This window comes from Dendropsophus ebraccatus, chromosome 2 (genome assembly GCF_027789765.1).
Source record: "Dendropsophus ebraccatus isolate aDenEbr1 chromosome 2, aDenEbr1.pat, whole genome shotgun sequence".
Taxonomy (NCBI): Eukaryota; Metazoa; Chordata; class Amphibia; order Anura; family Hylidae; genus Dendropsophus; species Dendropsophus ebraccatus.
The window spans coordinates 91,779,267-91,840,214 of record NC_091455.1 but is presented as its reverse complement, the minus strand read 5'-3'; the positions used below and the strand labels follow the sequence as shown (position 1 = coordinate 91,840,214).

The following is a 60,948-nucleotide window of genomic DNA, read 5'->3' as shown; positions in this document are numbered from 1 at the left end:
CTGTAAACCCTCACTAATATTAGCAGCTTTAGCAACTACATTAGGGCATGAAATTCCCAAATATTCCATATTGCTAAAGTATCCTCCATAATCATCCTTCGACAAATACTAGAGCTAGGAGACCTGTCTTCCAAAGTAGCCAGATGCATTGTTGATACTGTATATGGGGTTCTCCTAACAATGTAAAAATAACCTGGTCTTTTATAAGTGTGAACCTTAGGAGGGTGCGTCTAAAGCTCATACTTAGTAATGTTCCTTTCATGTTCTCAGTTTCTGCTCTCCCTTCTCTGATTAGGTTTACATATGTATTTAGCCAAGCCAGTAGTGAAGCAACCTGCTTGTTAGGTTCACAGCTGCTGTGAATACCACATCTCTAGCCAGAAAGGGCTTCCTTCTTGTTTAGCTCATAGTACTGAATGGACCCCTCTCAGCAGAGCATGTTGTCAGACTGTTTGATCTGGCGTACAACCAAACCCCTCCTATTTCTGAACTTTACATTTTTATCTTTCCTAGAAACTTGAACAAGATAGACATGCACAAATGTAGATGTATTAAATAAGTATCTATACATAGACTCACATATGTATATGTCTACATTTGCATAGATTAATTAGCACTGTATAGTTAGAGAGAACTACTTTAGATTGTGAATCACCTAACTTGCAATTTTTAATACAGTGGTGCCTTGGATTACGAGCATAATTCATTCCGGGACCGTGCTTGTAATCCAAATCCATTCTTAAACCAAAGCAAATTTTCCCATAAGAAATAATTGAAAATCAGACAATTGGTTCTAAACCCCCATAACATGTAAAACTAATGGAACATACATTTTGAAACAGCTGAATATGTGATATTATAAGTTACTATACAGTATAGCAATCAGCATGTGATGTATAATGTATAGTAAGTGCATAAACCTGATAACACAGCAGCAGTTTGTAGATACAGGATGGAACTGCAGATCCCCATAATGCAGTAGCGTAGTACAAAAGGCCAGAATAGAGAAGAAGGGCTGCTGTCAGGGGTCTGTGTGGCCACATGACAGAAATAGGGAAGGAGGGGGGGGGGTGTTTAGCATGGACCAATCAGGACTGACAGAGACTGCAGAGAGCATGAAGGAATTAGCAGGGTAGATGTGAGCACAAACATACAGCACAGAGGAGAGAGGGGTTACAGCTATAAAGAGATTACCTCCACAGTCCTGTCCCCTGATGCAAGTCCCAGCCTGAAGTGGATCTGCTATGATTTGGAAGGTGAGGGAGACTTCCTGGGCCAGAGTACAGTGCGGCACACCCCGCTATGCAGACCATGCCCCTCCCCCACTCTCCCTCCCACCCGGTACAGGAAGCTCTTAAACCAAAGCAATGCTCTTAAACCAAGTCACAATTTAAAAAAACTGTGAGCTCTTCTTGCAAAACGCTCTCAATCCAATTTACTCTTAAACCAAGGTACAACTATATAGTCATACTGTATTATTAAACTAGCACCATATACACAGTGTAGCAATAGAATATGCTAGCCCTAAAACCAATAGGGACCACTAGAGCAGGGGTGTCAAACTTGCGGCCCTCCAGCTGTTGCAAAACTACAATTCCCATCATACCTTGACAGAAAAGGCTGGGTTGACACTGCGTTTTTGCAATCCATTTAACATAAAAGTTTTATGGAAAAAATGGATGCAAGAACGGATGCAATTGTGTGTCATCCGTTTGGATCCAATTTCTATTGACTTCCATTATAAAAAAAAACGGATCAAAACGGATGCACTTTTTTTAACGTACAGAAAAGTCAACACTGCTTTTTTGGAAAACTGTTACTGTATAAAGGTATTCATGTGTATTCAGAAGTGGATTGAAATGGAATGGAAAATATAAAGGGAGGACTTGTACTTCTCTTTCCTATTGGATCCACTTTTGGTTTTGGCTCATAAACCGCAGTGGCAATTTTCCCCAAAAAACTGCCATAAGTGAAACCAGCATTCCACCAGTGGGCTGCTCACTGGGGCTGTGGTAATGTCCTGATCAAGATTGATATATTGTTATTGATATAAAAGTTAAGGGCATGTCCAAACCAGAAGGACAACAATATTAGAAAATTTGTAGTCAAACAGAAGACATACAGCAAAGTTGCATTATGACGCAACCAGTACCCCAAAACCTTCACCAAAGGCCCTGCGATGTTGCCGGGGTCTTCAACAGCATTGCGGTGGCCATTGGTGGCTGCATGGAGGCATGGATTCAGCTGAATGCGTTCTCAGTATATGGGAAGATAATGTAAGCATCTAATTGGATGCTGATTCACATGTAAGAAATTAATTTAAAAAAATCTGTGCCCTTGAAAATTTTTATGGCCTTCAGAAGTATGTTCACTCTACGTTCAAAATACTGGCATAAATGTATATCTCGGGTTTACTTCCCAAATGTGGTGTAAACATACCCTAATTGTAAAGTCGGTTTTGTTGGACTTTCTAAAACGGTCCCAGTGTTGACATGTGTCACACAGCTCAGAGCTGTCTAAGATAGTAGGGAATGTATCTGAATAGCACACAGTGTATGGGAAGTATCATCCAAATCACACTGCGCATAAAGAGGCAATGGCTAAAAATAAATCTGATATGTGCAGAGTAAACAAAACTTAGGTTTCACTACCCACTTGGGATAAAATGAGGTAGTACAAATGCTGTGCAGAGATGATATTAATACTGCAGTCTAAAATAAATCTGACACTTTCACAAGCTCTAATGACTAAGCCATTTCCATTGGAGCCATTGGTCGTCATTTACCTAGGCTTTCAATTACTGTATATAAATACAGTTTCTATTTAGGGGACTGCAGAAGATACATCTTATCTTGTGTAAACCTGAAGACCACAGAACAGCATCACATTCTGAAAAACACTACTCATATTGTTGGTAGGAGCTGACATGAACTAGACAGCCTCTTATAATAATCCATTTGAGATTTCCTTTTTCAAGTGTTATTAACATAGCAGTATACTGTACAAGAACAAGAGAAAGAAGAAAATAATTGTTAGAATGGAGGTCATAAATGGAGTTGAGCTGCAGGAGAGGTTAAAAACAACAGAAAAGCAACAAATTCATATATACCAATTGCTGACCCATAGAGTCTTCATACAAGAAAAACTATAAAGTGTTGTGATTGCTGGCTGCAGTGGTGATCTAAGTAATGTGGAGACTAGAGATGAGTGAGCCTCAAGCATGCTCGGGTTGGTCCGAAACTCTGCATTTCATTACTGGTGGCTGACGAAGTTGGATGCAACCCAAGGGAGTGCTGGAAAACATAGATACAGCGATAGGCTACGTTCTTACTTCATAATAATATTGTCGGAAGACGGACGTCTTACTAAATAGACGACCACTAATAATGATCATGATCATTATTAGCAGCTGTTTATGTTACAAGACGGCCACTTTCCCAATAGTTTCCTTAAGTGGGAACATAGCCTATGGCTGTATCCATGCTTTTTAGGCAGCCTTGGACCTGATTCACACGTTCAGTGATTTTTAAGGTCCGCAGATAAGTCCGCTTTATTCATTCAGTGATCTGTTAAAAAAGTTCTGTAATGGCATCCATATCCACAAAAAAATATGCATTGTTAGTTTTGATCCGTGTTTTTTTAGCAGACTTCATGGATGTCACAACTTTGCGGAATGTGTGAATAAGTCACCAGTAGTCAAATGCAGAGAGTCCAGGTTAGGAAGAACCCGAGCTCGAGCCAGTGATTTACAGCCAGTAATTTACTACAGCAGTCACATTTCAAGAGCTTCACATGGATGGACAGTATCAGCAGAAGACCAACATTTCATAAAGCCTTAAACTTGAGCAAAAACCCACACAAAAAAAAGACCACCATAGCGTTTATTTGAACAAAAACGCCCGCAACCAGATGTTAGTTGTAAGTCAATGGCATTTCATGGAGTGCCATACATACTTGCCATTTTTTTGGTGTGGCGTTTTTCTGTCTCTTTTCCAAAACGCAGCATGCTGAGTGTGTGGTGTTTTTATTCTGCAAACTGTGGCGTTTCTCTCCCATTTAGTTCAATGGAATTTCTTCTGTTCTTCTCAAAAACGCTACACTGTTGTAGTACAGCACGCTACTTCTTTTGCAAGTGTCAACAGATATTAGGCTAGAAAATGAGGTGCAGGTAATTAAAGGGGCTTTTCAGGCAAAGCAGTCATGTCCTATCTACAAAATTAGCCATCAATCAGTGATTGGTGATTGTCGGCACCCTGCACCACTGCCAATCAGATGTGCATTGCCAGCACTACACAATGAATGGGATAGGAAGCAGTTCTCTCCATTCACCTAGTTGTGGTGGCAATGCTGCTAAGCACCAGTAACCAGACCTGGCCACTAGATGGACTGGGCAAACTGGATGGACCAAGTGGTCTTTTCCTGTCTTTAATCACTCCCTGGTTTCCTCTCTAAACTGTGACCCTGCTGTTGCCGTGGGACATTAGATTGAGATTGAACTGAGCATGAGTGACCCAACCTAGTGGATGCCTGCCAGGCCTTGGCAATAGGTTCTCAAACAAAGCAGCAGATGGGGGACTAGTGAGTCTATATCTTTCAAACAATACATTTAAAAATTGCTTGGACCCTTAAAATATGTTTCATTTAACGTCATATATCGCTATAGATCTAGCTTTTAATCAGGGAGGGACAGGGTTATGAGGGGAAGCAAGGAGGCATGCCAGCCCATGTCAATTTGGGAGGCTTGCCCGAACAGGTATGTACCAATGTCAGCAGTTGGAAACCTGAATTGCAGCTGACAGATTCCACTGCATCAGTGGTAGGTAAGCTGTGGCCCTCTGGCTGTTGTAAAGCTATAATTTCCAATGTGTCTGAACAGCTGAAACTGAAGTTTTGCAGCAGCTGAAGGGAAGCAGGTTCCCTACCACTGCTTAAATGTAAGTCAGTAGGGAATAGAGTTGAGTGAACCTGCCGAATGTTCAAGTTTGCACAAACCTGAATGATCGCCATTGGAATCCTGCTGATTGGAGAAGATGGATGCAGCTCAAGGACTGCCTGGTAGTGATGAGCGAATAGTGAAATATTCGAATATTCGATATTCGTACGAATATCTACCGAATATTCGATTGAATATTTGATCTCATTAAAGTCTATGGGAACAAGTATTCGATTATTGAAAAACATCTATTCGACCACTTGGAGGTAAAAACCGGAAGCTGGGGGATTTGAACACTTTTCGAATATTCGGCGAACTATTTGATAATATTCGATAGATCGAGTACCTTACTATTCGAGCAAATATCTATTCGATCGAACAGTATTCGCTCATCACTACTGCCTGGAAAACATGGATACAGCCATAGACTATGTCCATGTTTTCCAGGAAGTCCTCTGGCTGCATCCGCCTTCTCCAGGCAGCAGGATACAGATGTTGATCATTCAGGTTTGTGCGAACCTGAACTCTCAGCATGTTCGCTCATCTCTAGTGGAGAGTTATAAAATGTGCTGCTAACTGTGCAGGTGGGGGGGGGGGGTATGGCTTTTTCTTCTCCCTGTTGATACAACTTTGCATGCTCTAGGTATGTTTTTTAGGCTGTTTCTAGAATTTTTCTCCTTAAGACCTCTAAGGCCTCTTTCAGATACTATTGTTTTTGTTTCCAAACTCTGGCACCACAAAATGCAATGTTTTTGCAGAAAAAAAACATTATGTGTAAAACCACTTTGAGATGTTCTTTTTCGAAACTTTCCACAAAAAATACCACACTTGCACTTTTCCCATTACAAGTTGTGATTCTTTGGTTATGTGATTTAAGGATTTTTATTAAAGAATTTGAGGGGAAAAAAAGCCACAAAAGCATACACCTTTATTTTATTTTGTTTTAGCTATTGAAGTCTATGGGATATAAAAATGCCACAAACTGTGTCACGTCATATATCAGAAAAAGTGTATAAAATACAGCCCCATAAATAGAAAAAAAAAGATAGGGACAAAATAGGGCAATCTTTTGCATTCTTATTAGTGAGAAAAAAGTTTTACTTTTTTAAAAGTAGTTAAAAAATAGAAAATCTATGTAAGGCTGGGTATATCAGTAATCATACTGACCCACAGAATGCATACCACGGATTTTTAAATTGCAGTGCATTAAAACAAAACCCAAATATGCTAAATTGATATTGGCTTATTGGATTTTATTACGGCACAAAACAATCACTGATGTCTGTGGAAATGTCAGTGTCACCAGAGACCAGGCTCTAGATATGCGGCATCCTCTATAGGAAAACAATGCTCACTGCATGACAGACTGTCCCCTCTTCTTTGCTTATTTCACACGACTGCCCAGTCTCACATGTCTGCGCATCCATTACGTAGTATTTTTTAGGCATGGGGTCACTCAATAGCACAGTAAATTCACGTATTGTAGCAACAGGTCATGGAATAGGAGGAGTCCTTAAAGAGAACCAATCACGGAAGAAATGTAAATTTTTTTTATTTCCTAATTCAATGTAATTATTTATTTAATTAACATTTGTAAATACTTTTATTTATTTTTTTGGCCGCGTTTTTGTTTTATTCACTTTCCAATTCACTGTCTCGCGCCGGCTCTTTTCAAAAGAGCCGGCTCGAGACAGGAAGCTCCTGTCATCCACAGCGGCAGCAAGGCCGTCCGCCGCCATCTTGATTACGTCATTAGCGTTCCAGTGGTGGAACGCAAGTAACGTAATCAAGATGGCGGCGGCCGGGCCGAAGAAGAGGAACAGGTATAGTATAAGATACAGACTGCAACAGCAGTCTGTATCTTCATTTTGTCTATTTATGAAGATACAGACTGCCTTTGCAGTCTGTATCTTATACTTTACCTGATCCTCTTGTCCGTTGCAGTCCGATGTCGGGCGCCGCCATCTTGATTATGTCGCTTGCGCTCCAGCGGTGGAACGCAAGCGACGTAATCAAGATGGTGGCGCCGGCCTTGCTGCAGCAAACAAGAGGAACAGGTAAAGTATAAGATACAGACTGCAAAGGCAATCTGTATCTTCATAAATAGACTGCCTTTACAGTCTGTAGCTTATACTTTACCTGATCCTCTTGTTCGGTGCTGGAAGGCCGGGCGACGCCATCTTGAATACGTCACTTGCGTTCCAGCGGTGAAACGCAAAGTGACGTCATAAAGATGGCGGCGCCCGGCCTTCGTTCAGCAATCAAGAGAATTGAGTAAAGGGATAAGATACAGACTGCACAGGCAGTCTGTATCTTCATAGATAGACTTAGGGAGAGATTTCCTTTGATAATAGGGACAGTGATTTTTAGGTGATTGGTCCTCTTTAACAACCAGGCCAACTTTATATAAGAGGGCATAGCTTAGCGCATAATCACATTCCCCTGCACTATAATTATGTGATTCTATAGCTCTAAAGTGTGGATTGTCAAACCCATGTAGAAGAGGAAGAGTGGGTTGGCAGAGGATGCAGATTTTGTATGCATAAATGGACCCTTAGTCACTAAATCCAATAAACCAAGATTAATTTTACAAATAATATCTGTATATAAGAAACAAATATCATCATCACACCTTCACCCCATAATAACTAATAACCCCATATCATTACTAAAATCCAGTACACCAAGACCAATCATACCAGCAACAAGACCAATAATACCATATAAGAAATAAATATTATGACCACACCCTCGCCACATAATGACTAATACCACTGTACCATTACTAAATAAAATCCCTTGCAAAGACTAGAATCTTGAAAGAGTGTAATCCCCCACATACACTGAGCCAAATAGCTGTACCAGCTGTACACAGGTTCTGCACAGAATATAAGTGATTACAGTACAGTTACATCCAGTGACTCATATGTGACGTCTTCTCTGAGTAAATCACAAGGGCGTCTTCCCTGATCAGAGTTGCTTACTTTTCCTTTTCTTCTCCATCTGGCCTCATCATGAGGACTTCTCCCAGCCGTGATTAATCTATTGAGAATCTGCCAGACAGCCATTTTAGGCTCCTGACTCCCGCACAATCTTTATCTCTTCACATCTTGATCTCCCTGATCAGTACTTATTTTTAGCCACATAGGGACATGTAAAAGAAGCCTTACATAGCATATTACACTGATTGTTTGGCCAACACTGCATGACCATCTCACTGCATAAAAATGTAAAGTGGATTTACTGTACTGGACAAGTCAGGAAAGGTGACAGGTTCTCTATAATTTAAAACTTATGGGTGACATAATTTCTGTTCAAAGTGGCTGGCTTCTCTTTCTTCTCCATTTGGCACAGACCACCATGACAATGTCTTTCTTGCTAAAACATTTTTCTGTAGTCAACCACAACTCTATCACACAGTTAAATTTAAAACCAAGAGCAAACACCTTAAAAACTCTGCAAGACCAGACCAGAAACCTTGATTCAGGTATCCTGTACTGCATGCATTAGGGGACTTCAGAGGTGCGCAAAATGTATGTGGTTTTCTTCAGGACATGGCCATACATATTAGATAATGCTCATCCAAATTGGTAGATTTATCTCAGGGATATGACCTCTCATAGAGCTTATACAACCTCTGTATTGACAATCGTCCCCTAAGGAGATCATATAAGCCTCTAATCCATGTAATTACGCCCATAGTATAAGATGATTATTAGCCCTGGTTGGCTATTTAAGGGCCTATTGTTATGACTTCTGTTAGGGCTGATTATCAGCTTTTACAAATATTGTATTACTAAAATTGATAGGAATAGGGACCGAAATGATTAACCAGGGTTAGTAATCTTCTGTATAGGTATGGTGGGATGAAGTTTAGCCCCTATTCCTGTCACCTGCTCCTACCATCACAAGGCTGTTTATCAATATGCAGTTGCAAATTAAGGCTATGTTCATACTGCGTATGAGTCCAGATGCGTTTCATACGCCGCCGTACATGTGCAGCTGAAACTACGGGCGTGGGAAAAGTAGACATGCGTCTGGATGCGTACGAACCGCGAACATACGCCTGTAGTACAGTTATGCTTCCCTCGCTTGTTTCGAAGCGATCTGAGGCAGGTCATTTACTTGGAAGTCTTCGCCCAGCCCCGTAAACCACACAGAACCTTTTGGATTGAAAAAAATCAAGTTCAATTTGGCTAAAATAAGTACTTCGTAGGGGACCGCATGGAAATCCACGGCCGTGAGTTTCAACATGTCCGTCCTCAAACAATGGTCTTGGTCATTTTTCACGGCGCCGTATACGATCCGGCCGTAAGCTCATACATAGTGTGCATTGTGCGGGCGTATATCGTATACTTTCAAGCGAACGCATCAACCTCAAAACTACGTGCGTATATTCGTGGTTCGCACTACGGCCGGAAACATACGCAGTGTGAACATAGCCTAAAATATTAATATGATGTCCGATATGAAGAGCTTCCATGAAAAACGCCAGTTCTACTAACTTACCGCCTTCTAAGAAGCCTGGGGGTGGTCTTCTAGAAGCGGAAGGGTAATCCAGCTTTATCCTAAACAGCACTGTGCAAGATGCACAACTAAACATCAGGAAACGGAGCCGGCAGACTTTACCTCATGTTTTGAGGGAAAAAGAATACATCCCAACTCAGAGCTGTTTCTGTTCTGCACACAGAGAACAGTGGAGGAACTGACCAGTGGCGCACTGAAAATCTAACTGGCAGGGCTGATGTTCTGCCCGGGCCTAGTGCTGTGCATTAGAAAATCTGGAGATCAGAGAAGACCAGCCCACAGACGGACCTTCCCAAAAATGTTCTGAATAAATTCATTATATCTATCATTGACCCAGAAGACTGTCTATGCCTATCTAGTACAGAATCTGAGGTTGATGAAAATCATTCTCCTCAGAGAGACTAAACATTCCAGACACTGAGACCCTGCGAGGGGATGGGGGGCTATGTGCGTTGGCCCCTCTGAGACACCGTCCCAGGGGTGGGTGGGAGGGGCAGAGGAATGTCGTGGGGTGGAGATTTTTGTAACCACTCTGAGGTGCAGTGAGCATGTTTTTCTATTAGCCAAGGCTAGCTGTTAGAGAGCCTTTACACAGAGAGATTTATCTGACAGATTTTTTGAGCCAAAGCCAGGAACAGACTATAAATGGAACAGGTCGTAAAGGAAAGACTGAGATTTCTCCTCTACGCAAATCCATTCCTAGCTTTGGCTTAGAGTGACTCTGTACCCACAATCTGACCCCCCCAAACCACTTGTATCGCTGCATAGCTGTTTTTAATCCAAGATCTGTCCTGGGGTCCGTTCAGCAGGTAATGCAGTTATTGTCCTAAAAACTACTTTTAAACTTGCAGCCCCGTGCCCAACGGCCGTGGCTTAGAGTATCTGTGCCCAAACTTTGCACCACCCCTCCATCCCTCCTCCCCACCCTCTTCATCATTAGGAATGCCACTGGAACATTTTTCCCCATCTGAACATTGCACAGGTCCCTAACGATCCAGCCCACGTGCCGTGCTCACACAGGTGGGGAATAGGAGACAATCTGCCTGGAGCATTCCTAATGATGAGGAGGGCGGGGGAGGAGGGACAGAGAGGTTGTGCCAACCTAATGCATACACAATCTAAGCCTCAGCCGTTGGGCACGGCGCTGCCAGTTTAAAAGTTGTTTTTTAGGACAATAACGGCATCACCTGCCGAACGCACCCCAGGACAGATCTTGGATTTAAAGCAGCTATCTGAAGGTACAAGCGGTTTGGGGGGGTCAGATTGTGGGTACAGAATTGGTTTAAAAAAAACTGTCAGAAATATCTCTCTGTGTAAACGCACCCTTAGCCCTTAAATATGTCGGCTAACATTAAGAAAAGAAAGATTGATGCAGAATGAGTTTTTTTATTTACTGAAGCCAAAGCTGTGTGCTTAGTTTTTGGAGAGCAGATAGGTGTGTTCAGTGGCGGATTAAATGTACCCTGGGCCCCGGGCTGTCCACCCAACCTGCCCCCCCCCCCCCACAAGTCAATTCGCCCACATTATAATCCACTACTGCGACCCCCCCACTGTCCCCAATAAACACTGCCTGCCTCCCCTCCCTGCTGGCCCCAATAAACATAATGTTTGGTCCCTTGCTGCTACCCCCAGTAAGCATTGCCCACCCCATCTCCACTGCCCCCAATAAACATATTGCCACCTCACCTGGTCCCCTGATGTTGCCCCCCCCCAAGGTCACAGCAGCACAGAGGATGTCAGGAGAGGAGGGTGCTGATCTTATAGGAGAGGTCACAGCAGCACAGAGGATGTCAGAAGAGGGTGCTGATCTATAGGGGAGGTCACAGCAGCACAGAGGATGTCAGGAGAGGAGGGTGCTGATCTATAGGAGAGGTCCGAGCAGCACAGAGGATGTCAGGAGAGGAGGGTGCTGGTCTTATAGGGGAGGTCGCAGCACCCAGCATGTCAGGAGGAGGGTGCTGATCTATAGGGGAGGTCCCAGCAGCACAGAGGATGTCAGGAGAGGAGGGTGCTAATCCTATAGGAGATGGTCCCCCTTTATAGATGGTCCCCCTCTTTCCCCCTCTATAGATGGTCCCCCTCTTTCTCCCCTTATAGATGGTCCCCCTCTTCCCCCCCTTATAGATGGTCCCCCTCTTTCCCCCTTTATACATGGTCCCCCTCTTTCCCCCTCTATAGATGGTCCCCCTCTTTCCCCCTCTATAGATGGTCCCCCTCTTTCCCCCCCTTATAGATGGTCTTCCTCTTTCCCCCTCTATAGATGGTCCCCCTTTCCCCCTTTATAGATGGTCCCCCTCTTTCCCCCCTTATAGATGGTCCCCCTCTATAGATGGTCCCCCCTCTTTCCCCCCTTTATAGATGGTCCCCCTCTCCCCCCTCACTTTATAGATGGTCCCCCTCTTTCCCCCCTTATAGATGGTCCCCCTCTTTCCCCCTTTATAGATGGTCCCCCTCTTTCACCCCTTATAGATGGTCCCCCTCTTTCCCCCCTTATAGATGGTCCCCCTCTATAGATGGTCCCCCCTTTATAGATGGTCCCCCTCTCCCCCCTCCCTTTATAGATGGTCCCCCTCTCCCCCCCTCCCTTATAGATGGTCCCCCTCTTTCCCCCCTTTATAGATGGTCCCCCTCTCCCCCCTCCCTTATAGATGGTCCCCCTCTTTCCCCCTTTATAGATGGTCCCCCTCTCCCCCCTCCCTTATAGATGGTCCCCCTCTCCCCCCTCCCTTATAGATGGTCCCCCCCTTTCCCCCTTTATAGATGGTCCCCCTCTTTCCCCTTTATAGATGGTCCCCCTCTCCCCCCTCCTCGTCAGTGAATAACACAAAAATAACAAAATACAACTCACCTACCCTGCGTTCCCCCGTCGATCCTCTCTCCTTCTGCAGTCTCCGGCTGATGCGCGGCTGCCGGGGGTGTCCCGTCCTCTCCCCGGCAGCGCGCGCATCACACAGCTCCTAGTGCCGCCTGGGCCCTGACTTCCGGTACGTGCGCTCCCAGTACCGGAAGTCAGGGCCCCAGGAAGCACTAGGAGCTGTGTGATGCGCGCGCTGCCGGGGAGAGAACGGGATACCCCCGGCAGCCGCGCATCAGCCGGAGACTCTTGTGACCGCAAGCGAAACAATGCTTGCGGTCACAAGAGCCTGCAGTGGCGAGGGGAAGGGGGCCTCCCGGGCGGCATTATAATGTGGGCGGCGTGGCATGGGCCCCCCCCCCCCCCGGAGCCTCAGGCCCCGGGCGGCCGCCCAAACCGCCCACATTATAATCCGCCACTGGGTGTGTTTAGGGATTACAATTTAAAACACCATTACAAGACTTAACATGCGGAGAAATACTTGCAAAATTGCCAGAAACAGTAAGCCATTCTCTGATGGGAAGTTTGTCAAAGAATGTTTGGTGGACTCTGCAGCGCTAAAGACATTGCAGGGAAGTTGGAGCTTCAGCTGGAAAACAAAGCAGATCATTTTAACTTTTTGGGGGGGGGCTCTGGATGAGAGCTGTGATGTCAGCAATACAGCCCAGTTATTTATCTTTGCACATGGGTTAACAAAAAATTTTGAGATGATGGAAGAGCTGGCAGCTATGCGATCAATGAAAGGTACTACAGCGGGGCGTGATTTGTTCACAGAGGTAAATGCATCCATGCACAAACTAGGACTAAAATTGAACAAACTAGTAAGTGTTACAACCAATAGCTGTCCAAATCTGACAGGGAAAAATGTTGGACTTCTGAAGCAGATGCAAGTGACTTAAAATAACCCAGAACAGTATTTGCTGTGCAAGTCAAAGCTAAAAATCAGCCATGTTGTAACTAAGAGTTCATCATGCATGAGCACTGAATCACAGACAATTTGTTGCACTGTTGGAGGAGCATGAAAATAAGCATAGTGACATAGGCTGCCAGGCAGCTGTGAGGTGGCTCAGCCTTGGCAAAGTGCTTAAACAAGTATGGGACCTGAGAGCCTAGATTCAATTCAGTTTTGAGAGAAGACAGGCATAGCTCTGAACTGCCATGCTCCCAGCTGCTGCTATCAGCAGCTGGAGACCGCAGCTGTTAGCCAGCGTGGGGCAATCGTTGCGTCCGGGTAATTATCTATTTAAATGCCTTAGAAAGCCCATTGGTGGTGGTAAAGTGGACAAATCCCCCCCCCCCCCAATGCAATCGGAGGGGCTATCTGTTTTCCTGCCTGGGCCAAGCCTCAGCGTCACAATGACCATGATCCCAGCTCGGCACTCAATTGCTCTAGGCTCCGGCAGCCAAAAACATATCCCATCATTAGAAGTTTAAATCACCCCCCTTTTCCTATTTTATAAATAAAAATAAGACAAATAAAAAAGTTTGATATCACAGCATGCAGAATCACCTGAGCTATTAAATTATCGCATTGCTGATGTCACACAGTAAACAGGGCAAGCCCAAAATCACGCCAATTGGCAAAATTGCAGATTTTTGGTCACATCAAATTTGGAAAAATTGCAAGAAAAAGTGATCAAAAAGTTGCATATACGCAAGCAAGCTACCGATAGAAAGTACAGGTCATGGCGCAAATAGCACCATAGACAGAAAAATAAAAGTGTTATAAGGATCAGATTTTTTTTTTTAAGGTCATAATTTTTTAAAAGCTATCAAATAAAATAAAAGTTTTATAAGTGTCCTATCACTGTAATTGTACTGACTTGAGGAACATGGATGACATGTCAGTTGTACCATAGGGCAAACAGCGTAAACACAAAATCCCCCAAAATGAAAACAAATTGATTATTTTTTATTTCTCTGCACAAATAATTTTTCCCCGCATAATTTTTTCACTGCATATTTTATGAAAACATTAAGTCAGTCACTGCAAAGTACAATTGGGGTCACAAAAAATAAGGGCTCGTGTGGGTCTGTAGGTGAAAAAATGCAAGCGCTATGACTTTTTAAACAGAATATAAACTTAAGAATGGTGCTGAAAACTCCTTATGTGGAAAGGGGGGTGACCACGTCACTTTAATGAAGTAGAAAGAATACTTCAACATGTTTACACTTCTTATTATTTAACAGGATGTTACTATGAGTTTAAATTTTTATTTGTATCATAGTATTGGAAAAATAAAAAATTCTATCAATGGAATAATTCAATGAATATTTTATTTATGTACAGTATCTAGTATATTTGCTGACAAAAGGCATTATTAGAAAATAAAAAAACATTTATGTTTATTTGTTTAAAAGACAAAGGGGGAATTTATCAATAGTAGGCCTGACGCGTGTCAGCAAATAGACACCTATTTTTGTGACAAGGTGGCAAGAATGCATGGCTAAAATCTGCAATAGCTCAGAGCTGGTGTAGATTTCTACAACTTTCACTTCGGCAGCCTCAGTTTTAAGATCTGCACCCGTTTGTAGATCTGGCATGTGTCATGAGGTAGGGATTTTTGCAAGACCGCTGTATGTGTATATATATACTGTATATATATATAAAAAAAAAAAAAAAAAAAAAAAAAAGGAATAATTTTCACCACAGATAACCCCTACATTAAATTTCTGTTGCAATATCATAGATTTGTCAACGACATTTTTGTCGTATGGGGAGGTACAGTGAAAGAATTTGATGAATTTGTTTGCTATATGAACAATAAGAATAATATGAACATGTCATTTACTAGTCAAGTAAGTTCACATTCTATAGAATTTTTGGACGTTCTCGTTACTCTCAATCAAAATACATTAATGACAACCAGCTATCGGAAACCCACTGCATCAAATGCGATTTTGCATTATAATAGCTACCATCCGCACCACACGAAATTGGCAGTTCCTTATGGACAGTTCTTGAGACTACGTAGGATCAATAGTACAGATCAAGCTTACCTGGAAAAGGCTAGAGAGTTGTCTGAAGTTGTCTGAAGTTGAAAAACCACGCTTTGCTTTTTCATTCAAATTTTCCCCTCTGGCGGACACTATACATAAGGTGATCAATAAAAATTGGTACCTTATACAAAAAGATCCTGTGTTTGCCAATTGTTATGCGGAAAAACCATTGGTTACTTTCAGACGTTCCAAAAATTTGAAGGATTGCATTTAAAGAGAAAAGTGGTGAAAACGTGTGGAAACAATTCACATTACCCAGCGGCAACCATAAGTGCGGCAACTGTGCGTGGTGCAAGTTCTTTAATCCGGGAAAAATAGTGTCAGTTGGAGGAGTAACACGTAAAATCACGGACATGATTTGTTGTCGTACCCAACGAGTGGTGCATGCAATTGTTTGTACCTGTGGACGTTTTTATATAGGTAAGACTATTAGAAATTTAAATAGAAGGTTCAGTGAACACGTCCGATCTATACGAACTGGGAAAGGTGTACCATGTTTAATCCAACACATAAGAGAGGAACATGGTGGAGATGTTTAAAAGAAGTTACCAGCTGTGCCAGCTCATTTCTTTCTCAAGTTGATTTATATATACATATTGGTCTTGATAAATCCCCCTCATATAATTTTTTATTACATTAGGGGCTAATGTGCTTTTATAAAGCTAAATACAATTACCATGGACTAATTTGTATTTTCAAACACAATTTTTGGTTTACTTTAATATGCTCATATTTAGTACTCCCTCTGGAAAAACCCACTCCAGGCTGATCCAACTGCTCAGTACCTGTAAGACCTCCCTACAATGCCTAGGCATGCTCCTGAGGAGGTGGCGGATGTTCTTCTGAGGGATTTCCTCCCAGACCTGGACTAAAGCATCTGCCAACTGGCAGTCAGGCTACCTCTGGCGAACACATGGAGGGCTGTGTGGCCCTCCAAAGAAATGCCACCCAACATTACTGATCCCACTGCCAAACCGGTCATGCTAAAGGATGTTGCAGAGAGCAGAGTCTCCAGACTCTGTCACACAACTCCCATCTGTGGACGTCGGGCCCTCATACCATCCTTATGAAGTCAGTTTCTAACCAATTGTGCAAACACATGCACACTTGTTGCCTGCTGGAGGTCATTTTGCAGGTCTTTGGCAGTGGTCCTGTTCCTCCTTGCACAAAGCGGAGGTAGCGGAGGTAGCTGGGTTTTTGCCCTCCTACGGCCTCCTCCACGTTTTCTGCTGTACTGGCCTGTCTCCTGGTAACACCTCTAGCCTCTAGACACTATGCTGGCAGACACAGCAAACCTTTTTCCACAGCTCGCATTGATGTGCTATTCTGGATGAGCTGCACTACCTGAGCCACTTGTGTGGGTTGTAGAGTCCGTCTTATGCTACCACGAGTGTAAAAGCACCACAAACATTCAAAAGTGACCAACACATCAGCCAGAAAGCATAGGTACTGAAAAAAGGTCTGTGATCCCCGCCTGCAGAACCACTCCTTTATTGAGTGAGTCTTGCTAATTGCCAATAAATTCCACCTGTTGTCTATTCCATTTGCACAACCGCATGTGAAATTGACTGTCAATCAGTGTTGCTTTCTAATGGTACTTTTACACGGAGCGATAGATAGATAGAGTAATGCTGCGTTTACACGTAACGATTATCGTGCGAATTTGCACGATAACGGTCGAATTCGAACGATAATCGTATGTGTAAACGCAGCGAACGATCGAACGATGCACGATAAATTGTACATTTTGATCTTTCATCAGGTCATCAAATCGTCGTTCATTGTACGCAAAAAATTCGCAAATCGTTCCGTGTGAACAGTCGTTCGCCGATTTAACCAATGTGTGAGATAGGCTTAAACGATCGCAAAACGATCGCAGTGCGATTTTTCGTACGATATATCATACCATCTAAACGCTGATCGTTATAAAAAAAAAACGTAAATCCGACATCGCTAATCGTACGATCGGGCCAATAATCGTTACGTGTTAACGCAGCATAAGTTGTGAACCAGTTGCAAGCTGTATAAGGCTATGTTCCCACTATAAAGGAATAGAAAGGATAACAGGTCCTCAAGCAAGACAAATCAATGGGTGTAATGCTGCGTTTACACGAAGTGATAATTTGCCTAATCAATCGTTTAACGATTTTGAAGCAGCGATTTGGTTTTTATAACAATCAGCGTTTAGACGAATAAATCGTTAGAAAAATCGTAAGAAGATTCGTAAGAAAAATCATTATTGTGATCGTTTTTAAGATCGCTTAAGCCCATCTTTTACATAGGGTGAATCTTTGAAAGACTGTTTACATGAAGCGAACTGCGAATTTTTAGCGAACGATGAACGACGATTTGAGAACTTGTTGAAAGATTAAAATGAACGATTTTTCGCTCGTCGCTTGATCGTTTGCTGTGTTTACACGGAAAGATTATCGCTCAAATGCAATTGAGCTCAAATGCAATATTGCGGAAATTCGAACGATAATGCTTGAGGACCTGTTACCCTTTCTATTTCTTAATCCTATTCTCACCTGGGGTATAGGAGATATTAGAAGTTAACCTTGTTTGACAATAACTTGCAGTCGATCTCACACTATTCTTTTCTATAAGGCTGCGTTCACACTACGTATATTTCAGTCAGTATTGTGGTCCTCATATTGCAACCAAAACCAGGAGTGGATTAAAAATACAGAAAGGATCTGTTCACACAATGTTGAAATTGAGTGGATGGCCGCCATATAACAGTAAATAACTGCCATTATTTCAATATAACAGCCGTTTTTTTATAACTGCTGTTATTTTATAATGGTGGCCGTAAATAGTAGTTATTGTTACAGCCATCATTATCAAACATTGGGGTAACATACCCTAAGGGCCCTATTGCGTTCATTGCTTTGTGTAATAAAGACAATGATCAGCAGATGACAGCGATCATCAGCTGTTTGTGTCTTTAGGTCCTGATCTAAAGTGATTTGCCACGTGTAATAGCAATGTGCAGCCGATGGCTGATGAATATGTAAATAAAATAATAAAGTTCATATATTACCTCTCTATGCTCCCCGAAGTTCTCTTCACTTCTTCACGCTTCCCACAGCCACTGGTACAACTTAAGATAGTGTCTCTGAAGTGACAGGCTTCTCAGCCAATCACTGGTTGGAACAGGACCACCGTGGCCAGTCATTGGCTGAGCGGCCTGTCACTTCAGAGACGCGCTCTGAAGATGCACCTGAGACAGCAAGAAGCGAGGAGAAGAGAACATTGGGGAGCGTGGAGAGGTAATGTATGAACTTCAATTTTAAAGCAAGGGTTGCACTGACATCGCTAACAATAATTGAGATGTGTAATAGGCTCAGTAACGAGCACCAATCTAACAGATCCATGCTCATTTACTATAGTGATCGGCCGAGTAATACGGCCCTAAATCTGTGTAAGTAAAGAGCAGGAAGAGGTCTGGGTGTATGGGCAGAAGTCTAGAGCACTGCCATGAGAGTACTAGGTGGATCTGACAGTGAGCACAGAGCACAGCCTCCAGGCATGCTGGGTGAAGAAACAGGAAATGACATGGATGAAAACAATAAGATAAAGAACATAAACAGCTGTTGAATTACAAGATAAACAGCTACAATGGAAACAGGTGCATTGGAAGACTTACTATCTGCTATACAGCTAGACGGTTTTCGGACTTAAATTGCGATCATAACTACTATTGTTCCATGTATTATGGTGAATGATTTAAGGTCATTTATGAAAGCACTCATTTGTAATAGCTTTTTGTTAGTTAGCGAAAACGAAAATATCGCTTTCTCTAATAGGAGCCTAAACTATCTGGGACAAACTCTTTAATTACAATCCCCAGTCCATAAGTTATATATGCTGATGTGTTCCTGGTGATGCTCGGACAGTGGTTAATATCATATTTTGTACGCACTTTGAAGTTTATTATGGACCTAATCCTCCAATATCTTGTGTGCACAAGTGACTTCCAGTTCTGTTACTCCAACACCGGATAATATCTCACACCGGCCTCTTTCCATACAATTATTTATGTGCAATCAACAAGTGTGTGCCCGCTATATTTTTCGAACAGTAGATCGCAATGTCCCAAATTTGCACTTAATGACAGAACTTCAGTCAGTGATTTACTAATAGTATATGCCCATATGCTTTTTACACTGCTTAACTTTTAAACTGGAGCGCACTTTTGTCTCCAACAAACAACTCAAGTAGCTTCACTGATACCAGAGTTTTCAATTCACTTGAATAACATCCGATACAAGAAATGCAAAGCAGGCAATGCCTTGTGTGTTGTTAAAACAATCTCACCCTTCCAGCAACTTGTCACCTCACACCCTCCTTTGATGTCCATGCTCTACCCCCCCTCCTCTCTCCACCACCAAGATCCAGAGGTGTCAAGTTGCTTTGCTGCTCCCCCCTCCATCTGCAGTGTAGCTCCACATTGCTTCTTCTGTGCTGTCTCAGGAGAACTGGAAAAAAAAACTTAATTGTTTTTCTGGTGAAATTGACCACCCATTTTCTCACATGTTTGCACATCCATTACACAGTGTTTTGAACCCAGGGGTGTTCAAGTACAAGTCACTCGACAGCATGGTGACGTCACATATTGTAGCAACCTGTCATGGAAACAGAGGAGTTCTTAGCAACCGAGCCGGCTGTATATAAGAATGCAGGGCTTGGCGCGTGATCACATTCCCCTGCACTGTAACTATGGGATGCCAGAGCTCTAAAGTGCAGGTCGTCAAACCCACAGACGGGAGGAAGAGCGGGTGGGCAGAGGATGGCAAGGCGGAAACCAAGGTCAGACCACAAGCATATACATTACAACAACATAGATATAGTTATGAAAAGGCTAATGACACAATAGAGTAAATAGTTATTAACTTTATCTTTATAATCAATTGTATAATTTCCTGTTGTTTTTCTGTCCCTGAAAGTCCTAATGTTCTGTAAAATATACTTCTTAGGGGCAGTTACATATTCCATGATTACTGTCTGTGCAAGGAAGCTCCAAATCAGTTTAAATCTTTGTGCTACAATACAGACACAGGTGCACGGCTCCGTATTCTGTTCCATAGCACATCATCTGTATATATGGACTTCCACATCACATCGTCTGTATATATGGACTGTGCCCGGAACATGTGAACGCCCCTTTAGTGCATTATGTACAGTATATGCACGCTGGCACTTGTCCGCTAGAACTGTACATATGTATGAACTTCTTGACTATAGATGCTGATGTACATAGAAGACCCATAGCAATTCTTGTAGCATCAAATCATTTTCCTAAGAGACACAAGATGATGAGATAAGTTACACCAAATTAGTTTTCCTGTATTGAAGGGAATTTACCAGAATTCATAAATAAACTTTTAAAAAGCCTGAATAGGAAACAAAAAAAATTGCAATAAATTCTACTTTTTGATTCTGGGACTTCTCAGTGCTGCATAGTTCCCTCTGGGTCACACTCCTTGCTTACCAGCCGTACGTGATGACGTCATCATCCTGTATGACCCACCGCAGCTCTGGGCCATGATCATTGCTACAGCTGGTAATCAAGAAGAACCAGGAGAGATCCAGCTTAAAGAAAGGTGCTAAATTTAGAAGGAAGGTATATTACAATGTTAATTTAAAGAGACTTTGTGACCTCAGAAACTCAGCAGAAGAATACACAGAAAAAATACAGATTCAGAATCTGAATCTTTTAACCTATTTAGCAATATATATTTTTTTTGGGTGGGGGGGGGGAATTTAGGAGACAGTTCTACCTGCCGATAATGGCAGACTGGAGCAGGACCTTTTATTATTTAAAGGGACAAATCCAGGTCGCAATCAGGATCACAAGCCAACAACCCTGGGTCACTTTAATCAGGTATCACATGATTTATTCAGATAAACGGCTGTTTGAGGATTTTCGTTTTGTGTTAATAAAATTTCGTTTTTGTGTAATGAAAAATTCTGCAACTTTTAGATTTACTTTGAATTTCAGTTCTTTTTCAAGATCTGTGCTTACTGTCACTCTTGTTCACATTCTTGGACCTGATATTAAGGTTTTTCTACAATTATACCCAGTCTAAGCATTTCTCTGTGAATAGCCTTGTTTCTATTTACACATTTGTCCCACACAGATATATAGAAATCTATATAAGACCGCAGTATTACCACAAATAAAAAATTAGGTGAAATAGTCTTTTTTGTAGCATTTCATCTATAGGAATGTTCCTCAATTTTCCACAATGTAATTCATGAAATAATGCACAAAATAAAATAGTAGTTGAAAAACTTTATAGTGCGTCCACACATGATTGAAGGAAAATTATTATTTGTGGTGGTAATGCTGGAGTTGTTTGAATAGGTTGATGGTAAATATAGGCCTACACTGATACATTGTAGCCATCCAGAGATTGTCTAGGAAACATATAATTCTAGCACTTGAAGTATCAGAGCTGAACAGGTTTTCACTGGCCTAAAGGGGTTGTCTGGGAAAAATTCATACTTAGCGATGCTGCTGGGCTGTGGGGGACATGTCAATAACGTATACTTATATACTGTACTTATCTATCCCGCTCCCCTGTCGGTTTCCAGGTCGTCCACTCTGCGCTACTGTCAATGTTTTAAAAACATCCGATGACATGCTCTAACTGGAAATGGTCGCTCAGCATAGAGTCTAGGCTGACTGGCCATCTCCCATGGGAACGGGACATCATTGGATGTTAACAAAACACTGACAGTGGCTCAGAGTGAGTGGCCTTAGAACCGTAACTGACAGTGGCATCGAAGCTGGGCAGATACGCATACATTACTCACATGTCCCCGAAAGCCCCAGTATAAATATTTCCTGAACAATCCCTTTAAAAACAAAGTTAGTGAAATCTTGAACGCTCCCTACTGCCTCCCTGTGGCATAAAACAAACAAGGCACTCTTTTCCCCTCACTCCCCCATACTTCTGCTGTGTGGTCTTCTGGTTCCAACTATGCTTCCGTTCTGCTGGCCTAAGAACACATCCCACTCCCCGATCAGATGATCACAGAATTGAGTGGGGTGTCAGCAGAAGCAGGTAGAACAGGAGCTCAACAGGAGTAATGGGGATCAAGGAAGGTGGGGGGATTTGGTTAGTATGCGCTGTTTGTTGGTTTATGCCATGGGGAGGCAATAGGGAGAGTTTAAGATCTAAAAGTAAAACGGTCTGTTACCCATAGCAACCAATCACAGCTCAGCTTTTTTTTACCAGAACTCGCTAAGACATAAAGCTAAGCCATGATTGGTTGTTATGGACAAAATCAGACAGTTTTGGTGTCAGATAGTTAACTCTCGGCTGATTTTTTTATGGTACGTTTGGCTGTCCCCATTAGTATATACTGTTCCTGAGCCTCCTACTTAAGGGTTCCTAAAACCTCTATTACATGGGGCAACTAAATGGAGCTGTCAGCGCTCATTAACTCCTCGTTATCCGCTCGCTGACGACGCTATTACATGTGTCAGCAGCATCTGGGTGAGTACAGGGGGAGCTGCGGGGGGGGCTGCATGGGTGATCACTTGATCATCCGGGTAGCCCATAGCAGATAGCAGCGGTCTGCTGTGGCCACTAGAGCAGCGGCAGCAGATCGCTGCTATATTAGCCGTTTGTCTTTCAACATGTTGAAAGACAAATGACAGTAACAATCAGTTGACATCATTCATGTCGGCTTATCGTTGCTTTCTATTACACAAGACGATTATCGGCCATAACGGTCGATATCGGCCAAAGACACCTGATAATCGTTTTTTGTAATAGGGCCTTAACAGAGACGTAAATCATAAGCAGACTATCCTGTTAGTTTCATCCTCAGTGATCAGACAGGCTGATCCTTCTGCCCACAGTGGAAGGAGTTTAATCAATGCAACCATGTCAACACTGTCTGCTTTCGCGCAGTGCTCTAAAAAATATTTTATGCAAAATGCAGGACAACTCGCATATTGCTTTAAAAATGTTTGGTATTTTTGCACCAAAGCTTACACAAAAGCATTGATACATTCTCACGATCCCTGTTGAATGTACCGGAATACTTACTGAGGAGGGTGGAGTGCTAAATTTATCACTAGCTGAGCAGACGTGAGTTTACAATACAGTAAGGTTCGGTAGTGAATACACGACACCTATACCTAGCAGCTGAAGATACATTACATAAGCCTATGCCACCCGTAACCAGCCAGAAGTGGGGGAGAAGTAGTAAAAATGGTGGACTATTCTTGTGTACTTTTTTAAGTATGTTGTTGACAGATATGTCACCAAATCTCATTTGCAGGATGAAGTGAACTTACAAAAGAACATAACCTCCAGTGAAAGAGATGGGTCTGCATTGTCTAAGGGGACGCTGGATAGCGGAGTGGGTCTTGATGATGAGCGTGCTGGCAACCATATTCCAGGAACAGTGGCAGAAACAGTCTTTTCTCCAAGGACAGCCATTGGTTTAAATAATGGTAGGTTTTTTTTATAGCATGCCACCTATTTCAGTCCTCCTCTATCAGTATGTAATTACAATGGTATATTTACTACGGTGAAAAGACATTTTAATAACAGTCCAAGCATTCACAATTAAAATGAAAAAGAGTTCATTGAGATGTTAGTCAAGAGTCAAAAAAATAACATGGGCAGATAGCTAAGTATGGAGCAGCAACATCTTAACAAATATAGGTATAGTAAGAAACATTGTTGCCATGTGACAATGATATTTTACTTTTATAGTGGTTGAGACCCAAAATGTTGCACACACTAACGGTAATGTAAAGATGAGTGACCATCACACAACACAATTATCATACACACTGATAGTAATGAAATGTGAGTGTGTGTGATCAGTGTGTATGATAATTGTGTAGTGTGATTGTTACTCACCGTTACATTACCATCCGTGTGTATGATAATTGTGTTGTGTGACGGTCACTCACATTTACATTGCCATTAATTTGTATGATAATTGTGTAATTTGGCGGTCATTCACATACACATTATGATCAGTAAGTATGATAATTTTGTAGTGTGGCGGTCACTCGCATTTTCATTGCCATTAGTGTGTATGATAATTGTGTCATTTGACTGTTACTGACATTTACATTATGTACGGTAAATTTGATAATTTTGTAGTGTGACGGTCACTCGCATTTACATTGCCATTAATGTGTATGACAATTGTTTTGTGTGACGGTCACTCGCATTTACATTGCCATTAATGTGTATGACAATTGTTTTGTGTATGACGGTCACTCACATTTACATTACGATTCGTAAAGTAAATGTGAGTGACCGTCACACAACACAATTATCATACACACTGATGGTAAGTTAAATGTAAGTGGCCGTCACACAACACAATGCACATTGTTTCTGGTATTTAAAAAAAGAAAAGCAAAAGATGTTATTAGACACAACCTGAAAAGCGGTAACCTAGCAGCAAGCTAACCTTTCACTTCCTACCACTGACCTGGAAATCTTTCAGACAATGGAGTTTTCTATTTGAATAAACCTGTTCATGTAGTGAATGGAGATGCTTACCTGCTTGTCTACAACAGAGCATTAACTGGATACTATTGTCTGGAAAGAGACCTCACAGCATGTGCATTTCCCTCATTTATATTCAGTGAATGACCTGGAACACCTGGACAATTATATATTATTGCAAAAACTGATGGTTTTGATATTTAACTAGCTGATACTAACTAGCTGGTTAATTAGCTATGGACTAGCTGATTTTAAAGAGCCTAGCTAAAGAAAGTAGTAATGGTAGTATTGGATAGAAAATATATTTTTTTCATTACATTTTTCATCTGATCCATAGCCCTATACACCAAGGACTTGTACTATTTATATAGGGGTGCTACCCTGCAGTCCCTCCCCCTTAATAAAAGGAGAAGTCAGGCCAAAGTGAAAAATCTGCTGAATGCAGGGGTGTGTGGAAACATAATAAAGAATTTTTACTTACTCGTAACCATGTCCCCGCAGCACTGCATCACCACTCCAGGACCCCAGCAGGCTTTCACCACGTCACACCCTGGGCTCAGGAGTGACCACCCATACACCTTTTCACAGCAGTCACAAATGCAGTCACACCTTTTTACAGCAGTCACCAATACGTATACTATTTACGGTGTGATTGGAATAATTATATGCCACGTTCCTGCACTAGCATCGCGGGATAAGGGTAGTTTAACCCGTTACATACCACTCTCAAATTATGACAGCAGCATGTAACGGATCATTTGACATCCACTTACCCCATCAGCAAGGTCACTCACTGCCAATCGGTATCCATGGCAGCTGGGGGCCTTCTGAAAGCACTCAGGCCTACCATGTACAGTATATGTCTCTCCACAAGTATGCCAGAGGCACAGCTATGTAGATTATATAGCATAATGCTAACAGTTACAGTTGTAGTGCTGACAGTAGTAGTGCAGTATATTGTATCAGTTATCAGCAGAGTTTAGTTAGTGGTTAATGTACACGAGTGAGGCTAGTTTTAAAGGGGCTGTGTTAGAAAGCAAAGAAGGTATAATCAGATGTGTACCACATACATATATGTAAAGAAGAACAAATGTGCTGTTTTTAGTGAAGCAGCTTACATCACTGTGCCATTTTTTCTTCCCCATACATCTGATTACTTTATGGTTTCCTCTCTGAACTGTGACCCTGCTGCGGCCATGCAACAGTGCAGACACTTTCCCACAATCCCCCTTGCTTGCATGTGAAGTAAAAACCAACTGCCATTTCTAGTGGGACAGATCAGGTGACTGCAACTGAACTGAGCATGAGTGACCCAACTTGGTGGATGCCTGACAGGTCGTAACCAATAACAACAGGTTGTCATACAAAACAGGCACATGGAGGATTAGTGAATCTATATATCTCAAAATATACGTTTTAAGAAATACTTGTACATTGGAAATAGGTTTCATTTAACATAATGCATTAGTATATACTAGTTTTCTCTGTGAAACTACCCCTGAAAGTTATAACTTTTCTACCTTTAAATAATAGAGAATAACAAAAAGAATTATTCTATACAACATAAATTATTACATAAAACATAAAAGAAATTATGCCTGTTTGGTATTGCCACGTCCTGACCGAAGCTATGAAATTGTACCATTATTTAAACGGCACGGTGAACACTTAATAAAAAATTTAAAAAAAGTATTAAAAAAAAAAAACAGCTCCAGAATTGCTGTATTTTGTCAATCTGCATCAGAAAAAAAACAACATAAAAGAGATCAAAAAGTCATGTGTATGTAAAGAAAAAAATTGTATCTATAAACACTATTCATCTTCCTGCAAAAAATGAGCCCACACCCATCTCCGTCACAAGAAAAATAAGAAAACTGGCAACAGTTTTTGTTGTTGTTTTCAGGAAAATAGTTTCTATTGTGCCAAAGTGGTAATAGTAAAAAAAAAATAAAAATATATGCACATTTGGCATTGCAGTGAATATAGAATATAGTTATTATGTTAATTTTACTGCATGCTCAATAACGTATAATAATATAATGTTTAATACGCAAAAAAAGTCTACAAAAATAAAAAAGTTATGTCTCTTGTTTGGCGATGATAAAAAGGTAAGAAAACTGCTGGGTCAATAAGGGGCTAAAAGGTTTTTTTTTTTTCTTTAACAGTTTCAGTATTTACAGGTATATTGTGTGAATGTATAACATCTACAAATAGAAACCACATAGAAAATTATTTCGGTAATTTACTGTTGCAGATATTTCCTTACTGAATAAAGAACCAGTCACAAGAGAGAGGCAAACATCCTCTGATATTCTGGAGGAGCTTATGTCACAAGGGATTATACAAAGCGAGAGTAAGGTTGTGAAGAATGGAGAAGCATATGATGTTATGGTTAGTATATTGTTATATTACTTTTTTATATCACTTAAATGACATGGTGCTTGAAAAAGGCTTGTGCTGTGTTTCTGCCGAAACGTCACAATGTTTACTATGTAAATGGCACAGGAAAAGAGTTCTGCACCTTTAAGAAGATGCTGTCCCCTACTGCTCTTTTTGCTGGAATTAAATGGCGTAGATATTTGCACAGTACCTTGGACATCCAGTATTTATGTTTATCTCATATTTAGTTAAAGTCAAACTGTCAAATAATTTGTACCTGTAAATAAAGTGTACCTATCGTTATAACTTTCAAAATCTAAATCAACAGTAGATGTGACATAAAGCAAGTTTGCAATATACATTCATTTTTGTTTGTTATCATGCTTTATAAGGCTATGTTGTCACATCATCAAAAAAAGAGCATTGAAGTAAATGGGATGACAGGCGTTGTGTGCTAGGACGTCAAAATAATGATCATGTCAATTGTTTTGGACATCTATTGCAAACAGCGGACGTCATTTTTTTGTTGTTCATAAAGTGTTTTTTAATTAAACGCACCCAAAGGCCAATTAGTCCACCTAAACTATAATAATGCTCCAACAGCCAAATGACGTCCATCATTTTAGACTCCAAATGGCGGGCGTCATTTTAAACAGAGCTGAAAAAATGTTGTGTGGACATTCACATCTAGATTTTAAAAGTTATAAACACAGGTACACTTTAAAGTGTCACTGTCGTTATAACTTTCAAAACCTAAATCAACAGTAGATGTGAAATAAAGCAAGTTTGCAATTTACATTTATTTATTTTTTTAATTATCATAAACAATACTGCACTTCCTATGTTTAGACTCTTTTTGTTTTCAGAGTCTTAACACATATTTCTGCCAATTGTAGATATAGTTCACAAGGTAAAAACATATTGTTATTTATATATAGCAAACATTTTATAGTAGTATCTCCTTATATATTGCACTATTAAAGGGGTAGTGCGGCGCTAAAAAATTATTCACAGAATAACACACATTACAAAGTTATACAACTTTGTAATGTATGTTATGTCTGTGAATTGCCCCCTTCCCCGTGTCCCACCACCTCCGTCCGTGTACCCGGAAGTGTGTGGTGCATTATACATTACCTGATCCGTGTCGAGCCCGTCCGCCATCTTGTGCCAAACGTCATCTTCGGACGGACGGCCAAATCCCTGCCGCCGTCCCCCCTCTGCCGCGTCATCATCTGCTCAACCAATCGCGGCTGAGCACAGTAATGACGCGGTGGAGGGGGGACGGCGGCAGGGATTCGGCAGTCTGTCCGAAGATGACGTTTGGCACAAGATGGCGGACGGGCTTGACACGGATCAGGTAATGTATAGCGCACCACACTTCCGGGTACACGGGTGGGGGTGGTGGGACACGGGAAGGGGGCGATTCACAGACATAATATACATTACAAAGTTGTATAACTTTGTAATGTGTGTTATTCTGTGAATAATTTTTTAGCGCCGCACTACCCCTTTAACCCCTTCAGGCGAATTTTCAATTTTGCGCTTTCTTTTTTTCCTTCTCGCATTTAAAAGGCTGTAGCACTACCTTTTTTTCCCCTACAGACACACATGAACCCTTATTGTTTGGACCACTAATTGTACTTTGCAATGGCAGACTTAATTTTTCCATAAAATATGCTGCAAAACCAGAAATCATTAGCTGGTTTGCGGTGGTTCAGAGTGGGATCGCCGCACGTTTCCCCTTTGAACTCCCCTACCCAACCAAGAACGTACAGTTATGTCCTGGGTCATGAAGGGGTTAAGACATCCTATAGTTTACTAAAAGCCAGTTACTGGGGTGCTAGTTTCTGTCTGTGTAAACATGGAGTATATGCAGCAGAGAGGTTCGATTTCTATACCAGCATAATTTTTTAACATCTTATAATTAGATTTCTCTTCGCAGAGCTCTCCAGACATGGATGGGGCTTTGTGCAAATAACAATATAGCACTCAGTATACTCTTTGAAGATAAACCTGCAATGACACTTGTAATTGTGTTAGCACTTGCCAGTAGATATACAGTAATTGTGAATAACTGTTCCTGTAGGTGGACACACCAGGTAAAGCTTTAGGAAGGCCCCCCGCAAAACTGGAAAAACTAAAAACGATAAGGAAGAAAAACAAAAGTCTTACAAAGGAAGATATTGAAGCCAAAATGAAAGCTGCAGAAGAAAGAAGAAAGGTAATAATGTTTTTATATAATGTTGCATGCTGGTGATGAAATAAGGCAGAAAACCCTTCAGCCCCTCTTGCAGGTGGCAGGCACTAAAAACAGGACCTGACACAGTTTAGTCATTGTTTTTGTGTATGAGCAACATCTGCATATGTATTTCTCTCTGTTACTATTCGTCCTCCACCTCTCCCCTCTCAATAGACTTTTCTGATTAGAAGCTGTAACCTGATCTCTCAGTGAATCTAAAACATTTTTGGCACCCGTGCACAGATTTTAGCAGAGAATTGAGAGAGAATGGTCAGTGTGGGAGGCAGAGGGGAGAAGACAGGGACAGGACAAGAATTTTCAAATGGCACCCCCATCCCACCCCAAAACACACATGAATCTGTAGGAAAACATAGCTATAAAGCAAATATTTACATGCGATAATACCATATACTTCTAAATAATAGCCATACCTCTACTAAATAACACTACTATATAAAGGGCAAATATTATCACCATACATATTACCTTCATACTGTAACTTAACCAAATCCACTATACCGAGACCAATATTACCAATAATCTCAGTATAAAAAGGGCTCATAATCCAACCATACTATGACTGACAGTGTCTTAATAATACTACTACCATTCTGTTACTGATCAAAATACAGTGTATCAAGACCAACCTTACCAATAGTACCATTATACAGGGAACAAATAATACTGCCACGCCATGACTTTGTTGCATATCAACATAGTGTCTGGATAAATATAATCTCCATACTGTTACTGAACAAAACACCTTATGCACAAACCAATATTACCACCATACATTGACCAAATAGTGGTAGATACCCAGACTTTACAGACTGCATAAATGATTACATACAGTTAGGTCCAGTGACTCACAGGGGGCATCTTCTCTGACTGCAGACATTCTTGTTTCTTTTCTTCTTCATCCAGCCTATATTACCATAACAAATTCTTCCATCCGACAAACATCTTGGGTTCTGCACTTTCCCCAAAGTAATATTCACCCTTTCCCTGCCCAAAGTGCCACAAATTGTAAGAATGCTCCTCTTGGTAGGTACCTACTGGGAAGCATCTGCCTCCCAGTAGGTAGATAGGTGCCACCAGTACGTAGCTGCCTCCCTTTAGGTAGATATGCGCCCCCAGTAGGTATATGCCATCCACTTGGTAGATGCCTCCCCCAGTACGTAGTTGCTCCCCATGTAGGCAGCTAGTGTCCCAGTAGAAAGGGGCACTCGTTGGCACCAGGGATTCAGGGAATGTGCCCAGTATTTCAGGTGCTAGCAGTGGCACTAGATGGGAGCCTACCCTGCCTACTCCTTGTCCCTGCCCTGGAATGGAGTCTGATGTGGAGTAAGGCCTTATTCACACCTTCCGTGAAATTGTCCATGATCAGGGATCTCCGACCACGGACAATTTTAGAGGACATTGAATCCTATTAGCCTATTAAGACGATCTGTACTGTGATCCGCATTGAGAAAAATAGGACATGTCACATCCGAGGAGTTCATGGAAAAGGAGTTCATGGATCCCAGCACATCCCTACAGCAGGGGGGGAGGGTAATGTGGCACATTCAGCTCTGCTACCTCTGGGAGGGATCACATCAGTGAAAAAGATGGACACAGATGTAAAAACGGATGCAATTACTGATAGTTTTTCACTAATTTAGCTAGCAGACTAAAATCACGGTCCTTAAAAATCACTGGATGTGTGAATGAGGCCTAAGGGGCATTTTTCTGTCATATGTTATAAAGTTCTAATCTACTAAGGACTTATTAAGCCTTGTTTGTAATTGAAAGTTTTTATATGACTTTCAGATGTAGCCTGTATTAACTTGATCACTGTGACCCATTTAACTCAACTATCTAATTGACTTAAAGAAGTTAAATTTTTTTATTAAAGTATTGTATCCCCCCCCCTCAAAATTATTCCACTCACCAATATACACTTATTATGGGAAATGCACATAAAGGGCTTTTTTCCTGCACTTACTACTGCATCAAGGCTTCACTTCCTGGATAACATGGTGATGTCACAACCCGACTCCCAGAGCTGTGCGGGCTGTGGCTGCTGGAGATGATGATGGCAAAAAGGGAAACTGAGGGACACAGGGCACTGGAGGGACACTGAGCATCCCCCTGCCATCATCCTCCCCAGCAGCCACAGCCCGCACAGCTCTGGGAGTCGGGGCGTGACATCACCATGTTATCCAGGAAGTGAAGCCTTGATGCAGTAGTAAGTGCAGGGAAAAAAAGCAATTTATAAGCATTTCCTGTAATAAGTGTATATTGGTGATTTGTATAACTTGTGGGGAGCAACACAATACTTTAATAAAAATTTTCTATGGACTTCTCCCTTCCTGACAAAACATCTCTACCTAGAACATACTATTTGTTTGAAAAAAAAGGCATTATGAAAATTGCATTACAAATGCAAACAGCATTATATGAGCCTAGTAAACTAGCTCAGTCCCTAATAGCCTTTAATTAAGTGCAATGAGATAATGCTGCCGTGATTGTACATTGTGAATTGTCTGATTGCGCTAATTGTAATAATGGAACATTGCAGACAAAGGAGGAAGAACTAAAGAAAAGACTGCGGGAAAGACCAATGACTGCCGTACCAAGCATAGCTCACTTAAGGGAAGGCTCTTTAACACCTGATGATGGACAACAAGCAGAGGCCACAGAACCAAGTGAAACCTTAGATTCTGATGCATTGGAAAATGAAATAAGTGGACCAACTGGGAACCCTGATGCTGCAGATGAGGAGAGTGAAATCAATGCAGTGGAATCTGACAATACCTATAACAACCCAGCTGATCAGACTAATGACTCGGAAAATGATATTTTCTAACACAGGGCTCACATTAATGTACATGTCCTATAGCCTAAAGGTTATCCCAATTTAAGTAATTTTATTATGTAATGAAAAGTTATTCTAATATACTTATGTTATAGTTCTTCCCAGGTTTAAGATCCCCTGATTTATTACAGTGACACTGTGGTGGAAAATGCTTTCTAAGAAATAGACAGGGGTTGTGATTGCAAGGGGTTTTGCAATATACACTATTTATTTTTTTGTTTACATTAACTTTATACTGTTACATATAGTCAAACTCTGGTCCATGATCTCTCTGTGCCTATATTAGTTTTTTTTCTCTGTTCAAAAAAATACATGCAGCTCACATACATGGCTTGGTATTGATGGACAGCTATTCCTGAGCATGCAAGGAGCGGGACAAGTCTTCATTGCACATGTGTACAGTTACTGCAAGTCCACATTTAGCAGCAGAAAATACTGAATTTTACTTGCATTTTATGGTCATCTCTCTTGTCACACAGCACCAAAACCTCTGTGACCACACAGTGTCATTATACTGACTGAATTGTTGCAAAACAAAGAGCATTGTCTCCTGGTAAGCATGCATAGTCGATATATAATTAGCAAAAGCTAATATACAACCTGCATGATGAACATGTGTCTTTCCTTGCTTGACCATGCAAAGGACAGGGAAATACTGTGCTTGTTTGTTTTTTTTTTACATAGAAAAGACCATGGACTACCATATGTATAACGTTGATTTAAACACAGAGGGGACATTTATGAAGACCGGCGTACTCGTAAGCCGGTCTTAAATTAGGCCCCGCCTCCAATGCGTGCATTGCTACTGTATTCTTTTCGTTCCAGAAAAAAGAAAGAGGAACGGAAGGCGCCTTCTGGTGCAATATCACTACAGCAGGATGCAGATAATGATATAAATTAGGGAATTGTAGGTGCAAATGCACTCACCTTTTCATGTTGTGCTAGTTATAGGCACAACACTATTGAGCACTTAATGTATACATCGCAGCCGGTATCCTCGGGAGTTTCCCAGCCAACAGGTCGTTTAGCGGGTAGAACCAAATAGAAAACTAAGGATTGTCATAGGACGGAAGTATTTGGAGGCCATGATGTGGGGTTGCACATGTGTATGTATATATATATATAGGTTTGTCTGTGAACAGTTCATATGGCTTGAGAAAGGCTTGTCCGTTGTTATACAAGCCGAAACGCATTGCCGCAATAAACCGTAGATGTTTACTAATATACCAGTGGATATCATATATTGGAATACCTTTCGCACATCTGCGCCATTTTCCTAGAAGGGAGTACTTTGGAGGTTTTTGTCGGTCCTATGACAATCCTCAGTTTTCTATTTTGTTCTAGAACAAATGCTGTAGCCATTTGTTAGCTGTAAGTTTAAAGGGAAGTATAAAACCTATCAACCTACCTACAATGATTTTTTTGTGGTTTTTCTTTATTTATGGTGCATTTTTTAGTGTTAGTGACTTTTAATGTTTTTAATTTTTTTAAAACAGCATTTTCTAGGGCGTTTGCCCACCGAGTAGCATCCTTTTTCTCCTGTGAATCCCCATTGTGTTTTCTCTTGCTTAAAAAACACGTGTAAGGCTGCCATCACACACTGAAGGTCCTTTTTTAAAACTGGCACTGCAGTTTTTGAACTTAAAATTAAAGTGGATTGTAATCTAAGGGAATGGGAAATATAAAGGAATGACCTTTTCTTCTTCCTCCTATCGGATCCACTTCTGGCTTTGGATCCAAAACTGCAGTGTGTAACAGCAGCCTAATGTTTGTTGCATTCTAGTGCAATTTTTGGTTTATTTTATTTTGTTTTTTATAATTCTGTGTTTAATAGAAATCATTGAAAAATGCAAAATGCAAAAGAGAAAATTCAACCAAAAATGCTTCCACTAAATCACTGTGTCTCGCAAAAACACTATAATGCTACGCTCACACAACATCTTTGAGCTCCGTTTAGAATGACGCCCGTTATTTTGAGTCTAAAATAACGGACGTCATTTAGTAGCATAGCCTTCCCTTAGTACAATGACTGGTGTTTGTACATTGTTCTAGTTTGGGGTTACTAATTGGCCTTTGGGTGTGTCTCAATTGAAAAGTCCATTGAATTTAATAGTAAAAACTGAGAAAGAACGGTGAAAAAAAAAACTGTGTGTGAACAACTAATAAAAAACGTCCACTGTTTGCAAAAAACGTCCGAAAATAATGATCATGTTCATTATTTTGACGTCCGCGTTAAAATGTCCGTTATTTAATGCATTGTGTGCATTAGACGTCCGTCTTCCCATTGACTTCAATGCATTGCCACTGCAGTCAGTTAAATCACGGCAAAAATGGACATTATTTTAAATATCAAAATCAGCCGCCTATTCTCTATTTTTGACGTTGTGTGCCTAAAAAATGTAAAAAGATGCATTTAAAAAAAATACTCATGCTGTTTTTGCTGTTTTTTAAGATCAAAAAGAACCACAAAAATAATATGCTAAGGAGGCCCTAATTCCTATCTCAGCTTTTTATCCCCTATCTCTATTTTTAATCATTACTTACAGGGCAACAAAATTTGATAGGAGCTGGCATAGCTTCTGTGCTGCCACACAATCTGCTAATACATAAAGGGGGGATTTACGAAGACCAGTCTTATATTAGGCCCTGCCCCTTTTCCCCGGAAGAATACACTAAGAGGCGTATGCCTCTTAGTGAATCCGGCTGGCCAGGCGCCCAAACCTGCACCCGGCATACAAAATCTACACCTGCTTCCAGCAGGTGTAGATTTGGATCATGATTTACGCCTGCAAGCAGGCGTAAATCATGATAAGTGAGGCACGGGAGGAGGCCACACCTCCTTCCTGCCTTATCATGCCCCCGCAAGCTCCGCCAGCCCGCCCATCGAGCGAGCGGGGTGTATGGGAGGCATACGCCAGGGAGAAGGGGCGAATCTGCATCTTCTCCCTGGCATATGCCTTTGGTGTACGCTTCGTAAATCCCCCCTGAAATGTATGACAGAATCTGTGACTGCTGCATTATTTGTTTTTCCATTGGGAAGTACACTTTAAGATCTGTACTGAGCCAAGACGTTTAAATTATTGTTTCATAGAATTCCTAAAGAGGTCTTTGAGATTAGCAGTGGTGCTGTTCTTCCAGGAACAGCCCCACTGTGGTCTATAGGCTATACCTACTATTGCAGCTTAGCACCATTCAAGTAAATTGGACTGATCTGCAATTTTAGGTGCAGCATCTCCAGGCTTTAAGAATTCTCATACCACATTTCAAATACATTAAAGGGGTTATCCAGCATGGGGGCTATTTTTAGATGTGGCCGGGGAGGAGGTGGCTGAAAAAAAGACGTCCACTCACCTCCCGGATTCCAGCGGCGGGTCCCGCATCGCGGCGCTCCGGTGCCCGGTTCCCGGCTGCTTCCGGATGTCTGACACGGGCTTGAGACGTGGGATCCCGCCTCCTTCACTGAGTGGCTGAGCGGACCTGAGACGTCGCGTCTCGGGCCCGCGTCAGAGACCAGGAAGCGGCCGGGCACCGTGCACCGGAGCGCCGCGATGCGAGACCCGCCGCTGGAATCGGGGAGGTGAGTGGATATCTTTTTTTTCAGCCACCTCCTCCCCGGCCACATATAAAAATACCCCCCACGCTGGATAACCCCTTTAAATTATTTCATAGCTATTGACGGCTTTCAGGGATAGTTCTGCAGTTGAGAAAGATCCAATTCCAATGCCTGTGTCATCCTGTGCAGTAAATTAACATCGCTGCAGCAACAGGCATAGGCTGCAGCAAGGTTAATTTACTTTGCAGCGGCAGGAGAGGGTTAATATTGTCAGTGAACTGCAAATATACATCTTTGAACCATACATTGCTGAGCATGAAATTATTAAATTGCTGAATAATTAAATAAAAACTAAATAGCCCAGAGAGCACCTGCCACAGGGCTACCACTACTCTACTGTGGTCCGATGAGTGTGCCTCATCGTTATCCCTCTGAATGCAGCTATTTAAATGTATTGCTATTGCCCACACATTCCTTGTTTACACATGGAGATGTGCAGCCAATAAAGGATCAGGCATTGTCTCACTCCACGGCTGATCACTACCACTTTAACAAAGGCCAATTAACAGCCAAAATTGTTTGCGCCAGAAAGTTATATAGATTTGTGATGTAATTAATTTTAAAAGTCTCAAGCCTTTCAGCACTTATCAGCTGCTGTATGTCCTGAAGGAAGTGGTGTATTTGTTCCAGACTGACACAGTGCTCTCTGCTACTAACTCTGTCTGTGACAGGAACTGTCCAAAGTAGTAGCAAATCCAAATAAAAAAAAAAACCTTTACCGCTTTAGGCTATGTTCACACTATGTAGCTGTGTGGCTGTATTTTTTACCCGCCTGGAAATGTGCGGCTGAAACTACGACCGTGGGAAAAAATAGACATGCGGCTCAAAACATACGGTCATTTACTTGGAAATCTGGTTCAACTAAAAATAACAAATAAAATCTTTAGAAAGTGATGCAAACACCTATGGATGCATCTGGGAAAGCAGGAAAACAGTTTACAGGAATCGCTATTACCGGGGTTTGCGATCCTCTGCAGTAATGCCAATGTCTCTCATGGTTAATATATTTAATTAATTAAACACATTTTCGTTGTAATAAAGTCCCTTTTGTTGTTCAATAATTAAATTTAAACGAATTCATCATTTTGCAATTAAATATACTGTTAAATATATATATAAATAAATGTATATTTATATATTTATATATATATTTATTTTTGACAGTATATTTAATTGCACAATAATGGATTCGTTAGAATTAAATTATTGAACAACGAAACTGATTTTATTACAACAAAAATGTGTTTTATTCATTAAATATTAATTAGTACAGGAAGCTCCATTAAGCCGTTAATTTATATTCCCGGTAAATAGAGCATTCTGTACTAATCAACACTTTACTTTAAGGAAAACATCAAATGTTTCTTCTAATTATGTTATCACAATAGCATTATTAGAAGAAACATTTATATGTGCGCTCAGCTGATTGGCTGATCGGCTGAGCGCACATATAAAGAGCCGGTCCGCAGTACAGTCACTTCATTGTGCTGCGGACCAGCAAAGAGGACACATCGGGACATCAGATGGTGAGTATAAAGATCTCCCCACCCCCTCCCCAGCACTGCACCCATCCCAGTAAGGAAGGGGGGTCACTTAACCACTTCCTTGCTGGGATGGGTGCAGGGCACATCAGTGAGGGTGGCAGGCGTCAGATCCTTGCAGCTGCAATATTGATGGTCTGTCAGGTTTTCATATTGGTGTGCAGTGTTTATTTTTTATGTGCATTTATAATAAAAAAAATTACACTTTATTACTTTAAAATTTACCCAAGACCACTGGGGGGTTCCAAAATGTTTCAAATAAACCATACTATAGACAGATGAGACCAAACTGGAAGTTTTAAAACTAAGCTTATGCTTGGAGATAACGTTAATGTAATGTTATTGGTTCAGGCAGAAATCTCCTCTCTGTCTGTCAATGATGGGCTTAAATGGCTTGGCTGTGTAGTGCAGTTCTTTATCTACAGGCTGTATTATACCTGCCGAGCAGGTCCAGATAACAAACCCCAATCTCATAGATTGGCAGTGATTTATTGAGCCGTTACACAGTGCTGAAAATATGATAATAATGCAACCTTCATAATATCCTCTAACTGCATTGGTGTGTGGGTTCAGAGAAGTGTGCACTATATTTGGTGGGGAACTTATGACCAATCTATTGTAAGAGCACACAAATAAATAAAAAAAATCAGGATTTTATCTGTATGAATATTACTAGTTCAATGTCTGTCACCTCCCTTGACACATCAAAGGCATCCCAAATCTGAATAATATAACTTAATCATTATGGCTTGTATTAACCCTTAGGGCACACAGACAGTTTTGGCATTTATGACACGGACAGATTTTTCAAATATTTGTCATATTTTGAGAATCAATAACTTTTGTATGCTTTCACCGATCATTGTGATTCCAAGATCGATTTTTTCATGACATATTCTACTTTATGTTAGTGGTAAATTTGGGTTTATAGCTTTAGAATTTTTTTGTGAAAAACTCAAAAATGTTGTGAAAAATTTAAAAAAAATTGCATTTCTCTTTAAAAGTCTCTGCCAATAAGGAAAATAGTAATATTACATAAATTATTTGTTCATTCGAATATGTCTACTTTATAATAACAGCATTTGGTGAACATGCTTTTACTTTTTTAGGGTAAATTCACACGGGTGTCTCGCACAAGAAATCCGCAGCTAATCCGCAGCTAATCCGCAATACACATATTATTATTATTATTATTATTATTATTATTATTATTATTAATACGTGTATTGCGGATTAGCTGCGGATTTCGTATGCGAGACGCCCGTGTGAATTTACCCTTTGGATGTTAGAGGCGTATATGTTTAGTAGCAAATTCCAAACTTTTCATAAAAATTTCAACCTGAGAAATTCTTTAGAAGTCAGTCAAGTTTTGGAGTATATTCTAGAGCAGTGCTTCTCAATTCCAGTCCTCAGGCCTCACCAACAGGTCATGTTTTGAGGATATCCCATACAAAGATCACCTGTGAGAATACCTGATGCGCTGAGTATAATTATATCACCTGTGAAATACTAAGGACCTGTTGGTGAGGCCTGAGGACTGGAATTAAGAAGCACTGTTCTAGAGGCATGTATACTAGAACCCCCCATAATTTACCCCATTTTGAAATCTCCACCCTTTAAAGTATTTAAATTTACATTCATACAGTTTTTTAACCCTTTGGGTATTTCACAGGAATAACTGCAAAGTAAGAGTGAAAAATTCAAATTAGGATTACATTGGAACCTCTGCAAAGAAAATGCTATGTATTTTTTACCACACCAATTACCATTACTGATCCACCACTGTCGGCAATTGCTGATGCTGGACCCTCAAAGGGGGTCCAGTGGCAGTTACACTAAACTTTCAGCTGACAGTTTAGTTGCGGCTCCCGGTCACTGTCTGTGTAAACAGTGAGCATCTGAAGCAGGTCAGTTATAGTACGTCATCGTGCTGAAACTAACTTCCTAAGGGTACAAACCCACTTGACGTATTTGCTGCGTGAATCAGTCTTAAAAATAAGCAGGCAAAACGCAGGTTGGCTTTATACAATTGTTCTGCGTTAAAATACGCAATTGCGTATTTTTGAAGCGTGAATCTACATGCGTTTTTCGCACAGGTTGTTAACAACTGATGCTTTGCTAACAACAAGCTTCACGCTTCAAAAATACGCAATTGCGTATTTTAACGCATTAAAAAATACGCAATTGCGTATTTTAACGCAGAACAATTGTATAAAGCCAACCTGCGTTTTGCCTGCTTATTTTTAAGACTGATTCACGCAGCAAATACGTCAAGTGGGTTTGTACCCTAAAAGGATATATTATAACTGACTGGTGCATTTTTTTTTTTCTAAAAGCAAGCACCTATAGGTGAACGTGCCATCATATTAATATGGTGATTATTATTTGTGGCCATCCTTATCAATAGATGGTAGCCTTTTCCTGCTAAAATCCCGTTGTGGGAACATAGCTGTAAAAATAAATAAATAATAATGCCAAAGTGTGACTATTTGACTATATTTATGTGCAGCATGCTTGTTACAAAAAGACAGCAAAACCTCAACATTTGCAGCATTAATAGCAATAAGCCTACAATGTCTTGTATATACCAATGAGTTAAACGCATAGTAGGGATACAGGGATACACATAAAGATGTGTGGAGCCATAATCCTGCAGGAATGGCCTTTAAATTTTTTACACATCTTTATGGAGGATTCTCCTTATGGAGAATTGGGTTTCTCTTTGACCAACGTCCATAGGCTTCTCACTAGCCAGCCAACACCCTGATATACACTGAAGAGCAGAAACAACCACAAACAGCTGTCTGCAGATGGGAAGTCTCTCCTCTTAGAGAGATCTTTGTCTTGGCATGGATTTCCAGTCAATGTTCTAAGACTCCTAGATGGAATGAAACACTGAAGGGACAGTCCCAGAGCTATTTTGAATAGACCCTAAAGATACTCATAGTAGCTCTTCTCCAGAAGTGTACTTACACTCTGCTGCCATCTAGTGGAGGTAGCTTCCCTGCAAGTAAGTGCTTGACCTTGGAGTGTGATGATGAGGATATTATTACCTGAGACAGTCTGTAATAGCTACAGTTGTCACTAGATGGACCCATAGTTCCATACATTTGGTTGTGTAGTAAAAACATGGCAACTATCTCTTTTACACAGCAAAATTCTGTGTTATTTCAGCATTTTCACTTTTTAAAAGCCCTCTGGATTTATTTATGTATTTATAGCAATAGGCCACAATATGTCTACAGAGTCTGAATAGATGCTAAATATATTCAAAGTAACCCTCCTCCAGAGCAGTGCTTACTCACTGGTGCTGCCTAATGGAGGTAGCATCCCTGCAAGTCAATGCTTGACCTCTCTGATAGCCTTGAAATGTGACATGGGGATTATTTGAAAGCTGGTGTGAGAGAACTGCTTTGCACAGTCTTTCTTCTCTGAATTCCCAGTGAAGCATGAATGGCATGTAAGTCTCCATATGTCTTCATGATGTTCTCCTTAAAGGAGAAACTTCTCACCTTTGGTCCCACAAAAATAGGCTTCTAACTAGCCTGCCAGCTCCCTGCTCTGTACTGATAAGGGGCAGTAACCCAGAAACAGCTATCCACAGATGTTCTTTTGGAGAGATCTCTACCTTGGCATTTTTTTCTAGTCCTAGTTTAAAGCATTACTGCCATGTGTGGTTACACCTGACTTTTTTTTCAGACAAGACCAAGGTCCAAGAGCATTCTAACTTCAAGGCTTTATTGCTTATCCGAATACAATGCAATGTTTGTCAAAGACCCCCATTGTTACCCCAAGTTACCCTTGAAAAGTTAGTGTGAAAACTGCTTTGCATATCCTTTATTTTTGGGAATTATTATTCATCTCTAGGTATTCTTCTAATAACTACAATTACCACTAGATGGAGCCATAGCTCCATACTTCAATTGCATAGTGTAGCCCATGCTGACTATTTCACTGACCTATTATTCATCCTACTATTATACCACAGTTTATAATGTTCCCTTTAAGCCTTTGTAATTTTGTATATAAGGACCTGGGCACTTTTCCCTCTAAGCCTCTGTTCACATCTTATTGGTTGCATACATTTGGATGACATGTCTGAAGAATGATGTCAGTTGTGCTTTCCTATACAGTAACAAAACTGTATGCCAACATATAACACCCTGAAAAAAGTGGAAAGGGCAGTCTTTATCAGGATAATAAGTGCCTATGGATACATTTGGTGTTTTAGGACATTTTCAAGTGCATCACCTTGTCATGTTCACCTGAATGTGGTGTGAACACAGCCTTAAGGTCCCTATACACTTTACGCTTGGTTCAGCTGTCAGTATATAGTGTTTGTCTGTGGAAATAGGGGTCGGGCATTATGGAAAATCACTGCCTGACCCCTTTGTTCTCTGAAAAATAAGCCACTGCCAGAGCTGTCTGTCTGCAGCTTACCCCTTCCCCTAGAGAACAAAAAAACGCTCGTCCACATGAAACATTTATGTTTATGGGGAGGACGGGGGGGGGGGGGGGGATTTGAGCTATTGAAAGTGTATGGCTACCTTAAGTCAGCAGTTAATTACATGTAGAAGTACTGTACCAATGTCAATACATCAGAAGTGGAGTGGGGGGTGACAGGGAGTTAAAGTAATCCTAATAGTAAATGCTCAAGTCTAGAATGTTCTAAATAACGTGAGTTAGAACACAGAAAGGAAGTTTATAATTCATAACAAGCCAATATGACTTTGTTTAATAAGGCCAGAAATCAGCTGATGAATGAGCAAATTCACATTAGATGGCTGATCACATTGTTTTAACCTGTGAAAACATCGGCTCCGTGTCTCCCCATATAGTAGGTGATGTGTTGCTGACAAGTGATGGCAGCAAAGGGCTACACAAATCCAGCAATGGTTATGGCCCTCCTTGCACAATACTCGAGTTGTGTAATAGACTCATTTATAAGGCCGGTCAGGCTGTATCATGGGCTCCTAAGGGTCTTTTACACAGGACGATTATTGTGCAAAAATGATTACAATGTCTAATGTAAATGTACAGCAGTCGCAGCCAGTGAGAATCTCCTCATTTGCAATTGCGCAAATAAAAATGATTTGTCAGTGATATATCCACCCACACAAATTGCCATCTGTTAGTGTATAGCAGCGAAGACTGAAGAAAAGTAGAAAAAACAAGCAATTTCAAAGTGGTAAAAACTACATAAAAAGAAACAGGTTACGTATAAGTGAATGTTAGCAAATTGCTAGATCATCGATTAAGATTTCTATTCTCCTTCTGTTTTCAGAAGGCTACCTAAAAGTCAGCTTGCTAGGGCAGTTTGTTGGGCTTTCAGTTAATGATGAATATAATGCTATTTATAAAGATAAGATGGTGCAGAAGTTTGTAGACAGAGGTACAAGAGGTGGTAAAAATAGGTAACAAAGTTGGTCGGTAAAGTTTTGACACATTGAGAAAATATAATTCGTAAGGTGTTGGCTGTTTAAGGATCCTACTCTTTTTTTGCATATTGTAAATCATTAGGTGATGTTCTAAACCTGAAAAAACAGCAGCAGTTTGTAGATTAAGGATGGAGCTGTCAATCCCCATAATGTAGTAGCATAGTACAACAGGCTAGAAGCAAGGCTGCTGTCAGAGGTCTGTGTGGTCACATGAAAGCAAATGGGGAAGAGTGGGTGGTCAGCATGGACCAATCGGGAAGTGAGAATCACAGAGCTGTGCAGGAGGACAGTGACAGAAACTTTTCTACACAGCAGTGTTAATGGCTGAGTGTAAGTGCAGGCACATTATAGCAGCAGTGTGTTTAGCTGAGTGGGAGTTCAAGCACATTATAGCAGCAGTGTGTATAGCTGAGTGTGGGTGCAGGCACATTATAGCAGGAATGGAGAGGTGGGAAACACAAGAGCTGACAAAGACTGCAGAAAGGAATGAGCAAGGCATATGCGGGCACAGTATAGCAGCACTCTCTGTCCAGGGAGAGAGGTTACAGCTATAGAGAGATTACCTCCAAAGTCCTGTATCCTGATGCAAGCACCAGCCAGATCTGCTATGATTTTAAATGTGAGGGAAACTTCATGGGTCAGAGTACAGTGCTGTAGACCCCGTCATGCAAACTGTATGAATAAAGTTGAGAAAACAACATGAGTAAAATAGATGACAGGTACATAGGGAGAGAGGTCCCTGCTCATGAGGGCTTACGATTTACAGAATAGAAAATTTGTGTAATGTTCAGACAAGAGAAAATGTTCTAGGGGCATTCCTAATGATGAAGAGGGTGGGGAGGAGGGACGGAGGGGTGGTGCAAAGTTAGGGCACAGATATTCTAGGCCACGGCAGTTTGACACAGGGCTTCAAGTTTAAAAGAATTTTTTAAGGGCAATAGCTGCATCACCTGTCAAATGGACCCCAGGACAGATCTTGGATTAAAAGTAGATATCTGAAGGTACAAGTGGTTAAGGTGGGTTGGACAGATTGTTGGTACAGAGTGGCTTTAAGGAGAAGTCCACCCTGCAAGGGCAGGGGGGAACATAACAAACTATCCCAAATTACCTCTCCCCCATGCCTCTCCAGCACTGATTCGCCACTCTAGGACCCCCACCAGGCTTCAGGATATCCAGCAGAGCCATCGCCATGACCCAGTTGATGGACTGGCCACTCAGCCAGTCAGTGACTGGAACGGGAAACCGCTGCAGTCACTGATTGGCTAAGCGGCCAGTTTATCAGCCGGGATGGGCATTTTTCCCCCGAGTTATGGCCTCATCACAACTTGGGGGAAAATGCCTTCCGGCAGGGATCCCGGGGCCAGACATGCAGCACATCATGGGCACTGGGAGAGGTAAGATAGAATTTGTCGTGATTGTTATTTTCTGACCTCCCTCCTTATTTTTGTCAGGGCCTGACTTCTCTTTTAAGTTAAATTTTTAATTATAAAGTGTTTTTAATACTCATGTATGAACAAGAATACAAAAAAGGGTGCTACGTGTGCCAGTATCTCAGGGTGTACCGAAGAGGTTTCAGCGGTGCTGTAGGTGGACCCTCACCTATCGCAGTTGTGCTGCAGACATGGCACAGCCAATAGCATAAAGATATAGCAAGTTGCTGCCTCCACCTATCCAGGAACTCAATGTTAAGTTGATAGAAGATGCTGTGCAAGACTTGCTTTGGCTAGGAAAAAACAGCGGAATTCGTTGGGCACACTTGTCTTAGACATGAAGCCTGTAAGCCTTATGAAGACAGGTACGCACAAGTGAGGAATTAGCTGGTAAGTTCATTAATAAATTCAGGACAGTGCGTTTCGAGGGTTATTGCCCTCTTCATCAGGTCTATATATATATATCTCCTGTGTATATGTACCTAATTAAAAGGACAATAACACTAGAATCACTTTGTCCTGAATTTTAATAATAACCTACCTTGCTAATCCATACCTTGCCCATACGTGTTTTTCCAAAGCTAATAATAGACACTGCCTATGCTATCCTCAGTGTAGTGTGAGCAAAAGAAAGTCAATCTTACAATACAGGCCAAAATAAACGAATCCCACCAACAGCTCCACTTCAATGTATTTAGTTTTCACTCAATTTACATAGGCATAATCACCCATAGTACAGAAAAGTCCATGTAAAGGATGCAATCCGAGGAAGCACATGCTTTTAAGGCAGAGTACACTTGCGGCTGTTCATCGGAGAGCTCAGCCTTAAAAGACTGTGCTTCCTTGGATTGCATCCTTCACGTGGATTCTTCCTAAAGCTTACCTGCTCCACCCCTGGGACAAGTGTGCGCCACAGATTTGTAATAGTCCCGGTGAACTTATGGCTACAAAAAATGTTTCTGGTCTTAAACATTGCACTGTTAATCATGTATACAAACAAGTCACCTGTTTACTAAGTCTAGTGCACATAGTGTCAGGACTAGGTTTTGCCGTTTGTGATCTAGTGTCAGCCATAGCGCGGAAACTCTGTATGAATCTTCTACTTCTGATGCAATGAAAATTGAAGAGGTGAAGAGATCGTACATGGGGTGGCCTGTGAGTGTGTATTTACTGTGCACTGATGTTTATTGCATGTGTGGTTGTATTGATTGAACATTTCATTTACTAGATTTGTGTTGTTATGTATGATGACAAGACAATCATGTCTCTTAACTAATATGTACATAGAAATTCTTAAAACACATGTGGCGTTCCCCCATCAAACTTTAATGAAATGTGTTGGTCACTGACTCTCAGAGCATTTACAGTAATACTGCTATGTGATGCCTCTGCATTTGTTTTTTAAAGGGTAAGGTCCAGATTTACCAAAGTATAAAATAGGACGCCAATAGCAAGCAATCACGACTCAGCTTTTAAAATGAGAGCTGAGTTCCAGTTGTTTACCATGGGAAGCTTACACCAATTTCTATTTTACACACTTTTGTTTCTATGTTCTTTCAGATTTTCTATTTTCTGTTTTAGGCTGCGCTCACAGTAGTGTTATAACCTTAGTTTATAACAAATCCATGCTAACTAATCTCTATAGTGCCTGACAGATGCCACTAACTTCGAATCGGAGTTCTGTCATTGTGTTCCTCACTTTGCATCAAGACAGCAAAAACATAGCTCCTTTTCACCATAAATGATGTACTTGATTTGCTAGATTTCAGAGGCATGTTTATCTACACAAACAAAAAAAAAAGCAAAACAAAATGAGAAAACATTGTAAGTAATATAAAGTAATCACGGCTAATTCAAAATTCAATGGGCATGTTGTGTCTGCAATAAAGGAAAAGCACATGTATTGCGCAAAATCAAATGTATCATATGTACCTATTAGGGATGAGCAAATTTGTTAGGCTCATCTGTCGGCTTGTCAGCCAGATGCCTTTAAACTCCATGCCAAGTCTGTTTTGCTCTGCTCTGGCTCCGCTCTGGGTGCCTGGAAAAGCTGGATCCAGTCCTTGGAAACTGGAAGGTGTACCAGGACTGGATCCAGCTTTTTCAAGAAGCTAGAGCGGAGCAGCATGGCTGAGAAGCCAACAATCGAGCCTAGTGGAGCACTTCATTTCACTAGTACTGTAAATTTGCTCATCCCTAGTCATTTTATTATGTGATGACTTATTTTCTCAATTTAGTTTGTGAGTTTCTACAGTTTGTAAATTACTGACAGATAGGTCACAGGGAGATAGAACTAACTATACCTGTAATACCATGTGCTGGTATTACAGTAAAAAAATTGTTTTCCTTTGCAGTTGAAGTGCCATAGAAGTGGTCCTAATCTTAGACCTCAGAGGAAATAAAACATGCCCATACACAATATCCAAAGCTGCATTATATTGCCATGGAGCAGAAGGCTTAAACTGACTTCTGTTCCTTGCACAACTCTTCTAATGAGGTTGAAGCGTAGGGCAACATCTCTGCTCCATGACACGTGCTTACAGAGGGTTGCTTTGAAAGCTCTGTATGCTTTATTTGGGTTCCTCGTGCTGAAATAAAATTTGAACCAGCCAGTAAACTATTTAGTGCCACTTTAATAGCACTGGGGTTTTACAACTTACCCAAAATGTAAATGCTGGGATTTTTTAAACTGGACAAGGACTTGAGGATTAGGTTGCATTGTGTTAAAATATCTTTCCAATTGTTCACAGGATAACAATGCAGGACACGATAATGCCTGTAGATTACGGACTGACAAATAGCTATATTTACTAGGGATAAAAGATTACATTGTTTCTGCTTTTGTATTAGTGGACTTGTTGTTATTTTGCTCTTTCCATTCATCCACATGCAAGATTCGCTTTCTCATTTCAGTCAGTAGAGATAAATTTATGAGGGTTGAAGCCGACTGTTGTCTGGTATTACATGTCAAAGCCCATGCAGCTGTTTGGGGATTTTCAGATTTGGTCACTGGCATGCTCATGTTTCAGATGAATTGCCAGCATAACTTGAAGACTTAGTTACTGAAGCCAAATTTGGCTTGACCCTCCCACCTGGCTTCAGAGCAATTTCAAAGATTTGGAAAGCTGGCATAGCCTACATGGATGATGTCACATAGAATTTTATCACAATACTTCAGCTTTGTTAGCCATGTGTAAATGTCTTGCTTAAAGGGGTTTTCTCAGACTTCTTTTTACCCATTAATAATTTCATCATCCATCAATGTTATTACTTTTGTGAACACTCATAGATTACTAAATCAGGTGTGGGTCATTATCCACATTGGTTCAAGATCATGTGCGCTTCATCCAACATGTGATCTTGTTTCTCACAGTACATGTGCAGTCATCATATTATGTGCATGTACAAAGAGAAACAACAGGTGAGCTGGGTGATGTCATAATACCTGCTACCCCGCCCCATGCATGTGGCAAATATGTTACAAACAGGACTACAGAGCAAGCCTGCTCAAGAGCAAAGAAGTGTATTGGGCAAGTATATTTCTAGCTTCTAGGTGTACTGGGCTGGTTCAAATAGTAGTTAGAAGGTATACTAGTCTGGGATTGTCAGGACCTTGTAGGCGCAGCACCTAAAATGGGCTCTGTGATTTCAACATATTTTGCATAAATCAGTACAAGCAAAGAAACTTTATAATATATCTTATCTCATAGCTCCCTTTTCAGGCTCTATCTTTGCTCCCCCTCCTAAACTTTCATTTACTCTACAAACCAGTTTAGTTTCCTCTTGTGTTTATAACACAGATTATCACTGAGGGATCCATTACATGCTGCCTATGCAAGTCTATAACCAGGAGACGTGTGAAGATGGAATACATGGAGAGAGCCAGAAGCAAACAGAGATTGCTATGAGACTATACAAGTTTACTATGATTACTTGTACTTGATTTACAGCTAAGACTACCCAGCACCACTCTACGGTTTCCATGCTGCTGCTGCATGCAATCATAGAAGCCATCATAGATATTAGGGTCAACCAAGAAGCACAAGGACAACTGAAAATTAGGGATGAGAGGCAAGTAAAATAAGAATGGACAAAAATGTGATAAACAAAAATTCCATAAGTAAAATAATAATCAACAAATAATAATAAAAATTGACAAACTTAGTGCTACCCCATATGTACACAGACAACAGCTTATCTTAAAAGGTTAACTGAATAGACAGGTACACTTTAACATAACTAAAAGTTGAGAAAGAAATCAAGTGGCCATGAGCATTAAGTGGTTAAAAATAGTAAAAACACCACCATTGTGAGTTATATATTTTCACATCATTAGTACAGGGGTTTTTCACATGTTTTGATGGGATTGTTTGCTCCCACACATTAATAGGGGGGTGTATACAAAGTTAGGGCCCTTTACTTGCAGCGATTACTGCTCCAGTGAAAATACTAATGAGCTTTGGTAATTAAAATTGACACCTGTAAATGAGGCGAAACTGTTTTTATCAGTTGGAAAAGGAATATTGATCATGCATACATGAACATGTAACAGATAGATGAGCCAAAATATCATTGTTAAGACTTCACAAAGTCATTGATCATTTAACTGTTATTCCTCTGTGTGTCAGGAAATGCGGTGCAAGTTCTACTAATAGTAGACTGAGAAAATTTGAGAAATGGAATAGAAACACAATTCACCATTTGTTTTGTTTAGTACAGTATTTATTTTATGTTCAGTAAAATTCACATGTTAACTTTATCAACACTGTATTTTCCCACTAAACCCATGGGTTGTCAGGAAGGAGTTCAGAGTTGATACATGTGGCTGGAGAACTCCACCATGTGATCTTTCTCTTTTTAAAGGGGTTATCGAGGATTAGAAAAACATGTACGTTTTCTTCCAAAAACAGCACCTCACTTGTCCTCAGTGTGGGTTTAGTATTGCAGATCAGTAGTGCTGTTTTTTGGAGAAAGCCACCATGTTTTTCTAATCCTGGATGACTTAATGCCAAACCAAGTGCTGGCAGCCATTTTTGTTTTTGTTGGTTTGAGATGATGCTTCAGCTTTTTATGAGGATCTACTTACTGGTTCTTAGTTGCTGATTACATTGTCCTGCTGCCAAATGTTCTCTGTCTGCATGTCTTTTCTAGTCTGCTTTTATGTGGTGCAGTTTACTGCTGTGTGTCTTGTCCAGTCTGCCTTTATGTGATACAGTTTACTATCTATACTTGAATATTTTTCCCCTATGGATTGCAGAGTATTTGCTTCTTGATTTCTCTAGTTCTGCCATTATCAGCTTGTTTCTCTTAGACAGTGTTTTCATGTTTTCCTCTACTTTTTGCTTGCCAGTTATACTTTGAGTGATCCTGCAAGACTATTACTACTCCCATCATATCTTGTCACCAGAGACTTGCCATTTTACTATTATATCTGATAAGTGCATGTCTGAATTTCTCAGGCGCCTGCTGACTGGTCTTGTTACCCTGTCTTACCATAAGTCCTGGTGTATCTGGGGGTACTGGGAGCAATTGTTAGAACCTTTTGTTGAAGATGGAATCTGCAGTCTAGCAACCCAGCATTATTACAAAGGTATGAACTTCTGAAGACTTTCAATTTTTATCTTTATCTACAATTTGTAAAGAACTCTGGAGTTCAAAACAAAGCGGCAGAAAAAAATCACCAAGCCTTGACACAGCATTTAATTAAAAAAGATGTTTGTGAACCTGTTCACGTCAATGACACCTGATAGACAGCGCAGGTTGGGCTGTGTAATATGGCCTCAACAGGATAGCTGAAATCCTATCTTATACATGACTGTACATTGCCTGGTTTAAAGAGAACACTTCACAATCTGTCAATCATCTATGCAGACACTGACCTAGTAAAAAATGCTAAATTATAAAAACAGGTTATTAGGCTAGCTCTATGTAAAGGTGGCCATACACTTTAGATGAAATTCTTCCTGTGAATATTCTGGGAAAGTTTTGAGAATATTCATTCCCAAAAAAAATCATTTGTGAAGAAAGATTTTTCTTAAACAAACAATCAGGGCCGATTCTAGGTGTTCTGCTACCTGAAGCAAAAATGTAAATGGTGCCCCTCCCATTATATAATCTCTGCCTCTGTGACTTATAGATGATCCTCTCATGCTTCATGGCAAGGGGCGGTAATGCGATCACTTAAAAAGGATGAGAAGGGGAGATAATAATGAACTAGAAGCATGGGACCCACATCACCTTATCCCTCACCATGCTTCATACTTCACCTCCCTTGATTAAATGCAGTAATCCTCCAGAGTAATAGTAGAGTCCACCTAATATACCTATGAGTGTCCTTCTTTTGGAGGGACAGTCCCTATTTTTGAGCCAAGTCCCTCTTTCCCCTTTACATTTCCCTCTTTTTGACCGAGGACTAGAAAGTGTCTGGTTTCTTACTATATAATAGACCCAAATGTCCACATTATTCTACCATGTGGTGCATGTTGGATCCTTAAAATTGTTATATTCAGATGAATCATGTGACATTATGGCCCCTTTCACACATCTCTAGGTGTTATGGATCCATTTTGGAGTCATGTTCTGTGACAGAAACAATAAGCCATTGTGCATCCATGTCACCTATATGACAGTGGGTCCCTGCAAATGCGGACAGTAACTGAAATACATTTGTAATCTTTTCCAGAGTTACGCATTCGCCATTACAGACAGGGTTACTAATGTGTGATGGGACCTAAGGATTCATTAACACATATAGGATCTGCTGCAGATTTGCTAATATCAATGTAGCTAAATGCATGCATCAATCTGCTGCAGATCCTGTAAGTGTGATTGCATCCTTGCATTTTCCTTGTAATTTAGTAAACTACCCCCAAAAATCATCTTCAATATGAAAGTGACTTTCTAATAGCACTACCCATAACCCCTTCCTCCACAAAGACCCCCTAATAACAGTCAGTCACAAACCCACCCCCTTGAGGACAATAGTGGTGGCAAAGAGACCCCCCGGCAGAGGGGTAACTACAGTGGACACGTAGAGACACTCCATACCCACTCCAGCGTATATCTGCTATATAATACACACACACACCACAAACTTTTATACACACACTTACACAAACCTTGTGTGAGGAGTAGAGATGAATGAGCCGGGCCAAGGTTTGGCTTCGTATAAACCCGAACTATCAGCATTTGAATCCTGCTGTCTGCCTGCTCCGCGGGGAAGGTGGAAACAGCCCAAGTCCCACCTGGAAAACATGGATACAGCCTAGTTTTCCAGGTGGGATTCAAATGCTGAAGGTTTGAGTTCATAGTGATGAGCTGTCTCCTGACTTGACAGATTAATACACATGTCCTGGGAGGATGTGGAGGATCAGGACCTCAGAGGGCAGTGCTGATGATAATGCAGAAGCGGGGGTCACAGTACACACAGTCTCCTGGTCCTTATGCTGTTTGACCTCTGAAGGCTGCCATGCTGAATCCCCTCCCCCTCCTTCCAGACCCGACGCTAAGGCAGCACACAGTAGGGGACGCACAGCAGGGAACACACTGAGACTTCTAGCGGTATTGTGCATCCTCCACTGTTTGTTTAGTTTTGCAGATAAGGCAGTAGGACCCAGATAAGGCAGCCAGGGCCCTGAAATAGCTGCTAGATGATGCTGTTGTTTTAGTTAAGGCAGAATTGACAGGAATGGAATGTACCGCCCCCCCCCCCCCCCAGGGACCTCAGAATCTGCCGCCCAAGGCCGAAAGCTCATTCCACTTCATGGCAGAAGCAGCCTTGCAAACAATCTTTCGTCCAAAACGTTTAATTTCCAACAGGGCTGACTATTTTTTACACAATAACAGTCTCTCACTGGTTGGGTAAAATGTTCCTTTGTTGATAAATTTCTGCTGACAAACAATTGCTTTGTTTGAGGTAGTCCACTTTCACTTTCAGCCACTTTCACACGTACCGTATCATAGCGGATTTCACGCTGTGAGTTCTGCTGCAATACCCGGTACTATCATTTTCTATGGCTTTACATCCTGGCAGATTTTTCAATTCGCTGTGAGAATGTAAAGCCCCTTCCCACTGCCGCTGGGCTAAAACGTTACCTGCCCTCGCTCCGGCTTGCTTTGGGGGCTCCCGGCTCCCTGACATCCCTCTCAGCCAATCAGTGGCTGCGGCCGTTCACCAGGAGTTGGGAAGCAGGCAGGTAACATATTAACCTGGCAGCAGTGGGTTAACTGGGAACGAGCTTTACATTCTCACAGCGATTTGAAAAATCTGCCAGGATGTAAAGCCATAGAAAATGATAGTACCGGGTATCGCAGTGGATTTCACTGCGAAACTCACAGCATGAAATCTGTCTCAATACGGTATGTGTGAAGGTAACCTTAATCTAAGGTGTATACCGTAGTATACACCTTAAAAAGTATACAGCCAGAAAAAGGATATTGCTGTGCTGCATATTGAGAAATCAATTCCAATAAAAAGGTGTACAGTTATTTTCTATTGTTCCGAAAAACATGTCAGGCCTTTTTAGCTCTGTAAAAATGGATCCTGTACACTATACACCTGATATTCAGTAGTGCCCAAACATGGTGTGAATACTGGCTGTAACTTAAGGTAAGTAATGTAAATGTTTACAGAGCTGAAATATAGGAGCACTGGTACAGTACTCTCTTGTCATATTAAAGTAGCCAGTTTATTAGTGATCTATTTAAAGCATCACAGAAGTTCAGCTAGGGATAAGTCTTATACCTTTCAAACAATAACTTTGCTCTTAGTTTTGAATATGATGACTAAAAGGATAGTTATTGTTTGAAATGTATGAGTATTAACCATAAGTGGACTATACCCTCTGTGACGCTTTCAGTGGTTTTCTAAAAAATTTTATATTTTGTACAATATAAGGCTATGTTCACACAACAGCTGTTGTTGTAAATAAAAATTGCATTGACGTCTATGGACAACAGCCTGAAATTGACATGACCATTATTTCAACGGCCACAGTAAAAAAAAATTAAAATAAAAAACGTGGCCGTTCTTTGCCATGCGGTGTATGAACATAGCCTATGAATATAATAGAATACAATAGAATGTTGGCATAATTTTCCTTTGTTTTGCATGGAATCTTTTACAAACAAGCATACCTTAGTCTTTTGTACACTTCAGGACCACACATGGCTGAAGTTAGCTAATTTGTGCTTTCTTTGAATACAACCCTACACAACTTTAATGTAATTTATATTAATATATACACTGTAACTGGCCGGGTTCACATGCTGTATGACACCGGCCGTGTCACAGAACGGCTGGTGTCAGTGAAGTTCATCTGATGAACTTAATTTCTGTTGAATTGGGATGTGGGTGCATTCAGGTGTGCCCGCATCCCAATTCACCATAGCACGCAATGGAAGGTGCAGCCGGTGCTGCACTTTCCATTGTGTGAACTGACAGCATTAACTGAATAGTGGCAGCAAAAAACTGACATGTCAGTTTTTCCTGCGACCGATTGGAATCCCGGACGAATTGTATACTATGTGTAGAAAACATAAGTTTTGTAAACAATGTTAGATTCCGTTTTTTAGGGTTATATAAGAACATTGTACAGTGCTGCTATAATGCATTGCTACAATCATTGAAAACCATCAACAAAAGACAAACCTTCTGACTTTTGAATCATCCTCATCCCTTGAGAGAGTAACAGGAAGAAGGCCATAGACACAATGGATGTCACTAACCACCTGTTCAGTAACAATTCTTATACATTACTACAAACAGGTGGGTAGAACATCACAATGCGAGATCCTGTCACAGTTTTGTAGAGCAGCTGCAATAACCTTCAAATCACATACTGTGTACACAAGTGTTCAGACCACCATGTCCAGCTCTGTAATGGTTTCTGTCAGATATAGCTAGCTAGCTAGACAGATACACAAGTCCTTAGAAGTTTAGGAACCCCTTAAAGTTTTCTCAACTTCTGCATAAATTTGACCTACAACAGAACATTTCTATTGCATTATTGTCAAGACTTTGACTTGCCCACCCCAAAAGTATATTTTTGGTACAGTGACTTGTGTATTCAGGGTCATTGTCTTGCTACATGACCCACAATTCCTTCAGATTCTGCTCACGGACAGAAGCCTCAAATGTTCTAAGTTTCACAGATTTTATGACCTTTTAATGGCAGAATGCAGTCTTCTCCATCTCCAAACATGCCACTTCTCATTTAAACCAAACATTCTTTGTTCCACTTTGGTTGCTGCGAATAGAAACAACCTTGAGACCTTTAATGTTCTCTTTTCTGAAACTCTGAACTGAAGTTTGTACTAATCCCTTATCAACCTCTAAAGGGAGAGGAGTGAAAAACAAAGTTTTCTAAGCCCTTATGCTATATTCACACGTTCCGTACTTTCGTCCATAATTGCGGATCCACATTTACGGACAAATTGCGGCACAGAAATACCAATAGAAGTTTATGGAAAGTCCTGTTGATATGTGATGAGTGTCCATAGATGAAGCTGTATGTGTGCTTGCTTTTTGCAAGTTAACATTTAAAAGCTGGGTTGTGATTGATTGCTACAGTCAAATCACATCAGATTTTTTTTTTTTACACAGATTGATAAATCTGGGCTAACCAGTAAATATATGAGCAGATCTGACATGGCAGCCAGGAAGGCCTTCAAAAGGCCTCAGAATGCCAGGGAAACAGATTAGCACCCTGCTATTGTGTTGTATCAGAAAACATCCCTGGATCAACGTCCTATCATGTAATTTAAACTACCCATAACTTGTAATATATTTTTCAAGAAAAGCATCCAAGCATTTTGAATTGCTATATGTAATAATGGTAAAACCTTCTTTCCACTGGACGTGGAGGATGCCCCCTTTTCAGGGTTATAGGCCAAGGTGTAAAAAATTCTGTATTATTCATTCATATATTTTTATACTGTGATCAGATGATCCCCAAATCGTCTTTTTTCTAAACTAAGTAAGCTTTATTATCTGTCTTGGTATTGTAAACCACTCATAACTTCCTTGGTTGCCCTCCTCTGCGCCGCTCCAGTTCAGCCAAGTTCTTTTCAGAAGCTGTTTTACTATTTAGCACATAATTCCAGAATCTATTTCTACAGCCAAAATGGAAACTTTACATTTATTGGCAACCTGCCTGCAATTATTCAATGCTTCCCCAATGCTTACCTTTCTGTTTCAATATTCTGAATGAGTTTATTGAATAAGAAGAGAGATACAGATGGCTTAGAGTTTTATATATTTTATTCGGTATGTACTGTATTCACCTGCTAAAATGGGCTAATGTTGTCTGCTCAGTATTGCTTGTCTATATACCAGTTGTTTAACTGAAAACTTTTTCACAAAACAAACAATATTCTGAATGCTTGCGTTTTTATCATTATTTGCATCCCTAACAGTTGTAGTTAACTAGATTGGTTTTCTTCTGTTTCTACTATAGGGTATGTGTTGTTCACAAGATCTACCTAGGATGCTCTTAAAAATGTTCCATTTCTCTTGTGTTCTTTTGTTTCTGAGGGCATTATGCCAGTCTATATCACTAAGGTCTACTCTCAGCTGGAGAAAACTGGCCTTCCTAAAGTTTCATGTTTTTGTAGCTCCACTTTTTAAAAGGATAAATAAAAACTAGGTGACACCCAACCTCTACTTTTCTTATTCTGTCTGGCCTATTGGGTAAAATTAGGTCCAGAAGTGCCCCCATTCTTTTTGGTTCCAGCACCTGTTATAAGAGGTGATTGTCTTTTATTATTGCCAAATTGCCAATTTCTTTGCTGGATCTGGTTTCTGCAGTTTATAGTGGGTAGAGTGCCAATACTGACAATTTTCATGGGCTGCCCCATCTGTTTGTCTTATAAAGAGATTTTCTGCTGCTTCCATTATACTTGGAGCATTATAAAAAAAATTATTTTCTCCCCCTCTCCTTATTTCCAGCAAAAGTCACCACTTTTTAATCACCTACATCCTCACGTAGAATGGGCTTAAAGGGGTTATTTAGCATTACAAAAACATGGACACTTTCTTCAGACAGCACCACTCTTGTCTCCAGTTTGGGTGCAGGTTTTGCAACTCAGTTCTATTGAAGTGAATGGAGCTTAAAGGGCCTAATTCATGTAATGGAAACCTATTACAAACAAGCTAAGATTATGAGTGGGGATTGAACAGTGTTAAATGTTTCTAAAGTGGAGTACCCCTTTAAACACTCCTCCAACCTCCGATCCTACCCCACCACAGCTGAACTCTCTCCAATCAGATGCAGCCTGTCCCTACCGTAGAGCCTGTAACCGACAGAGAAGTCAGTCCAGTTCTCAATAAATCTAAACCCCTCTGAACAGTACTGCATAGATCTCTATGAGAGAAGTTGAATAAGAAGCCCCCCAGGGAAACTTCAAATTACAGTGCAATTAAAAAAAAGTTCTTTCATTAATAAAAAAAAATCCCCTTCCCTAATAAAAGTTTAAATTACCCCCCTTTTCCCATTCTATAAATAAAAATAAATAAATAAACAAACATATTTGGTATCGTCACGTGCTTAATCGCCTAAACTATTAAATTATGGCATTACTAATCATGAACAGTAAACGGCGTGAGCACAAAAAAATGCACAAAATTGCAGATTTTTAGTCACATCAAATCAAGTCGCATATACACACAAATAAGGTACTGAAAAAATTACACCTCACACAGCCCCATAGACCAAAGAATAAAAGCGTTATAAGGATGGTAATAGAGCAATTTTGGGAACATTTAGGTTTTTCTAAGGGTTTTAAAGGGGTTATCCAGCGCTACAAATAAAATAGCCATTTTCCCCCCTCTCTTGTCTCCAGTTCAGGTGTGGTTTGCAATTAAGCTCCATTTACTTCAATGGAACTGAGTTTTAAACCCATGTTTTTGTAGGACTGGATAACCCCTTTAATTTTTGAAAAGGCTTCAAATAAAATAAAAGTTATATAAGTTGCATATCATTGTAACCGACTGCCTGAAGAAGGCGGATACAGCCTGTCCCTTGGATACAACATGGCTGTGGGAGAAGCAGCTTGTGACTGCCCTTTGGAACCTTAAGTTTTGGCCCTTTAACTTCAATTGCAGGTAACTCAGATACCTTCTATATACTTTTCTGGCCTCCTGTGAAGTCATTTAATGAATAATACAAAGTATTGAAACGAATGTCTTTAATGAAACTGCTGTGACACATGCCTTTACTCTTCTTCCTCATTTATAAGAAAGGTTATTGCTAATGTACTAGCGCCATTGTGCACAAATGACATTATTATAGATTTCTATGTAACAAGAGATAGTTGGATTACTTGTCATAGGTGAATGATACTGTTTACACATTTCATTGGCCTTTGTTTAGATACTACATTATTAACTACAGCCTCTATTGAGAAAATGATACTTAATAATGCAACTAATAATTTGTAAGGAACAAGATAGATTAAATTTCTCTACCAAGGCGCGTACAAATGACTTGTGGTTGTTGTAGTATGGGACATCAAACCTCTCCACAGCTCAAGATCTATTGTCATTGATTGGTGAAATCAGATCATGTAAAAGCAAATGACAACAAATTAAATTTACTATTGGTCATCTTCCATGTTGCAAATAAAAAAGTTCTTGATCTTAAGAGGATGATCAGGTTCTACTTATAAAGTCCCAAAAAATTGTCTTTGTATAATTAAAAGTATTCCAAACCAGATGAACCCTGTTATCAAATTTACTAGGACTCCCTATAAGGAAAGACTTAGGGCCCTATTACACAGAGCGATAATCTGCCAAATCAGACAGAATCAGCAGATTATTGTTCCATGTAATAAAGACAACAATCAGACGATGACAATGATCATTGGCTGATCGTGTCATTTGGTCCTGACCTAAAATCATCGGCCACCTATGGCTGATGAATCTGTAAAGAAAACTGTAATAAACTGTGTACATTACCTCTCCACACTCCCCAATGTCTTCCTGGTTTCTCCAAGCTCCCCACAGCCGCCGGTACAACTTAACAGCCAGTCTCTGAAGTGACTGGCTGCTCAGCCAATCACTGTCAGGGACGTCCAGTATATAGTTTATTATTTAATTAGGCTGTGTAATAGGCTCATTAACCCCTTAACGACATCGGGCGTAAACTTACACCCTCGCGCCCTGGTACTTGGCGCATCAGGGCGTAAATTTACGCCCGATGTTTCCCCGATCGCTGCGTGTTCACACACAGCGGTCAGGGAAGATGGCCTGCTATAAATCATAGCAGGCCATCATAGCTTCTCGGCACGGGGGGTGGTTAACACCCCCCGTGCTTACGATCGCCGCTATAGGCTGATCAATTCAGATCAGCCAATAGCGGCGATCAGAACCTTTCCGGGTCATCGGCGACCCGATGACCCGGAAAAAAATGGCGGTCGGTGCTGTCCGAGGACGGCACCGACCGCCATTACTGTAAAAAGTAATGGTGATCGCCGTGCCACCGGCCCGATCGCCGTGAACGGCCGGCCGGTACCGGCCGGCCATTCACGGCGATCGGGCCGGTGGCACGGCGATCAGAGTCCCACAATATAGTAAATACCTGCCCTGGACCCCTCAGCTAGGTAGCCGAGGGGTCCAGAGCAGGTATTTGTACATTACTCACCTGTCCCGGGCTCCTGATCGGCGTCTTCCGGGTTAGCGGCGTCCTCGTCTTCGTTCGGGTCTTCGGCTTCTTCCGTGACGTCACGTTCGGCTTCTCTCGGCTATTTTCGGCTCCAGCGTCGGCTTTTTCCGTATTTTGCGCTCTGCTGCCCTCTAGCGGCTGATATGTGTAATACACTTATCAGCAGCTACAGGGATGTTCAGGATGTAGAAATTTTTTATTTTTTTTTTTCAAATTTTTTTCTATTTTTCGCCGCTGAGTGTTGATCAGCATCGCACGAAAGTGCGCTGCTAATCAGCAACTCCTCCTTTTTGGCTTAGGGTGTTTTTTTTCTATATTCTACTGCCACAGTCTGCTAATAAGTGCCGCACATAAGTGCGGCATTTATCAGCAACTCCTTTGTTGGCGTAGGTTTTTTTTTTATACTTACTGTAAAAAAACACGTAAAAACCACTACATTACACCACACTACATTGAATAAAGTTTGACACTACACCACTACATACCCCATATACCAATCCCCGTATAAAGATGGCCCCCTGGGTGTTTTCGGCGTCAGAGGGATACGTTATTATTGCCTCCGACACCAAAACAGCCAGTGAGGATGAATGGGGGGATCCTTCTTTCCTCCATTCATCCTCATCATCCTCATCATCCAGTGACATGTCTGGGGGGTAGCGTAGCGTACGATGCCCCCCAGACACGTCTTTTCCGCAGTACCGTCCCAATAAGAGATGACGGTATGGCGTGAAATTCTACAAACTCTGTGAGCATACCTCAGGGTACACTTACAGATTTAGGGTACGTGCACACTGCAGAATGGCGAAGGATAACCCTTCGTGCATTCCGCAGCTGGCACCCGCCGGCGGACTGATGCGGGCGCATGTCTCTACCCGTGTCATAGACTCCATTCTATGCACGGGCGGAATCCGTCGTCCGTCCAAAGAATGAACACGTTGGACGGAGAGCGGAATCCGCCCGTGCATAGAATGGAGTCTATGACACGGACGGAGACGTGCGCCTGCATCAGTCCGCCGGCGGGTGCCAGCTGCGGAATGCACGAAGGGTTATCTGTCGCGATTCCGCAGTTACCCTTAGAGTGTATGTAGGAAGGGACACCGAATGCAGCCCCAGATGCCCCCTCCCCCCCCCCATCCTCGGAGTTAGTGGGAAGGTCGTCCAGGAACTGATCTTCCCACTGCTGGATAAAGGTCACCACCTGTACGGGGATAACTTTTATACCAGCGCCCCCTCTTCTGGTCCCTCGCTGCCCTGTAGCTTGCGGCACGATCCGAACATATCAGAAGTAGTAATAGCGCCCTAATATTTAGCAGCCATGGAGCGGACCCAGCGCTTCTGGATATGAAGGACCCGGTATCGCACCAGGACAACATTTTCCAGGTGACGTCACCCACACTGGAGAACAGGAGACCCCAGAAGAAGTGCAGAGTGTGGCGTAACAGGGGGATCAGGAAGGACACCATTTTCCAGTGTGACACCTGTCCTGATCCCCCCGGCCTCTGCATACTGGATCGCTCCAAGGCGCACCACACGTCATTGGGGTTCTACATTATCTAAATTCTGTCCCTTATTCCTATTTCAGGGGTCACGTTGATCCAGTGATTATTCTGCCATTATGGAGTCGGGAAGGAATTTTCCCCTGTGATGAGGCTACTGTCGTCTGCCTCACGAGGGTTTTTTGCCTTCCTCTGGATCAACACAGATTGAATTTGATGGACACCTGTCATTTCCAACCTTATAAACTAATAATTGGCCTAATACCCCCAAATAAATTAGAATTGTCCCTTTTCCCCAGCTAAATAGGTATGGCTGCCATTCCCATTAGAGGATGCCATGATGCAATTACAAAGCCTCTGTGCGGCCAGGACAGTAGAAACCCCCGACAAGTGACCCCATTCTGGAAACTACACCCGATAAGGAATCTAACAAGTGGGGCAGCGGGGATATGGCCCCCTGGTGACGGCCACATTTGGGACGTGA

At 41.2% G+C, this 60,948-nt stretch overlaps 1 protein-coding gene across 1 annotated transcript; it reads left to right on the top strand.

The window, feature by feature from the left end:
• Nucleotides 1-20,036: 20,036 nt before the first annotated feature.
• Nucleotides 20,037-33,805, top strand: STMND1 (stathmin domain containing 1). Its single transcript, XM_069960162.1, has 5 exons — nt 20,037-20,126; nt 23,616-23,790; nt 27,063-27,199; nt 29,277-29,411; nt 31,990-33,805. The coding sequence occupies exons 1-5, from the start codon at nt 20,037-20,039 to the stop codon at nt 32,275-32,277; spliced, it is 825 nt and encodes a 274-aa protein (XP_069816263.1). The 3' UTR covers nt 32,278-33,805.
• Nucleotides 33,806-60,948: the final 27,143 nt, after the last annotated feature.

Excerpts from the sequence above, each read along its gene's own strand:
- STMND1 (XM_069960162.1), top strand. The coding sequence starts at position 20,037 with ATGGGATGCCAGAGCTCTAAAGTGCAGGTCGTCAAACCCACAGACGGG. Across the intron at positions 20,127-23,615 it reads ATGGCAAGGCGGAAACCAAG|GATGAAGTGAACTTACAAAA; the intron begins GTCAGACCACAA and ends TCTCATTTGCAG. Across the intron at positions 29,412-31,989 it reads CTGCAGAAGAAAGAAGAAAG|ACAAAGGAGGAAGAACTAAA; the intron begins GTAATAATGTTT and ends GGAACATTGCAG.